This window comes from Teleopsis dalmanni, chromosome 1, assembly GCF_002237135.1.
Source record: "Teleopsis dalmanni isolate 2A chromosome 1, ASM223713v2, whole genome shotgun sequence".
Taxonomy (NCBI): Eukaryota; Metazoa; Arthropoda; class Insecta; order Diptera; family Diopsidae; genus Teleopsis; species Teleopsis dalmanni.
This window is the reverse complement of record NC_051846.1, coordinates 112,357,736-112,420,899: the sequence shown is the minus strand read 5'-3', so window position 1 is coordinate 112,420,899 and position 63,164 is coordinate 112,357,736. Positions and strand designations below refer to the sequence as shown.

Below are 63,164 nucleotides of genomic sequence, written 5' to 3'. Positions count from 1 at the left end.
TTAGACCAAGATCATAAGGAAATTACAAAAAATAGTGTAGAAATATACATAGAACCTTCGAAACTAATTTGAAATAAATGTGGTACATGATTTCTTCATCGCAGAAGGAAAAAACAAAAAATCCTTCAATGAGGATACATATGAAAGAAGAAGGTAGAAAGGAATGTATAAGAAAATTAAGTGGAAGAGCATGAGAAGTAAGATATGTAAATATAAGAAATGAAACATTTTTAATTCAAACCTAATTCAGAAGTTTCAGTTACGAGCAATGAACGCTTCCCTTAAAATATTTATTTTTTGATTTACCAAATATTAGAATTACTACTGAAAATTATAATCTCATAAACTATATATAAGGGTTGCCATTTAAGTTTTGCGTCTAACAATGAAAGCACAGTGATTAATCAATGAAAATTATTTTATTGTTCTTCGATGCATTCCATGATGATCAACATGTATTTGCATGCGGATGAAACATTTTTCGAAACAGTTTTGCTTCTCTGAAGTTAGTATCTCCAATATCAGGATTTTAAATGTCGCAACAGCCAATGTTTGGGAGCAAGAAAAGTCATTAGGTACCAAGCCAAAACTGTAAGGCGGATGACCCATTTTTCTCTGAGCTGCTGAATGGGAGCTCGCATTGTCGTAGTGCAGGATGATCTTCATTCGAAGGTTGGTTTTCCCCAATTTTCAAAAAACTATAGTACTGGTCTCAAATGTTTGAAGTTTAAAATTGTTAAAGATTCAGTCTCTCAATCCTCCCAATGTGTTTAGGGCCCTTATTAGTTCTGTGATATCGCTGCTTTTTTATATAAACGATGGAAGTAGAAAATGTATTGATAGCACTATAAGCTTAGTAAAGAACTTTCGTTTCGACAGTTCAATTTCTCTCATTAAAAAGTTGCTCTTTTTTTGTAATTTAGTCATTTTCTTGAGAAATATTTGCCGTTAATTCTTGTCGTGCAGGGTTTTGTGTTTTTTAGAAATTCAAGTTAGATGTTCCAGCATGTGAGGCAGTGTTTTCGTTTGAATGGGTGGGGCTGCCATTGAGTTTAAAGAACGATCCCAAATTATGTTTATTCTTCTGTTGATCCGAGATTAAGTTCATTGTCGTAAGATAGAGATCACTATTATGAATATTGTCAAATAATATCAGCGTATGTAGTAATGTGTGTGCGTACCGACATTGAGAAAAGCAAAGTTAGATTGACTTCTATACTTAAGCAAGATATTGCCACGTAAGTTATTATTTAGGGAACTTCATGATTTGTGCTAGGTATTGAAACTTCCAGCTATCGATACCAAAGATCTGAAGATCTGATTATTGGAATGGCGTTGCATTCACTAAAAGTGGCTGAAATCTTCCATATTTATTCCTTAGACGTTGTTTTAGCTGGTTCAAATCTCACACTGTGGCTGTTGATGCTTTCCACCTACTGCACAAAAAAAAAAAAGGATCTGAAGTGAACCAATGCATTTTCTAAGTTATTTATAATTATTGTCATATGTCGTTTTATGCATTATTGATATGAGCCTAAACAAACCTTAGTATTATGAAGAACTTAACTTTAATAGAGAATAATTAAGTAGTTTTTTTAAAAATTGAAATGAAAGAGCTATCTATTTTTGGATCTTTCGATTGATGATTGTCTTAATCTCTCGTTGTATTGTCTTAGTTGTTAATCTATTAAGAATATTAAAAGAAAGTCATCTTCTGAGATCTGACGAGGCGGAATATGAGTCTGCAATTGTCAAATCATCGTAGTTAGTTTGATTTTGTGAGTTTAATTTTACGGACATCATTTTGTTTGCTTGATCCGGTATATGTGTATATTAATTTTTGATGAGACATTGATTAATTTGGGTTGTCATCTGTAGGTTCATCGGACATGAGATAAGGTGATATGCTTTCTCTAGATGCACGTTTGTATAGGAGCTGTTTGGAATTGAATGGTTTTTTTGGAATATAAGTGTATCTCTTTTATCGAATTTGTAAGTCGTTATAATTACTTGTATATCTTGTTCTCTTAGAAAATTAGAATATACTTTGTCTCTTACACAAAATCTAGAAAAGGTATGTCGATAGTTAAGGCTCTTTTTGCCCTGCAGAGGTAGTGAAATATATGGTCTTACGTTAATATCAGCAGAGTCGATATAAATATCGACTAATAATTTGAATATTAAAAAAGTAATAATAATTTATCCCGTCTTTTTGAGTTTTGTGGTTTTGCTTTTTGGTCAGAAGATTTTTCACCTGCAATTGGTTTTGGATTTTGATTAAAAATTTTCCATTGCCGTTTTTTGCATTACTCAACTTCTTCGTTGCAGATGCAATCAATCACTTTTTATTAAGAAAAGAGACAATTTGTTCTTTGATAAAATACATTATGATGAGAAGCATTAGGAAAGAAACAATTTGTTCTTTGATAAAATACATTATGATGAGAAGCTTTGGTAAACCACAATCTTTCAACGGTATTTATATATTCGTTTGTGGTGCTATGGCAAATCATCTACCCGTTGGTCGACTCTTTACTGGAATATGCTTATCTTATATTTATATATGTTATAATTTTAAATGTTTCAAAACAGTTGTTTATTAACATGTCTCCTATTTTTACTAAATATAAATTATTATTAAATGAAGCTGAAAAAATCAATTATAGTAAGACCCCGCTTAACGCCTTTTCGTTTAACGCTGTTTCGGTTTAGCGCTCTTTTATTTCAACCCGAACACTTAAGCAGATGTTTAAAAAAACAGATGGAGAGGAGAAGCAATCAATAAGAGCCAATATTATGAAGAAGACCAATATCATGAGTGCTGGAATGGAATGAATGAGATAACAGAAAGATCTTTTAAACGAGTATGGAAGAGCGAAAAAAAGGAGCGCTTGTAAAAAGGAGTTTGACCACTACAACTTAAATTATGAACCAATTTGTTCAAAATGATCTAAAATTTTGACAGGAGTTTAAATTCAAGACGGGGTGTTATAGATGCTTTATCCATTTATCAACATATTCTTACAGAACACAAAAGGAAAACGCAAACTACATTAGATGCCTTCTTGACAAAAAGGCAGAAAATTAGACACACAGAATAGAGTGAATGATCTGACTGACTTAGAATTTTATTTGTTTTTATATAATATTCGTTTACATTGTTTTTGTTTTTATAAGAAATAAATATTTGGTTTTATTATTATGTATTACAAAAACATAATAATTATTAAATTTAATGCATAAGCAATTTTCTCTCAATCTTCCCCCAACCCCATTATTTACATGTTAAAATAGCCTTATTTAGCGTTGTTTCGCATTATGCTCTATTTTGATGGAACGTACTGTACATTAGTAAGAAGAAAAAAAATTCTTGAAATTGAGAAAAACGACAAATGAATTAATTACACTGTATTTATATTATAAAATATATGTTTTTTCTTTTAAAATTCAATAAATAAATCGAAAGGGAAAGGACAATTTATTATATATTTACGCATTAAACATTTAATCTAAAATTATGATTGCAGGAGGCTGATAAAAAATGAAATTTGAAATTTTAATGGTGGAATACTAATATTTAGGAGATTGGATCTCTTATAATGGCAAATTCAATGAACATCTCAGTAAAAACTTAAGTGAACACAGAAAAGCAATAAACCCGTCATGGAGAGTAATTTTAAGAAAAAACGAGGTTACGCCCTCGGTAACGTTTCACATTTCAATCGGCTGTAAGATCAATCCTCTTCTCTGCAGCACAAGTATGAGTAATATGTAGATGAATTTAACGAAGTAGAAATGCTTCAAAGGTAATTCATAAAAAGAATATTTGAGTTATCGCAAAACACGCTCAAATATATGCTACATTTAGAAACAAGATTATCAACTTTATATATAGAGAAGCTAAAATATATTTTAAATATATAAATCACATCTTGAATCTCAATGACAATAAACTCTCTAAAATAGGAAGAGAGGTTTTTTCGAAAAATGGCAATCAGTGGCTAATACACAAGAAGAAGAATTGCTGCTCGAAAATAGAGAAGTATGGCGTTCGTGGCAACAAATTATAGAGATAAAAATTATAGCGAATGAAAGAGCTAAATTTACATTGACGGCAAAGGTAAGTGATTATAGACATGCTTACGGAAGGTTGGAATATGAATTACGCGACCGGAATTATTTTAATAATGATTATACTATTGGAACTATCACCAGATTTTTATAACTCGTGGCGAACACCTTAAGGTAAGTTATAGACCATATGTGCAAGTTAATTCAACACATTGCTCATTGTGTAATCTAGACCAGCCTGAGAACACACACTCTTACAGAGGAGGAAAAATTAGAGGCATTTAACGGGAAAAACTGGACCGCACTCTTTGGCTTTGTAAAATATGCAATTAGTTACAGGCAAAGAATAATAAATCCAAGTTTTTAGATTTAAATAAAATAGAAAAAGGACAAGAAAAAAACTACAATACTACTTTAATATACTTTAAAATATACTTTGATTTGCCTTAAAATAGTACTTTATTAGTTAATTAGTTTGTTGGCAGACGACATTTGGGCCATGCCTTTAGTTCAATAATGAACAATATTTCAATGTGTAAATATTTTGTAAAATATTTATTAATAACATAAATTACCGCGTAAGATTGGTTTTAAGATTGAAATATTATATTTGATTGTATAATTATTCACAGGTAAAGCGAAGGGGCGCTATTTAATATTAAAACTGAATGCTATATCTTAAAAAAACTGAAATAGACAAACATATAGAAATCAAACATTAGTAAAGTATCTCAAAATTGTAAACTACGCAAGCAGAAAATAAACTCCCGAAAAATAGAGTAAGTAAAAACAACGCTCACAAAATTGTAATCTCTAACTATACCAAGAACCTGATAACTCATGCCATTTCTTCCCGAGATCAAGATTTTGCTCTCCAGCACATTTTATCGAAGTTATAATCAATGAAAAAGAGCAAACAACGTAGAAGACCAGAACTCAAATGAACAAAATATACAATCATCTCTAACTCCACTATTAAAAATAATAGCAACAACAACACCAAGCTTCACGAAAAACACAATTACTACATTAGCAAGACTGCGAATTTCAAGCTCCAAACAAGAAACAAACGCTCATAATGTCCATAATAAAATCAAACGACCAGATGACCAACCAACCAATCTACCAAAAAAATTATTTACCAATTAAAAGTAAAATCTGCAACAACAGAATCCAAATTCGAAAAAGTCACTAGCAATATGTATACCATACATTACTTAAGAGGTCGATAACATACGAAATTTGCTTAATGGCCTCAAGAAAACGGTTAAATTATAGTTAGTTATTAAAGCGGTTCCCGTGAATAAATATGTTTTCAACTGCAGAATCAAAAATCTGCCCGCCTTTTAATTTCGTTGAATATATCTTTCTACCAAATTGTCTTGAAGAAGGTTACAACAAATGATTGCAATTCTTCAAGTCGGATATTAAAGTCCCTATTTTTATGAGAAAAGCTTTTACAGTACAGATGCGAAATAGTTAATTAAAAGCGCCTTGCGTGATTTCACATTTATTACCAGGTCAACTTAATTTCAACTTTTCTTTATACCATTAAGCAATTAAAAGTTAAGCAATTGCGTGAAAGAAATATGTTCCCCGAGTCATTTATATTACCCAATGAAGAGTCAATAAGGAACCACTCTTCAGAATTGTAGCTTCAATTCAAATATTATTTTATGTCTTCATTTCCTATTTTTGACTATAAATTTTTCAATTTTTGTCGACAGTCGTGGCATTAAAATGATATCGTTAAATGAAACAATCCATCCATCCAAGTGATTACCATCTCCACTGTATAGCAAATAAGCTTACTTCCACAGGTGCATCAGATAATTATAAAAGCTATGTGCTTAAAGCCAGGTGTTAACTTACTAAAAAAGCACAAATAAGATCACTCCTGCTATCACAAGATTAGCCATCCGTATACTTATCTAGAAACTTATAATAACTTCAATGCAGACTCGGCCTTAACATAACTTCAATAGTCCCGTAATCAGTAATGTTACATCCCTAGTAACTTGTCAATGCATACAGCTAGCAGTCTCCGTCTTGAAATTCAAGCCAAGTATCTTTGTAAAGAAGAAAAACTTATTAACTCTAACCTTTTGTGTAGATATTGTGTAATGGAGCATAGTGCTTCACTAAGAGAGTAGGACAGAAGTAAGTAAGTAAGTATTGTGTAGATGCCCCGCCTAGGAGCATAGCTAAGTTCTTGAAAATGCCTTCTTTGAAAGTTTGGAAACTTATTTTAAAAGTTTCACGATATTCTTAAAGAAAATAATTTGCTTACAAAAACGCACAATAACCTTCTGGAAGGTTATTCTGGAACGAAATCACTAGGAAAGGGAATATCTTAAAACAAGAAATCTAGGATAATGCAGCGGAAAAATAAACGATCTACGTGGAGTCTGATGCAGACTCAGCCTTAAAGTCCTTAATATTAATCACTAATATTTAAAATTTTCTAGGGCTTGTGAGGACAAAATATAAAAAGTTCAAAAATTATAAATTTAATATCTTTCACTTGAATATCACCGACGCTCCGACGTTTTCGACTTATTTTTCAGTATGGAATATTTAAATAAATAAATATTTAAAATAACTAAATACTGGATTTGTATTTGGTGCAAATACAAATAAAAAACAGTTAAAAAAATAACTGTAAGAAATGAAAAACAACAAATAGTAAAGTACAACACCCCATATTTGTGTATCATTTGAAGCTTATCGCAGTCAAGTCGCAGTCAAGTCGCAGTCAAGTCGCAGTCAAGTCGCAATCAAGTCGCAATTAGATACAAAAGCTGTAAATGTAATTATCTTTTATATCTACGATTCATAGTATATTAGACGCGACATATTAGACAGTGAAATGCGAGCACATAATACCCTGTATCTCGGATCATATTAAAAGGGAACGACATGCTAGAAAAATTATTTACAACTATAAATACACAAATCATTTGAACTCAAATTTCACACTTTTTAGAATACGCGATTATTTTTTATGATTAAATTTGTTATTGGTAATAAACCGACAATTGCGATTGCCAAAGATTTTGTGGGATAGCAAGCGAAGAGCGAGGCATCACATATTTGAATCCATACAAAACTAAATTGAATTCATCATTGAACTGATAACAACATCTCAATATACGAAGAGAGAAATTAATAAAAATTTTTATAAAATGAAATTTTAAATCAGTGACAATTTGCTTTGCCTTTGGAAAAGAGATAGTGGAAATATAGTGGAGCTAGAAACTAACATGAAAATATTGTGGATATTGTCTATCCTGTTTTCAATTACGTTTTATGTAATCTTCTCCGAAAGTGTTCCACTTAATAGCATTATTGAGCATGAAGATGACTCCAATGGGATCGAATTGGATGAGGATAATGATAATGATAACACGGAATCTATAAGTAAGGAATTAAACATCGCGTCTATAAAGTCCCGCGCCATTGCCATGGACCGTGAGATTTGTAGTGTCTTATCCCGTTACCATCCCCATTACCCGCGTTGTCAGGACTACTGTAAAAAGCTCAATCATTGGATGGGTATGTGTCGTCGCCACAGTTGCCATTGCTACTCATAATTAAAGACACCGCACAAGATTATATATTTTTATTCAAAAAATGTTTACCTAATTACATTTTATTATTATTAATAAATGCTCAACAAATTTGTAAATACTGTACTCAGTTCAAGATTTTGAGTTTTCGAAAATTGCTAAGAAATATAAGACATCAACGATAAATATGGATGTTTAGAGTGATAATGCAATAAAAATTGCATAATGAGGGTTTTTACAATTAAAACCTAACAACAACCATCCGTTTGGTTTGTTAAGAAATATGGTCAAGAATCGTAAAAAGATTTTCAACTGTTTAGACCACGGTATGCAGATAATGTAAAATTATACGCAAATCTTTATTAGTACCATTGTCAGAAAAAAACTTAAAGCAGTTAGTCTATTCTAATTAAAAGCACAATAAAATAATTAATCTAAGTATAATTTTCCCGAATTTTCAAATGTTGGTACATAGTGGCATTTCAATTTTCTAATAAATCAGGTTTCTAATACCCCAGGTCGCCAACTACGACTATAAGAAAACCTGGAGAGTTTCTTTTAACACTGTTTTTGACTCTTGCTAGACGATGTGCTTGAAGTGTTGAGGATGAATTATATATTCTTATATAAATAGTGTCCATACTGCAGAAAAGATATTAAAGCAATTTTTGTGATAATTTTTGTGTATAATTGGATCGCATAAATTTACCTTTAAGTTAATTTATTAAAAATAAATGGAATTTTGTGCGTGTAATAGTAAAATCTTTTTTTCTCAATTTCACTTGACAATTTCAACCTTACTAAATCAAAAAAATAACCAACATTTCAAAATTATATATATAAAACAATTTTTAGTTTTTAATGTCAATTTTTTCTTGCCGAGAATCACGCGTCTTTGTGACGAAAAGAAACTATTTACAGGTTAGACAGATTCGAACAGCAAAGACAAGAACAAAAATTTACTTAATTTATTGAAATTTAGCTGACCACACAACGCTGTTTCGAGTCTTGGCCACGTACTCATCATCAGTGGTCTTAGAAAATAATCGAATTTGTTTTTAATTAGTTTATAGTTTAGAGTAAATAATTTGTTTGGACTGCAAAAGACAGGCACAAATAGAGAGACAGTCAGCATAATCTCTGAAAGTCAAACGTTATTACTATTCTCAAATTCTGTGAGAATCAATTCAGGTATGTTGAACAACTGCTTAATTCTACTTAATGAAATGGGACAAAGTAACCACGTTAAACATGAAGGCAACAAATAGGCTGACTGTCTAGCTAAACGAGGAGCACAACGTCAATTAATCAGACCTAAGCCATTCTATACTCTGATAGGTAACCGTAGGCTCTAGAAAAACTTTCCACTCAAAAAAAAATGCTGAATTAACCGTGAAAGCTAAATACAGGTCAAGAGATACATCAGCCTATTTAAGGTCATCTCCAATAGACTTCTAACTCTAAGCAAAGTGGATATTAAAATTCTCACTGCGTTTCTTATAGAGCACTGTATATTGAAGTACCATCTCTATACAATGAGCAATAATAGATCATTTCAGATAATAGATAATTTCACCATTATCTATCACTTTTGTGAAATATATGCTGAAACGTTCGATTACTTTCCCCATGAATTCCTTAAGTAAAGTAAAAACAGACTTATTATGGGACTGGCGTGACTACAGAAACTATTGCAAAGCAGCGTCATAACAATATTCGGAACCGATATTCGACTCCGTTCTTGATCAATTATCGGAGAGATCTCAACATATGGTACTTATGCTGCCGCAAGATATAAGTAAAACTGTATTAGATACACCATGAGTCTTGTTTAAGTTTATTTGATCTGATCAATACTTCGTAAATATTTCAAAGTTACATGGAGTCAATCTTTAAAGGAATTCAAATATTGCTTGTTATTAAAATTATTTTATTTTGATAAAGTCGTCCTTGTAAAACTATCAGTATCATTAAATATAATTTTGTGTATAGAATTATAAGTGAATCCTTAGATATCACTTGTGGGAATCACCCCACCAGAAGAGGAAATATTCAGAAATAAAGACATCCGGTGAACTGCTGTAGTCAGTTTATACCATAGCAGTGATGAATGCTCTATAGTGCAGAGGTCATTAAAATATCTTTACATCCAGAATTAATATAATTTATTACGTATTATATATAATTTTAAAGATTAAAGTTTAAAACTCAATCAATTTTCTTCTCTTAGGTTCTATAGTTGTTAGTCGTGCTCATAAGTTTGTAGTTCAAATCGTAGAACATTTCTATTATATTTCGTCTTTCCCCTTTAGCAATTGCATTTACAAATTTTTGTCATTAAGTGTGAGACAAAAGCAAAACAAATAAGTGAACAAAATAATGTGTGTGTGTGGTCTAGCATAAAATATAAGAAATAGAGATGTATGTAGTGGGAAATATATGAGAGTAATTATTCTGTTCTCTTCGAATATGAACTGCATGCATATGAATTCAAGATGATGACTTGTCAAAGCGGTTAGGTGCGCGCTTAAATTTACAGCTCTTATCACCATACATTTCTATCAGATTTCTTTTCTCCCCCTTTAGCACCTACGAATTTCTGTCGCTAGGTGTGCGTAATAGTTGGCCGCGCATTAATACGTTGCACGTGCGTTAGATTTTGTTTGAATACTGCATACCTAAATATGAATGGTTTCTAGTACGAACTCTTTTGTTTTATAAAAGTTGATATAATGTTATGAGAAGTATGTGAAAAGTTGTATTTATTTCATATTGATATAATATATCAATTATGTATATGTATTATTAATTTAATTTATTTATTTAATGTCATTGTGTTAATGAATTGTTAGATGTTATATTGTGAATATATTGTTGCCTAATGTAATATATGTATATAATGTAATATGTACAGCCATGCTACTCAGTTCCTAACCCTCCACTTGGACAACATTACCCGTTCTTCCCTTGTAATCTCGTTTTACAGCCGCGATTACAGAAACCTCCTTCTCTAAGTTTTCTCGTGAATACCCCTTCCGCCCCATAAGTTGCTTCAACTTAATGAATAACCCGTCCCCCCAAATACACACAACCAAACTTGATAGCTTAGATATGTTTACTAAGTAAATGTTAATTCTTATTACTCTCGCTGTCACTCTCCCTGTTGATATCTGAAATGCGATTCCTAGAGCTAGACCTACAGAACATTCATAGAACGAATTGCAATAGAATGAATTTGCATTATTAATTATTAAACAACTTAGTGTTTATTAATATGCTTCATGATGCCAATGTTGCTATAAGGCTCATCACTGTCGTCACTACCAAACATATTAATAGCATTAATACTAACAACAACCACGGTTACACTACTGCCAGTGCTTACTCATCTCATAATAAGCAAACCTCATATATTTCTGAGGCCACTATAAAATTTCATCAAAAATCAAATTTAACATAATTTGGAAGAACTTGTGAATTACATGCACACAAAGCCAATCACATATTTCAGGAAAGAAAAGTACAGAAACACTCTCACTTACCCTAGTAACCGTGCCATAACAAAAAAAGATTAGAAAAACACTTGTTTGTCCGATTGGTACTAAAAAACTTTTCCTCGCCTTTGTCTCCCTTCGTACGCATGCAATGGTAGCCTAATATTAATTTACTCTAATATTAGAGTTTATTCTATGTAAGTTTCTGTATGTTGTGTTCGATATTTGATTGGTGACTCCATTAACAAAATGTTAGTGATCATACATGAAACAATAAGTTCGATAGTTTTTATGTTTGAACAGACATGTCTTCGCATTGCGTACACCTTTTCAGAACTCATGATTTTTTTAACACAAGCAATTACATGCCTTTATATTTCTATGTTTTTGATTTCTATGTTTTCGACATGATTTTTATTAACGAGACAAAATAAATGTCTTTATATTTCTATGTTCATTGGAGGTTTTTGTCTTTGATAAATTCACTGTAAGAAATGATTTGCGTCTGAGTTTCATAAACTTTTCTTGCCGTCACTTTCAAGCATTAATGTTCGATACACATTTTTTTATATTTCATGCAAAATTTTCTTAAAATTTTCAAATCAATTTATTTTGCTACACTTTTCGATAAATTGATATTCAATTTTCGAATGAATTACGTAAATTAAAATATTTCTTAGGAATAATTATTTTACTAGATTTTTAAATTATTAAAATACCTTTAAATAATAAATTTTTGTTATTTTGTTGGCTTTCCATATTATATAAAAATGCTTTAAGACAGAAGTTTATTTGTTAAGATATTCACAATAAAATGTGAGAACGTCGATATCCTTGTACTATATAGTACACTATATAGTGAAAAATAATAACTCACACACCTGAAATCCACTAAAGCTAATAAAACTATTGAATGTCACTTTTATAGTCATAATAATCTACTTTTAAAATTTCCCAAATACAAATGGTGTTTGGAGCATGTAAAGTTTAACATTCGATTTGTAAACAAAAAACATATGATTAATTTGGGGCAGTATAAACACTTTTAAAATTGTCTTAATTTCATTTCTACGAAATTAAGGAAATTTGGCTGTCTGAACTTAGTATAAGGCTGTTTTCCTTACTTTCGTTCTAACCTTAAAATTAAATATTGTGCGGAAAAAACAACTTAGGCCGTGTGCGAGTTCGAGTAAATCGAGGTAAAGTAAATTGAAATTTATTAGGGATTTTTTGCACTGCACTTATGTAAATATTTATTTATTTATTTATTGGACTTATTTATTATTTTTGTTTAAAAGTTTTCAAATTTATTTATTTATTTATTAAAAATCTTATAAAATTTTCACAATGGTAATACCTAATTTACCTGATTTTTACTTAATTTACCCTACTCGAAATTCTGGTAAATATCAACAATTTACCATCAATTTACTCGATCTCGCACACGGCCTTAATTTCGCTGAAACGATTTTTACGAAATTAAGGTGTGTCTGAATATAGTATTATCCTTATTTGCTAATAATACAAACACATACATCCGTTTTCAAAACTATGGGTTCAGAATTTTTTTTTTCTAAATTGTATATTTACCATAGTTAATAATTTTATTGATATTGCAGAATATTGATTTTATTTCTACATGCCGGGAATTTTCACATATTCAATATTCTGTAGAAAGTGTTTAATTAATCATAAATGTAGAAGAGAAATGCTTATTTAATAATAATAAAAATTATTAAAATATGATTCAAAAATATTATATACAATAATACATAAATGTAAAGAGAAGCAATATAATAGATATTAGTGTAGGACACACACACACACACGGCATAGTATATAACTCGCTTTCATTAGAAACGCAATATGTTCAGAAACATATGCTCATGTGCTCAGCTAATTCGTCACGATTATTCATATTCTATAATATTTCTTTAAAAATATTTTAAATTATTCCACTAAAAATGTTTCCGTACAAAAATAATGTAGAATATATAACGTCACTAATAATAATTGCCTTCAATTTTCAACAAAATATATTCACTATTATTTTATGTGCACATTTTGAAAACTTTTTGTTTTCTTACTCAAATATAAACAAAATCAGCTGCTAACGTATGGACTAATTACATTTTAGAGCAGAGCGACATTTTAATTTCTTTTCTGCTTAAGTTCTTACGGTACGTACCGACGAACTGAACCTCAAAAAGGTGAAAGAAGTAAGGACATTTTAGATTAATTGCATTAAAAATAACGCATATTTACAACACTTTTCACTTTTACAACTAAAAACCAAACATAAAAATCTTCATACAAAAAATTGCCCATTGCGAAAGCATTTAGCTTCATGTAAGCTTAAGAGGAACAATCAATCAATTATTAATTTCTTAGTTCTTCCTACATTTAATGGTAATTGTATAAGCATATCCGCTAAAAAAACATAATATTCATAATATGACTAATGTGTCAAGGAACACAAGAACTAGTCGCCGTGATCGTGGACTTTAGGACCATGTTAATCATCTGTCAACAGGCCGCCTTGAAAGGCAATGTACTGGAAGATGAAATTTGTAGAAACTATCGATAACAATGCTTTTCAGTTCAATATTACCATCACTAAGTCAAGTACAGCGGCTGTTTTGTTTTGTAATTGAATTGAATTGAATGAAGGTTTATTGAGTTCAGTGTGGCTGACAATAGAAGAATTCGGCTGTGTTTGGATTCGTTAAAGCTTTTGCATTTTTAATCTATTGACTGACATACAAAGCGGCTCAACGTACAAATATTTGCTTGCTTGTGCGCAGTTACAGCATATTGCTTGAATAACTTTGCAAATAACCACCGATATAAAAAACGTATGTATTCATTGCTCTATTGCTCTTATTTAAATGTTCATTTACAATATCATTCGAATACTTGAAAGGCTTCAATATTTGGCTCTCAAGACTATTTAGTAAAATGGCAAGCCCTGGACCCCGACCGCTTGTGGTGTGTGGACCATCTGGGAGTGGAAAAAGTACTCTGCTTAACAGATTGTTTAAGGAATATCCGCATACTTTTGGTTTCAGTATATCTCACACAACCAGGAACCCACGTGCGGGTGAAGAACACGGCGTACATTACTACTTTGTCACCAAAAATGACATGGAAAACGCGATAGCCAGGGATGAATTCATCGAAACTGCAGTCTTCAGTGGCAATACATATGGAACCAGTAAAGCTGCTATAAAATGTGTACAAAGTGCAGGAAAGGTTTGCATTTTGGATATTGAACCGCAAGGCGTAGAACAAATCAAGAACACCGATTTGAATCCTGTGCTTATCTTTAATAACCCCCCCTCTGTGGAAGAATTGGAACGCCGTTTACGCAAACGTAATACCGAGACTGAAGAAACCTTAAGCAAGAGATTATCAGCAGCAGAATTCGAAATAAATTACGGCTTGCAGCCAGGAAACTTCCACAAGATTATTCATAATATCAATATTGATGAAGCATACGAGGAATTTCGCCATTTCATCATAAACGAACTCAAGGCACAAGAGGAAATAGGCATCTTTATACGCTGGGATGCTTCAGAGTAAACTATGTTTGTTATTGTTGCTTTGTGCTTGTAGGTCACTTAAATGTACAAATTCTATGTTCCAGTGCAATATATTTATAGAATAATAAACTGCAATGTTCAATGTTCATTCATGGCGATGATGTTAACTTCCTACGCGTCTTCCTTCCTACATTAGGAGTCAGCGAGGTGCGCCCTTTGGGTTCATGCAAAAAGTAGAGAACAGGCGTTGGTGTCTTGAATATATTAAGCTAAAATTGGTAAAAAATTAAGTTCTTTTAAAAACATTCATTTAATTTATTCAATCATTTAAGATAATTCAGTACAAGTCAATGCTGCTAGGATCGCCATTTCCCGGTGTCTCTTAATGCTTAGGAAGGCAGCTCCATTTTATTGTAAAATTAATTATTTCATTTGTTTTAATTGTCAGATTTCGTGTTTAGGGCAATGAAATAATTACTTTGGGACACGCAACACGCGTCTAATTTGCGTACTGCAGTCAATCTTCAGGCGCGTATTTACCTACTCTAGTTTTTGGTACTACAAGGACAATTTTGCGTGACAGTTATTCCTAATCGCACAAGCCAGACAAATGTATTTATTATTAATGGAATTTATTGATTCCTAAAACCAATGAGCATTTTATGATCAATGATTCATTTACTATCAACAGTAAAAATTGCAGTAAAAACAATGAAAACGGACCTTGTCTTTAAGACAAATTTATGTTAAGCTCGATTAAATTTATTTAATATTTGCTTTTCGTATTCTGAATTTGAGATGTTAAATATATTCTGGCAATATATTGATGCTTCTATAATTCCATAAATAAACCCATTGGCGTGAGAAACTGATTTGCTTTCTCTGGAATTTGTGGTTTTGGTGTTTAGTCCAGATAAACTACTCTATAAGGAACTCTCCTCTATAACGGAGTTTCTCTGGAGACACTGTAATGCTCTCAGATCCAATATTTGGAATTCACTTCTCGCTACATGTTTTGTCAATTACCTTTTTAGGACAGGCTCACGCAGGTTTCTTTCGAAAGCAAACTACACTAGGATCTGTTACAATACAAAATATCTTTGTGTTTATTCCATGTTATATATGAAGTTAAGTTAATAGATTGAATTATATTGACAGCATAAGATTGCTTGCTCTATATAGTTGTATATACCTGGTGTGTTACCTTATTACTTCGTATGCTATTATTTTGACAAGCACTTAATTCTTGCACATATTAGCGTACTTATTTGCAACTCCAGCTAAAAGTTTATTTGAACTGATGCATTTTAATAAAATACCGTAGATTTATTTAATGTGAGAATATTTTGTCGCCGGGTTCAGCATTATATTATATTGATGTTCTAGAAATGAAAGTATGCATCCCAATGCTTTGTTCGTGATGACAACCTCAAGTGAAAGAGATGAATAGTCTTATGCATTCCGCATCATCATTAAAACGACACTTATTTGTCGTTAATACTTTGCTGGGGTGTCCTCAGTGATTGGCCCGGGTCGTCCAATATTTTTTGTTTGTGTGGCATTTTCAAGTGCATTTGTGGCTAGATACCTCAATCAAGAGCAATTTAAAATTATTCAATTATTTCTGGTTGAGAAGCTCACTCATGGCTCGTGGAAATGGAAAGCTTACTATAGAAAAGTCTTATTTTGTTGTCAGAAACAATAGACAGAATATCCTGCAACCATATACGAGGGAGCGGTGGGGCAATGGGGACAACTCCCACAGAAGTGATTCAGTTGCGTTTTTTGCAACTTATTATTTTTGGTAACTTGTTTTCTGTGTTCCACCATGTGTATTTCTGAAGGCTCAGTTAGACTGTAGGTAACGTAAGAAATTAATTCAAAGCGAAATGCACAACCAACCAAACCTGCGTATTTGATGGGAACGAAATAAACAATAACGGTGTACTTTGTTTATTTCGTTTCTATCAAATACGCAGGTTTGGTTGGTTGTGCATTTCGCTTTGAATTAATTTCTTACGTTACCTACCGTCTAACCGAGCCTTAAGTTAAGAACCTTAGCGAAAGCTGTTTATTTATGTTTTGTGTAACAAAATATTTATTTTTTTTAAATTCTCTTCTCTTTCGTAATTTTAGTAGCAAATATATTTTTTTTTTTTTGGAAAATAATAAAATAAATACAATTAATTATTATTCATTCCATTTTCTTTTTTTGGTTTTAATATATGTATAATAATTATTTTTTGAATTTATGTGTTTGGTTTAATTTACTTATGGTTAGTTGAATACAGTTATTTCCAGAGAATGAGCAACAATCTAGGACTGGATAGGCATTGAATGTTGAAGAAGAAAACACCCAATCCGTAGCGATTCCGAAGTCCCAAAATTCAATATAAGTTAATTCTTATTTGTTTATCTGTTTTATTCTAATTTGTTCAACGGCAACATTAATAATATGTAAGATCAGAGCTTTATTATTTTTAATGTTGTATCAAGATTTAACTTACGATTTGATGTGCGAATGGACAAAGTTTCAACATCGGTAATACCAAAAATTGTGTTTAATACATCTACGGTCAAGGCGCCTCCTATCATTAACAAATTCTTACAATTAAATTAGTATGATTTTTTAGTATTTTGATTCTAGATTAGTATTTTAGTATGAATACGTGTCAAGATCTCATAGAATATCTTTAAAAACAAAAAAAAAAACTTTGTGCACTTGAAGCGTAGCGAAGGAAAATTGATTAAGACAATAAAAATATTTATATACATATGTACCTGTACGGCCGTCAGACATCAGATACACATGGGAGACAAAACATATTTTGTATACGTAACTGTAGTATATTGTCAGTAGTTCTCTTTTACTTTCTACGCGGGAGCGACTACAAACGGATCTTTAGTATGGTCAAATCTCATCAATAAGTGTTGGATGGTAATCGGGAGGATGGAAAAAAAGCATCTGAAACGAGACTAAATGGAACTGCATATGCTGAGATAGTTGGTCTTTAATATGCGAACTCTGATTGGCTTTTATAATTTTATCAGAACTATATGAATAAAATTACTATTTTAAATTAGCTTGATGCTACTCTAACGGCATTTCCCCCAAATAAATTCTCCACTGATTCGTCGGATGTCAAGTACGTGATGGATATTAGACTGGAAGCCTCTTATGGTATCAGGATCCGAATATGTGACTGAGGAGTTCTACTCCGCTTACGGAAACTCTGAACATTTCTGATAGCTTTATTTGTTGACTATATTGTTGGCTGTTTTCGAATATGGGGCTTACGACATTATATAGGCATTTGGATTTTGTTGGGAACTTCGAATTTGTGGGCTTGCTGATTATATTGAGACGATGTTGCACTCGTTGCAGCGGCTAATATTATAATTGTGTTTTTCATGGAGCTTGATGTTGTTATTATTAGTAATTCTGCTCTACTACGTTGTTATTTTCTTTTTTATTACATGTGACTGCGACAGAGATATGTCACTGTTGCCAAAATAAATTTTGAGTTTTCGGATTTTTTCAACCAGATTAGGAACTGCAACTGGTCAGTGGCCACATTCAAGATCTTATAAAATCAGGTAAGCTGGTATAGTACCGTTCGATAGTAGTACCACGAAAACATATCCTAATTGGTGCAGGTGCAGGCATAATCGTTTTTTAGCAACTCTCAAACCGAGATCTACGAGGGCTGCTATATGCATTTCTGGCCTAGGCAAGACTAAGTGTTGCCAGGTGCAATCTGACATTTCCATTGAAAAGGTTGACATTTTTTAGCATAACATCACTCAGAACGTGTTGTCATTGAATTGTGAATTGTTTTATTTACAGAGACTTGAAGAACTCATCTCTGTCAAAAAATGCAATTAACAAGTGAGCATTTTCGTGCGATCATTTTTCACAACTTTCGACGTGGATTATCACGACAAGACTACATTGATGAACTTAAATCTTTGAATGGCGATGAAGCACCACCCTATAGCACTGTGAAAAACTGGTTTAATGTATTCAATCGTGACCGACACTCGCTCAGTGACGAATTCCGTGAAGGTCGTCCAAAAATGGCCGTTGTGCCAGAGAACATTGATGCCGTGCGTGAACTGATAATGCAAGATCGTCATGTGATATACCGTGAGATAGAGGCATCCTTGGGCATTTCTCCCATCAGCATACATTCGATATTGCATAAACACCTGGTCGTAAAAAAGGTTTGTTCTCGTTGGATCCCGCACAATTTGACAATCGTTCAAAAAAAGGCTCGTGTCGATTGGTGTAAAGAAATGTTGAAAAAATACGTTCACGGTGCTTCAAAAGACGTTTATAAGATCACCGGTGACGAATTATGGATCTATGCGTATGAGCCCGAAACAAAACAACAATCGACCATGTGGGTTTTCGAAGACGAGCCAAATCCAACGAAAGTTGTTCGTGGAAGAAGCACTTCGAAGCAAATGGTCGCCTATTTCTACGGCAAAACTGGTCATGTGGCGACTGTTCCGCTTGAGCAACGAAGGACGGCCACTTCTGAATGGTACACCACAATTTGTTTGCCTGAAGTCTTCGGAGAAATTCGAAAAACGAACAAGAGAAGATGAATCATTGTTCACCATGACAACGCGAGCTCTCACACATCGGCTCAAACCAGCGCCTTTTTGACCGGCCAAAACGTTGAATTGATTGGTCATCCGCCGTATAGCTCTGACTTGGCACCCAATGACTTCTTTTTATTCCCGCACATCAAAAAAAAATCCGCGGTCAACAATTTTCGTCGCCAGAATGTTTAGTTATGCCAAAAACATAGAAATATAAAGACATGTAATTTGCCTCTGTTAAAAAAATCATGAATTCTGAAAAGGTACACGCAATGGGAAAAACATGTCTGTTCAAACATATAAACAATCGAACTTATTATTTTATGTATGATCAATGCTATTTTGTTAGTGAAGTCAGCAATCAAACCAATAGCGAATATGTTGTATTTTGCTTGGACAAAATCATATAGAAAAAAACTCTAATATCAGAGCAAATGCACACATAGCTTCTAGTTCATGCGTATGTAAGTTTCTTGGTAAATTTTTTCTACTCTTCTTTTTATTGCACACTTACTAAATATATATATGCATGGGTAGGTGAGACAATATTTTTGAATGTGATGCTTGGATTTTGTTTGTGTGCTTTTTTTTTCTTAAAATTATTTAAAATTTGATTTTTGCTGAAATTACTGGATTCATACTAATATATGACGTTTGCCTATGACATGATGGAAAACACCGGAGTAGCGCAACCACAGTTGTTTTTGACATTGTGATATTAACAGAACGAGATTAAGTTAATCTGCATTTTTAATCTCCACCGTTTACATTATATATTGGAGATGAATATTGACGTTCCTCTTGTTGTGTTTTGTTTCGTCTGTTTAATAAATTTCTGTAAATAAAGCATTTAATTACAATTTTGTATAAAAAAATTGTAATAAAAATTTAAAAAATAGTTGTAAAACAATAATTTAACAAATTTTAGTTATAATTATCCATAAATCTATTAAACAAATTTAATGGTAGTTTCACTCAATTTTCAAATTGTCAATGTTTGTTTTGAGTAGATTTTGACATCTCTTTAAGATCGCACAAAAAATCTACGACATGAAGCCATTTGTAAAGTTGCGTAGATAAGTAATCATCATTACTTATCTTCGTACTGAAGATGAAAAGGAAATTAACTTTTGTATGGGAAATTTGAGATTAACAACGAGATTAGCACTTTAATCTCGATTCTTGCTTTAATCTACTTTTAATCACACAATGTAAACGCCCTATAAAATGCATACTTCACAACATATATTTATTTACACTAACAGCTTGTGGATTTTGTTGAAATTGTGTTGTGTTTTTTACCGATATATCCTTACAAAAAGCTTTCACTTTCGGCTGAACCCTTTGAGTGGGTCACCGGTCTTACCGACCTAAACAGAGTGGTTCAGCCTAGGTACAACTTGTTTGAAATATTGTTTATAATCGCAGCTCCATTCCTGCTCTTTCCTTCAAGATGTTCTCTATAATGTAGATGTTCTTAGATGTTCACTATATCAATAATGAGTATAAAAAATATATTGCTAGTAAGCTAAAATTTATTGTTAGCGAAACCGAATATTTCTCTTTTTCCAATGGTTTTCGAAATAACGTTTTAACTTTTGTTTTCAGCTTTTCCGATCACCTCCAATCGGCTTTTCAATTCTTGATTAATGATAGCGAAGATCGTTTGATTTTTCCTTTCCTTTGACCTGGTCACTAGAAATGTTTTCGTTTTTAAAACTAACAGGAGATTTTAGTAGGTTCAATCCTCACGCAATGGCTACCTACCGTTACTAATATAGTATTTCCAACACATGTTTCCTCAGACTTCAACCATTTTTATTTACTTCAGACAGAATTAATTGTTTGATTATGTTAACATTATTCGGCGTTCACATTATGTGATTAAAAGTAGATTAAAGCAAAAGCCGACATTAAAGTATTAACCTCGTTGTTTAATCTCAGATTTCCCATAAAAAAGTTAATCTCGTTTTGGACGAGATTAATTTTTAATCTCTTTAGAAATGGTGATTATTTTTCTGTGCAACTCCAGAAATGGCTTAATGGCTTAATTTTTTTACGAGAAAGAAATATCAAAATCTATTTAAAACAAACATTGAAAATTTGAAAAAGTCGAAGTAAATTTTTAATAAATTTGTTTATTAATAGTTTTGTACATAATTATTACTAAAATTTGTTAAATTATTATTTTAAAACTATTTGTTAAATTTATATTACAATTTTTTTGTATTTATGTTAAAAATGACAGTATAAATATATCAGGAAAATGGATGCACTTTGATAAAAACAAGAAACTAAAGTGCAAAGATGGTGACGCTGTTGAGCAATTAAAGCAATTGTATGGTGAGATTGAAGTGGAAGAAGTGCTCGAGAAAAACAAGCTTTTTAAAAAAATAAATCAGCCAAAAAACTGTTAGTAAAAAAGGAAATCGTTAAAGATGCCAAACAAAAAATTGAAAAAAATGCAAATACCGCCAGGTCAGACACTAAATTAGCATATAAATTTAAAATATTATCGTATAATGTAGCTGGTTTAGCAAATAAGTATAAGTTTATAGAATTTATGAAGTATGTTAAAAAATTCGATATATTTGTATTATTTGAAACATTTTTAGTAAGTAAGACAGATTATATTGAAAACACATTTATAGAATACAATCTTCATTGGGTGCCTGCAACAAGAACAACAAATAGAGGTCGAGCCAGTGGAGGCAAATTGTATGGTGTACGAAAGCAATTGCAATTTTGCGGTACTGTGGTGTTCAAGCACATTATGAACTCAACAATAATCGAGATAACCACTAATAATCAAAAGTTATGTTTAATCCCAGTTTACCTAAATTGCAATAACTGGCTAAATGATCTCAATAACTTATGTGAAATATTAGTGGAAGCTCAGAACGAAAATGTCATGATAATAGGTGACTTCAATGCACGCATAGGCAAAGAACAATGTCTGGAACTCAGCCCAAATATGCAGTGGACTGAATTATTGGGCCACAGAGTAGCAATGGATACAATTGTAGATAGAAATGAAAAAACAATTACTAGAAATTTGCAATTCATTTGGTGTCACCGTGTTAAATGGCCGCACTAAAGGCGACAGAGAGGGTACATTTACGTTTATCAGAGGTGTAGCAAGGTCAACGATAGATTATTGTTTTGTGAAAGGAGTATGGTTAATAATAACTGAAGAGTTTCAAATACGTGACATGATATACTCGGATCATCAGCCACTGGAAATTATGGTAAATCTAGATGCCTCTAATTCAAATGAAAATAAAATGCAGTTGCTACCGAAACTGATATGGAAAGATAAATATAAAGATCTGTACCAAGAAAAGCTTGTAGAATCCCTTAATGCATGCGAAGGTAGTACATTTGCGTCGAAGGAAGGAGATGACATTCTTCAATATTGTGTAAAACAAGCAGCAAAATCGTTTCAGGGTAATTCGGCGGGTATAAATAGGAAACAAAAATGGTATGATTTTGAATGTGAAACTGCAAGAAAGAAATCATTTAAATGGCTCAAAACAGTTAAAAAAGGTGGTGATATAGCTGATTTAGAGAAATACAAAAATGTAAACAGAGAATACAAAAAGCTGTGTGATGAGAAAAGGAAGTCATATTTCAATGAAATGGCAATGTCGATATCCCAAGCAGCTGATAGTAAATCATTTTGGAGTGGAGTTAAAAAAATAAATCGTGCAGATTACATAAAAGGAATTAAAGTGGACGCCGAAGCTTTGGCGGCACATTTTAAAATCCAGTTAAATAGCAATATAGTAAGCAAGTCTTTCAGTTATGCCCTGCCGTATGTAATAAATGAAGCGTTAGATGCTCCAATAAAGATTGAAGAGGTCTATGCAGTGCTCCAGAATTTAAAAAATAACAAAGCCGCAGGTGAAAACAGAATTCCAGCTGAGTTTTTAAAATATGCCACGCCACAATTTATAGAGCATATGGCTGAATCATACAATCATATATTTGAAAATGCAGCCCCACCTGATAGTTACAAAAAAGCCATAACATTTCCCCTATTTAAAAAAGGTGACCCAAATAATGTAGCAAATTATAGAGGAATAGCATTTCTTAATACATCAGCTAAAGTCTTTACAACACTCCTGTATAACAGAATTAAAAATTGGGTTGATCAAAACAACATATTAAGCGAATTTCAAGCTGGATTTCGAAAAGGTTACTCCACGGTAGATAATATTTTCGTCATCACTAGTGTAGCGCAAGAGTTTATTGCAAAAAGCAAAAAGTTATATGTTTTTTACGTAGATCTTAAAGCTGCTTTCGATACAATACAAAGAAACGTACTATTTTACAAACTAAGCCAGCTGGGTCTTTCAACAAAAATTTTGAAAATACTGCAAAGTCTATACTGCAACAATGAGTCAACAGTATGGGACGGAAGAAGTACATCGAGATGGTTCCAAACGTGTACCGGAGTGAGACAAGGTTGTGTCTTAAGCCCTATATTGTTTGCACTGTTCGTTGATGACTTAAATAAATTTCTTTCTGGTGGTGTTACGATTGCCAATATGTGCCTAAAAGTACTATTATATGCTGATGATATTGTGTTGTTTGCAGATTCTCCAATAATGTTACAAAATATGATAGATGAATTAAATAGATATTGCAACTTATGGGGACTATCTATAAATACAGACAAATCAAAAGTGATGGTATTTAGGAAACATGCTAGAAGATTGAGAAATGATGAAAAATGGTACCTTAACGATGATCAATTAGAAGTGGTTAATAATTATAAATATTTAGGAATAAATATGAAATATAACGCAAAATTCGATAACCACTTGAACGAGAAGTTAAAGGAAGCTAAATTGGCTATTAATTGTACCTGGATAAATGTCTTAGGAAATCCGAAAGTGTCACTGCCCGTAAAATACAAAGTTTTTGAAGCCACAGTTAAGTCAGTTCTAAATTATGCAGCGCAAATCTGGGGTGTTGATAAATATGACGCAGTAGAAAAATTGCAGACATTTTATATAAAGAGAACGTTTCGTTTGCCGAAAAATACCCCAAATTATATGGTGCATTTAGAAACTGGTCTACCGACGCTATATACCCAAACATTAAAATTGCATTTTGATTACATCAATCGTGTTAGGAATTTGCCAGACAATAGGATTCAAAAAACATTAGCGCAGTACCTAATAAATGAAAAAACATTATTTTTTGAAAAATGGTCAAATCTGGCATCCGAGTTAAATATAACTAATGATTTGAGTATTAATGAAAACTGGAAAATGTGGCAAAAAAATATAATAACGAAACTAAGTATTGAAGAACGAAGAAATTTTGTAGAAACGGCAAGAAACAGTATATCGAGAGATGCATATAGTAAGTTGAATTATGATCTAGGTGTCAATAATTACTTTCACGAGCAATATGACCTAGAAACAATAAGGACAATCTTCAAAACCCGCGGCGAGCTCCTACGATTGTGCTACGTACCGCATGAAAGTCTAGACACGCTGTGCACGATATGCAACCTTAAATTGAAAGGCGATGTTATACACTTAGTAGGTGAATGCCCAATTTTTAAAGAACATAGATTGCTGTACTTCGGTAAACCCGCGCTCAATGTCAATGAAACCATACGGTTACTGAATGGCCCCAACTGAAGATTGTTAACGGCGTTTATTAAAACTACATTTAAATATAGGCAAAATACTATTAATGAAGACTTTTAAATTAACTTATATAAAATCTATTATTTTTGTTAAAGTAATTTAATTTAATTTTTATTTTGTATTGAGCTCATAAGCAAGAATACCTATTTAATATTTATAAAAATTGGATTAATTAGTTATTAGTTAATTAGCTATTAGATTAATCTAAACTTCCGGCAGACGGCTAAAATGCCATAGCTGTAAGCTTTATGTATATTTATTATAATTATATGTATTATAATTATTATATAACTTCGATGTAATATAATAACTTTAAAATGAATTAAAAATAAAGCTACTACTACTACTACTACTATTACAATTTTTTTGTGCAAAATTGTAATTAAATGTTTTATTTACAGAAATTTATCAAACACAACAAGAGATACGGCAATATTAATCTCCAATGAATAATGTCAACGATGGAGATAAAAAATGCAGATTAACTTAATTTCGTTCTCTTGATCTCACAATGTAAACATAGTATTACTGTATTTTAAATATAATTACCTTATTTGGAAAATGTTATAATTTGTGATTATTTTTATATACTTATTATATATTTATATTTATTAAGTCTTTTGTTGTCATTTTATTATTTAGAAAGATTATTTATATTCTTTCAAATATGGTATATCAGAAAATGCTGTTTTAAATTATTTACAAAGTAGTAACACAATTTCTTTAAAAAGTTCTTGTAATATAATTTTTTCATAAAATCTACTATACATATTGATATTTTGTATATATATAAAAACATTTTTCTTTTTGTATTCATATGCATCTTTTATTTTATGTTTTAATGTGAATTGTCGATGTTTTTTGAATTGAAATATATATTTACATACATATATGTATGTTGTAGCTACGTCCATCAAGCTTTACCTATATCATTTTTTTTTTTTTAAATTTATTTTAACTTCTTGAACAAAACATGTCACGAAGTCAAACTCTTTCTGGATTTTATATTATAAATATACTAATGACGACTTTTTAGGGTCATGTATATAAGAAGCTCGATTTTTACATAACGTATGATTTTTATGTAAAAAGTTTGATATATACATTTGTAAAGATAATTTCATTTGTTTCTTAGAATTAATTTTTAATATCTGATTTTATTAAATATCAAAAATATTTAAATTATAATATAAAAAATAAAATAAAAGTCATGTATTAATTTATGAAATCTTATATTAAATGTACATATATATTCTTAAGGCTCAGTTAGTCGGTACGTACCGTAAGAACTTAAGCGAACGTAAGCCAAAGCGAAAGGTCAACCAACCACACCAGTGTATTTGATAGGAACGAAATAAACAAAGTTCGCTTTTGTTATTATAACAATATTTGTATTTAATTTTCAACAAAATATTTTTATTATTTTAGGTGCACTTTTTGAAAACATTTTATTTATTCAAATGTACACAAAATCATGTGCTTACGTACGGACTGATTACACTTTAGAGTAGAGCGAAATTTCATTTAGTTTCTATTTAAGTTCTTACGGTACTTACCAACGAATTGAGCCTTTTCATATTTACAATATGCATATTTACACAAATTCGCATGCGGCGAAAAATGTTCCAATTCCATTCTGAACTTAGCGCCCACGCTACCTTGTCTCACGTTTCGAACTCGAACAGCTGACTTCAGTGGCAAAGTATGTGGTCGCATTAACATGAATAAATTATTAAGTTTCAGCCAAAAATATTCTGCGTTTATTAATTTCTGGAACATTAAATATTGGTAAGGCAAGTTATTCAATTCTTACTATCGCAAAATTTGAGCAAAGCTTTTAGCTCACTCTCATTCAAGCCACATGTGTGCCGTATGTTATGTTCCGCACCCGACGTTGCGACAAAAAATACTTCACAAGATTTCTCAAGTATACCAATAGATCGTATTCGTAATTTTTGTATAATAGCTCATGTAGATCATGGAAAAAGCACACTTGCAGATCGTATTCTCGAAATTACTGGGGCAATATCTCAGAACTCTGGGAACCAAGTACTGGATAGCTTACAAGTTGAACGAGAGCGTGGTATAACAGTAAAAGCCCAAACTGCATCTATATTCTATATGTACAATAATCAAAAGTATTTATTGAATTTGATTGATACGCCGGGCCATGTTGACTTCTCCAACGAGGTAAAATATTTTATGAGCGTATAAAGATTTTACACAACTGCGTTTTTATTTGGAGGTGTATAGATCATTGGCGGCGTGCGATGGAGTAATTTTGCTTGTAGATGCATGTCATGGAGTTCAAGCGCAAACAGTCGCAAATTACCATTTGGCGAAATCTCGAAGATTGGAGGTAATACCGGTACTTAATAAAATTGATATGAAGCACGCAAATCCTGAAATGGTCTGCAAAGATTTAAAATATCTTTTTGATATTGAACCAGACTCTGTTTTAAAGGTTAGTTCGTAATAATTTTTCCTAACTTCTATCCTAACTCTTTCTTCATATGTTAAAGCAGATATCCGCTAAATTGGGATCAGGTGTCTCTGCCGTTCTCGATAGAGTAATTGAAGTAATTCCATGCCCACAAGTTAATCGTACATCTCTTTTTCGGGCATTTATTTTTGACAGCTGGTTTGATAAATATAGAGGTGCTTTAAACCTTATATATGTATTGGATGGCCAATTAAATGTAGGGCAAGAAATTCAATCAATGATAACTAAAAAAGTGTATTCAGTAAAAAATATTTCAGTTTTAAGGCCTGCGGAACAAAGTATTACTTGCATGTAGGTACCAACAATTAATTTGTACTGTTCAAAGCTCTAATAATTACACTAGATCAGCTGGACAAGTGGCTTTAATTGCATGTAATATGCGTAACAGCAAGGAGTCTATCATCGGTGATACAATACATCTTAAAAATCAGAAAACAACTTCCGTTAACACATTTAAGCCGCAGCAACCAATGGTATTTGCTGGCGTTTTTCCGGCGGATCAATCGAAACACGTTCATTTGCGTAGCGCAATTGAGAAACTTGCTCTCAATGATTCAGCGGTGACAATAAATATTGATTCTAGCCCTGCCCTAGGCCAAGGTTGGCGATTAGGGTTCTTAGGACTTTTACATATGGAAGTTTTTTGTCAGCGCTTAGAGCAGGAGTATGGAGCAGAACCTATAATAACGGCACCATCTGTAACGTATCGAATTGTACTTAAGAATCCTAAAATGATAAAGCAACTAGGAAAAGACACATTAGAGCTTTCAAATGCAGCTTTATTTCCGGAGCCAATCCATGTGAAAGAATATTACGAACCCCTTGTAAAAGGTATGACGTAATATATTACTTATAAACTATATTAATCAATTAAAAATATTTCAGGTACAATTATAACGCCTACCAGGTATGTAGGTGAAATTATTGGTTTATGTACAAATCGACGTGGCGTCCAAATGAGTTCTATAAATATTGATAACGATCGTCTTTTAATGAACTACATTATGCCTTTAAGTGAAATTATTTTGGATTTCAATGACTACTTAAAATCTGTCAGTTCTGGATATGCTAGTTTCAATTACGAAGATTATGGTTACCATTTAACCCACGTTGTACGACTTGAAATACATATTAACAATCGACTTGTTGAAGAGTTGAGTCGTATTGTACATGCGTCGAAAGCTAATAATATTGCACGCGATATAGTAACAAAATTAAAGGAACAGATTCCAAAACAGATGGTTCAAATTGCAATACAAGCTTGCGTTGGAGGTAAAGTTTTGGCACGCGAAACCATCAAAGCATATCGGAAGGATGTGACTGCCAAATTGGTATGTTTATCAGAAAAGTTTTCTCAATCACTTGTTTATTTATATAAATATATATAGTATGGCGGAGACGTAACGCGACGCATGAAGTTGCTGAGACAACAAACGGAGGGGAAGAAAAAAATGCGCATGTTTGCAAATATACGTATTCCGCATGAAACATTTATAAATGTTTTGAAACGCTAATGCCTTCTTAATGCAATTGCGATATTAAGTAAGTAATAATTATAACCCAATAATATATAAACAAATATATAACCAAATTTCATAACAGTTTTTATCTAAAAATTTCAATTTCAAAATTGTAAATTGCTCTATTGAAATAAGAAAAGTAGTTACTATAATATTTAATTAAAATACATATATAAGTAACTTCGTATATGTTGTTGGTATTATTGTTGTAGCCTACTGTATATGTATTAAAATAGTTGAATACCTATTTATTATTTACATTATTGCCACAGGATTAGTTGTTCATCATATAATACACTTGCAGTTGATTGCTATTTGTTTCACGGTCACGATCATAGACTCGTAGCTCTCATCGTATTTCTTGAACTGTTCTTATCGCCAATCAACAACGCAAGCGTCTTTTTTAGTTTTGTCAAATTATATAAATTCGACAAGAATAAGTCATGAGTAAATGATAATTTTATATAAGCTGGTTGAAGAAATAATACCTAAATCTCAATATGTTATATGTACGCACGACATGCTTGATCATCCTCATAACAGCATTTTGTTGTTGCAATAGTCGATCTTCATCGTCAAAAGTGAAACTGAATTTATTGATCTTCACACAAAAATCTTTACGAGTAATCCAATTTTTTGCTGAGACAGAACATTTAATTTCATGTAAACAATAAATCGCTGAATGAGACAAAATGAACTTAGTATTTTCAGCAGCTGAAAAAGGTATAATCCATGATACTTCATCCACATAATCGTTCTTGCAGACCTTTGAGTTGATCTTGGTTATCTTGGTTATTAACCAAATATATTTAAATTCTAAAGAATTTAGTAAATAAATCTTTTACAAACTATAATGGATATACTGCTCCAGCACACCATATATCTTGGAGTATTTCTATATATATACAGAAGTTTACAGATACAGAAGTTTCTATCTATGCATTCTAATTCTAATTGCTGGTGAAGTTTAGTTCTTTAAACCGCAGGATTTTAAGGAGCATACAGATGTTATAGAATAATATTTTCTATAAACAGTCCTATTACTTAAAAAAAGATTATTATTATTTTAATATTATTATAATTTAAATACTATTTATATTTTAATATTATTAGATACAAACTTTCCTGATTAAATTACCTCAATAATCTTAATTATGTCTGCGAACACGAAATTGCTATATGTATATAAAATTTATAATCATAATCAGAATAAGAATAACACTCGAATATATAGAAGACAATAATATAGGTATATAAAAGGTATATAAAACCCATAAAAACTTTCCAGCTGATGAAAGATATTTATTTACTTATATTCAAATGGAAGAATTTAATTTACAATTATAGATAAGAGTATATAGCTTTAGTATATGCTGAGATCTTCACAGTTCATATTATGATAAATCTTAACGTACATTTTAATTACTTATTAATATATAAATAATTTTATAATAAATGGAAAGTAAGGCAATATATATTTTGCAAAAATACATACATATATAATATGAATTATAGTAGAATTAAAGTAGATTTATGTATTTTACTAATAATTCGCTTTTTAGATTTTGAAATAGGGTTCGACTGCGTTAGATAATAATCGACGGATTTAATTTCTTCCTTAATTTAATATTAAAGAGCAAATATTAAAGTTTGATGTTATGAAACATTTTCAAGTGCATTAGATAAAAAATACATTGGACATTAATATATATCTCATATTCTAACTTGTGCTTTTTTGTATTCACAGCTGTTACAGACTGAAATTCTTTGTGGCAAGCGCTACTTCAGCGCCAATACAAACAATCTAGAGTGGTGGCAGACGATCACAAAGTACAACAATGCAAACGTTTACCTCAGTTCCAGGAAAAACTTATATATTAAGTAAATTTTTTTGGCTTTACTCTTGTTCACTGTTCCGCCAACTTTGTTACTAGATGAACAGCTGACTTAAGCTCTTTATCAGCTGTTTTGATGACGTTGACGGTATGTGTACTCGATAATAAAATATAAAAACTGTTTAAGTTTATTTAAGTTGGTTAAATTTGTAAGTGAATATGTAAAAGTTATGTAAGCGTTGCCATATGAGCTCAGTTTAGCAAAAAAGTCGGGAATTCGAGCAATAAAGGCGTTGGTAAAATAATAAACCTTGAGTTTTTGGTTTTGTTATATTATAAAAAAAAACGAAGCAATAAGTCGTCAAATTAAAATCACAATCCCTGTTGTCAAGGGTTCAGAGTAATTTTCAATGTAGTACTTTTTATTTCTTTATTTGTTTATATTTATTATATTTTTTATCATTAAAATATCGCGAATGAATGGCATACAAACCAATTGTATGTACATTTGATGGTATACTCAATAAAATTGAAATATATATAAAAATAAGATTTATTAAGAAAGTAGTAAGTAATGAATACGTATGTAACATAAGAAGAGGGTGATCAATCTTAGACAAGGCCTAGTTAAACTACATTCGTGTTTATAACTAATAGTATGTTAAATTCAACTCGATTATATGACACCTTAACTCACGTTAATTCGAATCGATTTAGTTGGACATATTATGTAGATTTATTCCACACTTTTGTCAAATTACGTTTTGTCTTACTTTGTATTAAAGGAAATATGTACAAGACAAAGCGCAATATCACAGTTTTTGTTTAGAAATTTATCCAACACACAAAGTAACGTTTCCTGTTTATACTCTTTCAAGTGCACTGAAGCTAACTTACTGTTTGTATGATTCAGCTATAAACACTATAATCAAGCTGCACACAGCATTCTATGTTTACTTGATGAACAATGTTGCGCTTATGGTTCCTCTTATAGAAATCAAGTTAGATACGACAAACACCACCACACTTATCTTAAGAACGCAAGTTTTAGCATAGTTATCTTGGTTTGGATAGCTTTTGCTTGGCTCCTTAAATTTAGTTCAAGTCAACCCCACAAACAAACTGGTCGTAGTTCCAATGTACAACAGGTAAATACGCTTCGAAAATGCAACTACGTATGTATATGTAACTTTTATTATGTTGAATTATACATTTAAAATTAATTATTTATTTAATAGTACTGACATCATAGACCTTCCTTCAGCTATGAAATGAATAAAAATAGACGAATTATTAAATTAATGGCAATAAATATATGATTATGTGAATATTAAAATTTTATTTCCATCATTATTAATAAATTTATTAACTTGTTTTGTACATCTGAAGGATAACATCTGAATACGTTATCATTTACTATAGTAATCAGTTATTGAAAAGATTTTCAATTATGTTTTTCTCCTGCAAGTAGTAATGTTGCAAATTAATTATATCAACAACATTTCATAACACCTTTATACAAACTATTTAAGTTTGAGGCATTTGAGGTATATTTGAATTACTTCTAAAACAAGAAACCATGTACGATCACGCGTATATTCATCCAGTAGTTTTCTACGTAGACCGTCGTTTTGTGATTTCTTATGACTTGTTAGTAAAAAATTAGTGTTCTCCATTCTCCATTTATACATATGTATACATATATATGTATACAAATGAACATATATAAGCACATTATTGAAAACATTTAAAAATGGGTTTTTAATAGTGAACTAATTAACTATTTGTTATTTATTTAATTGTCAAAATCAACTTAAAAATATACAAAAATACGCAAATAGGGAAGGAAAACACCTATGTACATACATATGTACTTCCAACAAAAACAGAATTTAGATCGTTAGCAATAATAATTTTGTATTTCAGTATTTGTGAAATAAATGAAAATACCAGTAATCAGAAATTATATAATTAAAAGATCCGTAAGAAGATTTGATTTGCAGAGAAATAATTTTATTTGCATGTATTGTACGTGCATGAAACCATTTAACCCGAGATATCAAGAAGTTATCGTAACTTTCCTCTGTGGCTTTGAAAAGAAAACATATTTGTGACCCTGAAAAACATGAAAAAACAATAACAGAGACGGATTGACAAACTCAAACCAACACTAAAAAGTGTGTAAAAAAGGAACGGAGTGGCCGTCAATTTGACGACCAAATGACCGACAATTCGCACTCACGCCGAGTGACCTTGAAAGTTTGAACAAAATGCAACGTAGAGAATTTTACTTCCCAATAATACAGCAATTTGACGTGAAAGTTTCTTCGTCTGAATGGAACTGAGCAAGAAAGCTTACTATATTTACATATTCGACGAGTACGAACCGCAATCAAAAGCTACATACCATGTTTGATAGTGTGTACGTGTCTAGTGTGCATATGTGCGTGCGCCTGAGATGCAGCTAACAAGTTCAATGCGAATAAATAGTAAAGCGAGTATCATTCTTGTTTTGACATCATCCGCTCTGGTAATTAGTTAACAAAATTTAAATTAAACTTTTTTTTTTTAAAGAATAAAAAATTCAATCTACGATTAGTTAGTTGCCGAATAAAATGTTATTATAATATGTAATTAATTGCGATTTAAACTGCATTGAAAATAACTTAAACGTCATCAGCTGATTAAAAAGCTTTTCACAAAGTTCAGTGATAAAATGAATTTGAAAACAAATACGTAAAGCAAAACAAAAATTTGAAAAATTATTTGTAGAATAAAGTGCTACATTATTTTTAATAAATATTTAATTTAAAAAATATGAACTCGAAACTGTTCCATTATCTATCTATCTTCCACCATATCTTTCTGCGTACGCTGTATTGTTTTCAAATATTTTTGAAAAAGCTTTCATTAATTTTGTTTTCACAATAAAACAAAAGCAAAAGCAAAAGTAAAAGCAACAGCAAAAAATAGAAAATGAAAATCAGATAAAGAAACTACAAAAAATATTTAAAACAAAATCACAAAATCAAGTTCAAGCATAAAACAAAACGGTCGGTCGGTCGGTCGGTCGTTCAGTCGATGAGTTAGAATGTGAGAACACAATCCTCCCTTATAACTGTGTTCGTGTGTATGTGTGTGTGTTGTTGTTGTTGTTGTTGTTGTGTGATGGATGCCTAACTGAGAGCACATAACACTCCATTTATAGCTTTGCATAATAATATATCGACTGACTACTGACCTGATCGAAAGTAAAAATTAAATTGCGTTCTTTTTTATTCGAAATGAACTCAAACAAACAAAACTAAAATAAAACAAGTGGAACGAAAACTTTAAAAGACGAAAATAAGAATAAATTATCACACAAGCAATGAGAAAAATTTTATAAACAAAACGTAGATGTGACACTTATGTTTACTTATATTTACATATGCAGATACATTTTTATACACCAAAACTCCGACTGGTCTTGTAAAGAACATTTCAGAAAATTAACGATTTTACTTACACACTTAACCTTAAATAAATCTTATAACGATTTGGGTACATATAAAAATTAAACAATATATTGACCTTTCCTTTAAAATATTTTTGGCCCTAAAAATACTAATTATTTAATTACTAATTATAATTAATTAAATTAACATTTCTTAATTATTTTTATTTTTCAAATGTGTATTTTGATTGTTCATTCGTAACTTAGTTGTTTTACTTATTAAGCGGTAGGGAATCAGTAACTAAGATATGGCCCATATCCGCAAATTGGGAAATGTTAACGACTTCACATATGAGCCATTCAAATTGTGATCCACTACACACTTACACACTTATATGTCGTAAATGTCAACATTTTGCTTTTTATTGGATCAAATAATATCCATGGAAGTCAGGAGTGTAGACAGATTTATATCTTATGCGAAATCTTTTCACTTGTAAGCGAACTAGTTTATTAATTTTTATACTTAAAGAATTCTCTTGGAATGGGTTGAGAAATAACAATTGACTTTGGCTTTGTTTGTACTAGACCCTTGCTGCAAAACTAGAATATCTTCAACAAAGCAATGATTTTGTGAATTCTAGATTAAGCGTCGAAAGATTTACATATGCTTACCGTGGAAACTATGTAAGTATGCACTATCTGCTGAAAGCTTGTACAGCATAAAATTCAAGTGCTTGCAAACGTAGAGATTTTAGCGAAATTGAATTGACCATTAACAATATTTTCATGCTGAAACGCAAAGGGTAGGGAATGCATTAATCTCAATTCAATTTAAGCAACCTGCCGAATCCTCATTGGAGCTAAAAACACCAATGAATGCATACGACTGATCATGTCCATGTTCCGATATATAAGAAAGTTCACATGATAATATTTCAGAATATTATCTTTGAATAAGAAAAAAAGAGCAAGAGGTGAAGAATTTATTGTTGCTGAGGATTACAAATAATAGGTGTTTCATAGAAATTATAAATCATGCCGGTGAGAATAAATATACTCTTAATTATAAATTCAGTAAAGCGTTGTATTTTTTGTGAATGGTTTTGTAACGTTTACCTGGCACACTGGAAAAATAGTTTACTACTGATTTTTATAGATTTTAAAATATATTGAAGTGCGATATACAAAAATATTAGGCGCTTTTTTTTTACAAACTATTGGGCATTAACCGATATTCAATATGTTTATTTTAGCTATATAGTTTATGTAATATTTAAATTAAATGTTTAAAACAAAGCGGAAATTGGAACTGTTTTTTTATGGAACATTTTTAAAGAACACCAATTTAAAAAATTTTAACTCAGGTTTCTAAAAAATATTAACCCATCTCTGCTCTTTACTGAATCATAAGTAAATAAACAGTAAACTGTCACAATTTTCAAAGCATGGAAATGTCTGTTTTCAGAAACATTAAACTGAATTTAGTTTCTAATTATAGCTCCAAAGTCTAAATTAATTTCAATTTTCAGAGCGATTTCTATTTTTACTAAAGCATCCCTTATTAAATAAAGCAAAAATATTATTTATTTTATTTACTACATAGCTGTTTTTATACCTATATATATATTTTTTTAAATATGGAAGACCCTAATAATTAAATTCTTTGTTCATAGGGTTACAGATTAAAGATTTATTAGTATATATACTTTACTTAGATATTTTATGTGTATAAAAACTAACTATAGTCTAAATTTCAAAACCGGAAAACTTTTTTCACTTTTTGCAAGTGGATTATAATTTACTCCTTATCTAACGCTCCTGTTAAGTCAAGACCTAATTTGGCATTCTGAGTAATCTGTGATTGAATTGATACTGAACATAGAATCTGCCTGTTACAAGTATATTTCCTTCTAAATTAATAATACTCCGAACTACATTGTTTTAAAAAGAAAATTTAAAATTTTTTTTATTTTTAATAGCCCCTTGAATATTATCTCAATTTAAAAGACTTACAAATGTGATTTCTATACGTAATGAAAAAATAGTAAATAATCGATCTCTTTACAGTTTGTTATGTTATCACACGAACTCTTTGTAATAAACGAACTATTTAATAAAAGCTGATCATGATTAATGGTGCGAATTCAGTGGAGGTTTGCCTAGACAATAATACAAATAAGAACGACTTACTACCAACTCAAATTGTCACATTGGAAACAACGAATTTCGGAACATTTTCAAATATATCACAGACCTATTATTCCAACTACAATTTTGATGTTGTACAAAATCACTTTGCACTAAATGATGCGAATTCTGATCTTTCAGAGAAACATGTCTCAGTTAACAAAAATTCAGTCATACCAACCTATCATCGTCTACAAACCAACACCAATAATTATCCCATTTTATTAAGTCACAGTCCAGACGAGAAAAAAACACCAAATATGATACCAAAAAATATTCAAAACGATAGTGCCTTTTTTGCTTGGCGCCGTACGGGTATATTGAGTCGTAGAGTCGCTACGACTTCAGTCACCGGTAAGGAATGTACCAATAATAATAACAATAACGAAATAATTGAATTTAAAAACAAATTTATATATAAAACAAATGAACAAAATGAGACAGAACATGGGGGAGAACTTAAATCTCCAATAAATCGAAATGAGCATCAAGAGAATGCTTTTCGTCAGATCGAAGATGTGCATAATTATGCAAAACTAGATTACAGTTATTCTAGTAATGAAGAAGATGAGGAGGATGAGGATTTAGATGAAGGAGATGAAGATGAATTTGTTGATTTGGATACCAACTTTGAAAATTATTTTATGAACCACATGCCAAGTTCAACAACTATTCAGAATCAAAACAAAATTGAAGCTAATTATGCTGTGACTAAGGAGACTGAAAATAATTTTGAAGACACAAGCGAAAACATATTAAAGACAGACCTCAGTAAAAAAGTTACTGCTACTCCCATTACTGATCATACTCCCCCAGAATATCATGCTAGAAGACCCATGAATGCATTTCTAATATTTTGTAAAAGGCATCGAGCTGTTGTGAGAGAACGATACAAGTCTTTAGAAAATAGGTAAGTTATATATTTTTTTTATGAAACGTAGTAAGTTTTTTGTTCAATTCTGCTATACAAAGCTTACAGATAATAACCAATCATTATTTACACAGGTCAATAACAAAAATACTAGGGGACTGGTGGGCAACACTCGAAGCGAATGAAAAAAACCATTTCACAAACCTAGCACAACAGGTATAAGCTTGTATATGTATTTATTTATGTACTTATATATGCATATAGTTTCCTGAATACTTTTTGTAGACTTTAGTCGAAGATAGGGCGATAGGGGGCGAGGTATGATATCTCAAAAATGGTTGCCCCAAGTTGCTTCGTAGTCCTAATTAAGAATTTTATGTCCTATGAAAAGAAACCTATTCCGCATAGAAAACAGTGGTAAAAATGATTACATTTTCAAATCCAAAAATAAAATTTTATTCAAGTGAATTCTTGAGCTGATCATATCATATCAGTTTTCAGTCCATTATTTTTGCCTTAATATGATGCGTGTGTAATATGCATTTGTACTAAAGTGCTAGTTTAAAGCAGATTTTTTTCAAAAACTTCTAGATGAATTTTGAAAAACCTAATTTAATTTATCACACACCGTTTTCCTATTCGACCTTTGAAATAAGATATCGACTGCATTTACGCTGAAAATAAAAGTCACGAACAGAATGTGCAGTTAAAAATATTTTTTTAAGTTTTGCCACTTCTTATTTGATGTTAACATAAGATGGGATTTCAATTGTGTCAGGTTTATTTCATAAAAATAAAAGCAGAAGTAAAAAAATATATTTTAAATAAATAATATGATTACAACCAAAAAAATAATTACAAAACTCAAATATGAAGAAATATATAAAAGAAAAATGAGATTTTTCAAAAACAAATAGTAGGTCTGTTACTACTCGCAGTAACTTTGAGTTACACTGGGTATACATAAGTGCATTCTACCAATGCACTTATGTGCATTCTCAATAAATTCGACATTAAATATATAATTGTACTAGCTGACCCGGCGAACGTTGTTTCCCCTTAAAATTAATTTTCCTGGCTCAGCTGAGTTATAATATTTTTTCTTTTGAACTACAAAAAGTCCACATGCATTAATTATGTTACAAATATTTTCATGTTACTTCAAATCCTTATAAGCACTACATTTTAAATGAAAAAAAATATCCATGGATATTGCAAAGCGTCGTAAGAGCGATGACTGTCTGCAATCGTATGCACTGTGTTATCTCTGCGTTGTATTCGTATATCTCGACGTTCAAATGCGTCGCCAACCATAACAACTGCAACTTCATTAATAGCCGGTGCATTATATCGGCCCGCGTGCTGCCCAGATGGTACTTTGTCTGCTTTGATGACGATTGTATAGTTGTCGTTTAGCAGTCTGTTTGAAACGGTATTGAAGAACTGGACCAACTGGTTGTGATTTTTTAAAAACGTTTCTAAAATACCCAGAATTTCTTGCTCCTCCATCTGCTCGATATGGTTGTACTGGCAACGTGCGTTTATTTGCTGCTTCTCATCACCCATGAAGTAGATTTGCGGAAATTTGGGATCATTATTGGGCATCGGCATTAAAGAACCAATTTGGTGATACACTTGGCCCTGAATCTTAAGCGTTGATTGAAAATTGCGACCAATCTCATTCTGAACGATTTTTGTTGTTCCAAATGATGTCATTTGAAAACACGAATTGAATTTGCGAATTTTACGAAAAAACAATTTAGATTGAGATGTAGATCCAGCCAATAGTGCTTTTAATGGTTCTGACGCCGAATTCAATGGTGGCAATACAACTTTTCCAGATGCGCAGCAGAAACCGGCCGATTCACCTTTGTATTTGAGTGCATGACAGTGTTGGCACTGTTTGTTCATAGCACCGATTACAATTCGTGAATGTGACGAATAGTCGATATCCGACTCATATTCATATTATTTTTTTTGTACGTTATTTATATCTTAAAATATATAATTTTTCTTTTTTATGTGTGTTCAAGTGAATTCAAGGATGGTTTAGATTCACAATTTGGTCCACTGGATAACGTTTTTTTAATTATTATACAGTTTTTAGAGATTTTAAACTTTTGAAACAAATCAAAGTAAGCATGAATAAATTTTAAATTTCTAATATAAATGTATATGGATACCAAAAAATTAATTAAAAAGACATTATTTAGTGGCTCAAATTATGAATCTAAACCTTCCTTGAATCCACTTGAACACACACAAAAAATTTCATCAAAATCGGTTTAGCCGTTTAGGAGAAGTTCACTGTCAACACACGTACAGAAGAATTATATATATGAGATATAAAGTAACTCATATTAGCTTATAATATGATAATATAGCTAATTATATTGTTGCTTCGACATTGGTTGGTTAAAGGAACAGCTGAATATTAGGTGCTTTCGGCAGCTTTTAAGTGTGGCAAAAAACAGGAAGTTACATGCAATAAGCGCTAAGCGAGATATTGACATCACTGTTGCAATCTGTCAAATGTTATGTTTTCGCAAAGAGCAGGGGGTCTATTCCGCAACTGTACAAACAAAAATATGCTTACATTTTGATTTTGCTATTCCTCAAATGTGAATAGTGAATTTTATTCACTGTGTATTTGGCCGTGAGTTTTTAAAAAAACATACGAAATTTTGTGCAAAATTAAATACAAACTTGTATTATTATTTTTTTATCGGTTTTAAAAATGGAAAAAGTAACAAGCCAGCAAAAGGAGCAAAAGGAGCAAAAGTTTGTACTCAAATATCAATATCGAGTTTTCTAACGATAATAAAATTTTAAGAACTGTAAGAAGTTATAAGAACTGTAAAAAAATCATAAAAATATAAAATAAAAATTTTTAATATATTATTATTATAAAATTGCATTATAATTAGTAATATGTCTCCCATTTTGTTTACTTATTTATTTTCAATAACTGAGTTTATTCAGTGTAAATACAAATTTCTTCACTGACAACTGTCAAAAATGCATTCAGCACGAAAAATTCACTAGCACTTGGGGAATACCATTCTACAAGAAAGTGTAAACTGCGGTGAGAAATGAGTTTTTCGTTTTCGTGTAACATTTTTTTCACAGTCGCGGAATCGAATCCCACATCTTGCATATCTGCAAGCAAATTACATTTTGTATAAAAATAAAAAACAAAGCTAATATTAAAATGAATAATGAAGTAAAAACAATGTTGAGAATGAGAAGAAATTTTGAAATATCCTTTCTCAATAAATTCTGCACATACTCCTAAAAATTTTTGTATATATTTAAAATCTTTATTTTTCACAATTTGGCATATTTTGAAAATATTTCATTACCAAAATTTTCAAATTTTGAAACTTTTTAATTTTTCATGAATTTTTGTTTACAATCTTTTAACATATGACCGGAATTTTAGGCGTTTTCGGTAGCTCGCAAGTATGGTAAAAAACAGAAAGTTGATGGCCTATTCTGACGTATACTAGCCGAAATGTACCCAAAACAACAACACTATTTTCTCTGTCTAGGCCAATAGTTGTATACTGTCCACATACCTCGGCCAGTAAAGAAAAAAGTGTTGCCCACGCAATAAGTGAACTATTGTAAAGCTACATTGGAAATCCAACGAATATTGCAATCATATGTCAAAAATCATATGTAAACAAAAATTTAAACAAAATTCAAAAATTTTAAAATTTGGGAAAAAGAAAAATTTCAGTGTTTTTTTTTTGAAATTTCCAAAATTTCCATATTCACCATTCCTTTTAATTCTGTAATAATTTTAATTTTAAATTTTTATTAATTTTTTATTTTTATACGAAATGTAATTTGCTTGCATCATGCGCACATATATAAGATTTGCTATTTGCCAAAGCATAATGCTTGACAGATTGCAACAGTGATGCCAATGTCTCGCTTAACGAATATACGCCAGCATGCCTATTTTGCCACACTTTCGAGCCACCGAAAACGCCTATTGGTTAAAATTTCTAATAGAGGTTTACAATAATTCGTTTATTGCGTTCGTAATATTTAGGTGTTTAGACAGAAAAGTGGGTAGGTTATAGATGCTTAGGTAGTGTTGTTGTTTTGCAACTTTAGGCGAGTTTTTTGCTACATGTAAAAGATGCCGAAAGCATCTATTATTATTATTTTGATGAAGTGAAATTATGCTTTATGAAACCTAACAGTTGGTTTTTCTGTTGAAGATACCTGGTCGTACCCAATATCTCTGCTTTAAATGGTTTTCACAAAAAAATTAGAACATTTTTACAACTAGCAAATAAACGCGGTTTTTTGGCGTTATATTATTATTTTTATTTATATTTTTATTTAAAAATAATTTATTTCGTTTTCTCAAGGAGCACAATAAGTTTTGTAAACAATCAAGCTATTAACAAAACAAACAAGCTATTATTGTTTTTACGTCTTATAGCTCTTTTAGCAACTTCAGCTATATTATGTATTAATTTTTATTTACATATACATATGTTCCAATAAATGGGGTAGGCAATTTGAATAAACTATTTAAGTAATGTCCAGGGTTTTTAAATGAAAACTTTTTTGTGTTTGTTTTTGGTACTTTGTGTTCCATTCATATTTCATATTTCTTTATATTTCTGCGCCAAAAGAATTATCTCCAGAATTTATGAAAATAGGGAAAGTATCCTTTTTGTATCTAAGGACGTGTGCGAGTTAGGCTAAGTTGATGCTAAACCAAATGGGACTTTTCTTGGGATTTTTTGCACTGCACACATTTAGCCATTTATCAACACGTATCGACACATCACGACATTATCGGCACAACTTAGAATTTCCCTCATTTAGAACGCAACTTAGCCTAACTCGCACACGACCTAAATAAAGTGACTAAAAAACTGTTGTTTTTAAACTAAGTATTATTTAATTACAGAATAAGGATGCGTTTTTCTCTGCTAATCCAAACTTTCAATGGTATAAACTGCCAGCGCCATCATTACGTTCATTCAACGCGCGCACATTCAATATTGAACAATCGAAAGAGTCGGATGTAGAAGTTGAAATAGCAACTGATTTCAAATTAGCGAATGAAACACAAATGGGACTTTTAAATAATCTTATTATCAACAAACAATTAATCGAACCTTCTGACAGTATCAGCAATACGTCTGCTACCAAAAAAAGACACTATAACTGCCAAAGTATATCTTGCAATAGTAGTGATAAGAACCTAACTCCAAAGAAATTAGGACGTTCATGTAAAGGAAAGAAATACCAAGAACTTGTTAACTCGGGACAAATTATCACAATTGCTAAAAAAGTAAAATCGTCCAAAGCAGTTGAAGGCAGCGAAGAAAATTCTATAAAAAATAATGATATTGCTTATGAATGCATTTCACCACTTGGACAAGGAAATAATAAATTTTCTATAAATGAAGTATCCTGTAGTCGCAAAAGTACTTGTCGGCGCAGTATTTCAGAATCTGACAGTATAAATGAATTTGAATTATTTAGTTTTAACTTGAGTGAAAAAATAAAGCAGTTGCCAGTTCTTAGCTTAGATGCTTATCTACAACGCAAACGTATCAATCAAAAACAAAAAAAGTTAAGTGGAAAAAAACGAAATTCAAGTAATGCTTCCAATAATAAAACGGAAATTGGACGTACTGTAACGTTATCGCCACATCTTAAGAATGGAGTTAATACCCGGACAAATATACAACAAATTGTCGGGAGCCAAAAACGTAAAGCTCGTAAAGAAAGCATCACTAGACGTGATGTGAATGTCATAGAAAATGAAGTGGCATCATTAATTCCACTACCTGCAGATCATTTCGCTATCAGTGACCCTTACTACTTTCAGGAGGCAACAACTACAGATGCTAATGTTTCATCATTCGTGCCACAAACACTTTCTGAATTATCTGGCAAAGGGATGGATAATATATTACCTACCTCTGATTTATTTATATTAGCTGAAGTTGCTGCTAATCGCACTGAGTTAAAAAACTAGTGTGCATATAGTCATATTTATTAGAATTATCAACCGAGAGCCTTTATAAATATGGATTGTAAAATATACATATAATATGCGCCTTAAATAAAAATTAGTGACTTTAAAATAAGAAATATTTTAATTCCGTTTTTAATTGAAAGTAGTATTTTTCATAAGGCGTTATCAAAGTATTAGAATTAAACTGTTTTGGCAAATAATTGAGACAGTTTTCTAGAGTTAGTTTTAGACTATATAATTGTACCCACCTTAGAGCGAAATTATGTTCTGATTTAATAAAAAAACTTTGGCATTTAACATCGGAAGTTGTTAAATTATATTAATTATAATAATTCTACATGAAATATACATATTTTGGAAGTCAGTTATTTTTTGACTTACAGTGTCAAAAAATTATTAACTACAATATTTGACAATACTGAAAACAGCTCAATTTATTAAAAATAATTAATTTTTTTGCAAAATTCTACTGTTTAAAAATCTCCATATAATATATTTTTACTACTACTAACCATGATGTTGTATGAAAAAATAATTATTTTCAAATTTGATTTGATAAATACATGATATGATTTTTTTTTAGCCTAGTTAAAGCCTAGGGGTGGGGTAGAGATAAGCCCCCAGCCAGTAAAGAGTAAAAGTGCGTAATAGCACTAACTCAAGAAGAAGAAGAATCAAGAATTACTTTCAATCTTCAATCTGACAATGGATTTGTCGCTTTTATATATCACAGCATGTTACCATTTATTTATTATTTATTATATTATTTATTTTATTTTGCAGTATGTACGGAATATTATGAATGTTACATATTAATTAATAAGAGTATTCACTAACTGTTTTAAAATCTTGTAGTGATGTGGAAGACAGGAACATGATTTAGATAGCAGTAGAGCTGATTCTATCTACTTTCACTTGGCACAATAATTATATAATGGTTAAGATCATCCTTGTATACATATTTCACTGCTCTTATACCTTTTTTCACTACTTCGTTGCTTACACAAATTCCTATTTTTATATTGGCCATTATCAAGTCGCATTCACGCTATTTTTCCACTCTCTGTGTACGTCATGGTTTTTCCTGATATGATTGTAGTCAAGACGCAAATAGTGAACAGCTATCTTACTTACTAAATTGGCACTTACAGATATGACCCTTCGCCAGCCAGACTATTCAGATGCTTGCTGTCACCAATTGGTAGTATCGAGCGCCCCAATTCGTTAGTCACCTGGTCCTTCTACCAAAGATGCGGACATTCTCTACCGCGTTTTCCACATGTGGGTACCGAATCAAACATCCAGGCCGGAGCACTTTCTTCCAATCGCATGACATGACTAATCCAGTGTAACCGCTTAACTATGCACTTAACTATGTCTACGTTCTATGTAATTTGATACTCGTCGACAACTTTCTCTCGAATGTTCCTATCGGTAATTGTCCAAGCTTCTGCACCATATTGCAGGACAGGCATGATAATTGTTTTGTAAAGCGTGATTTTTGATTGTCGAGACAAAGCTTTGTTTCTCAATTGTCTATTTAACCCGAAGTAACACCTGCTGGCAAGGGTGATCTTCGCTGAATCTTTAGATTGACGTCATTTTATGTGTTTACACTAGTTCCCAAATAAACAGTGTTTCACAACTTTGAACTTATAATTCTCAACAGTGACGTGGGTTCCAAGATGGTCAGGTGATTTGTTTGTTTTCAAAAAGTATTATGTTTTTTCGTCATTTACCATAAGACCCATTTGCTTCGCTTGTTTCTCGATGTTATCAATAGCGTCGGCATACGCAAGTAGCATTACATTTTTGTAGAATATTACCTACCTACCTTTGCGTTGAAGTTTCCTACAATAATTTCAACGTCATGGTGGGGACAGTTCAAGCTGTTCATAGAAAGTTTCCTTGGTGTCGTCATCTTTATCTTCCATAAGGGCATGTGCACAAATTAGGGTCATTTGGAAAAATTTTGCCTTTAAACGGATTTTGGCAAGCCTTTCCTCTATTGGTGTAAATGTTGAAATTAAATTTCTCAATCTTCGACTTACCGCAAATCCGACTCCGAACCCGTCGCATGACCTCATATGTCCATGAGGAGGATTTCGCTGCACACATTAGTTCACTACGCACAGATGATTGGAGCTATAAGAGAGGGCCACGTGGAGACTGTGTGTCAATTTGGAGAGAACAGTGACAAGGATCTCACTGGCACTTACCAAGTTAAATGCAATCACACACTTTACCTTGTGTGTTCACTCCTTCCCCAACGGTAAACAGTTATCAATGTTGTTAAATTTTGATACTATATTAATAATATTTTGGTAAATTAAAGAGCGGTTTTTTTATTTCTAAAATATAAATTAAAACGTGGAAAGTTTGAAAATAAATAACATTAAGTAAGATTTACTGAAACGAGAAGAAGTTATGGAAAAGTGCAATAAATAAAATAAAACAAGTATTCGCCTTTTAAAAACATTAAAAAGTTGATTTTTTATTAATAAATCGACGATCACCGATGAACTATAGCCTATAAATTTAATAAATATAGTAATGCATAGTATATCAAAAGATATTTAACTGTACATATGTTTTTTAAAATTTACGTATTCATTATAAACAATATATTATATATATAATTATTAACTTACTTAAATGGGTATTATTGAGTTTCGACCTGACGCCGCATGTCTCTTTAAGCGCCTCTGCTGTGTGCACGTCTTCTTCTGTCACCTCTATTAAGCCCCGTTAGTGCTCCCTCAGCTTGAATACTCCACCGGATAATTGGTCTACACACTTCCATCTTCCAATTACCACTTTAAATACCTTTTTCGCATCATCATTCATATTAACGACATGGTCATATTACCGGAGCGGATGGATGTTAATTCGCTAAAATATATAAATGTTGTAATCAAGCTGGTATAGATCGTGGTTCATTCGGATGCGGTAGTCGCCGCCAACTCGTAGAGGCCAAAGGTGTTACGAAGAACATGGTTCACATGGTTGCCACCACTGAAAATTTGTTTATTGTGAACGATTTTTGGAAGTACGAAATTTCCAGTTATCTGTCAGCGAATGATTGCGTTAATAACAAATATGCTATTTGTTCTAAGTATTATTTTACTGTTAAAAGATACGAAAAATTATATTTTATTTATAATCATGTAAAAAAAAATATTCTAATCAATAATTGCAAAGAGTTATTCATTTTCAAAATTTTAACTTCAAATTTTATTACTAACAAAATTTCCATTCTGTCCAGAGTTGCCATCGAATGTGTACGATTTTTTATATATTATATTTTCGGTTTAAGTACTTTTCAGTTTTTTTTTTTAATCCATTTATTTTATTACAATCTGTCAGGTATGAATGACAATAAGTAATATATATTAACATGAATCTTAATAATAGTTATTACGATCTAAAAAAGAAAGGTCCAGGTTAGTTTACTATTCAGATGTATGCCCAAATATTTTGTTTCTACAGCTTGTGGTAATCGAGTATGGTGGAAGCACGAATTGGGTCACTGTCAACTGATAAAATAGCTGTATCGTCTGCATATGTACCGATAACACTCTCATTCCTAAGGGGAAGATCCGCAGTATATAGAAGATAAAGCATTAGTCCCATTACGCTACCTTGACGTACTCCTGCTCCTATATCATGAAGTCCTGTAGTTTCGTTTCCATGCTTAATGAAAAAGTGCCTTGCCGAGAAGTGTGATTTAATGAATATGAAAAACTTTAGGGGTAGATTCAGTTTTAGTTTAAAAAGAAAGTCCTCATGCCATACTCGATCAAAAGCTTATGAAATGTCTTTAAATGCCACAGTGCAATATTTTTTACCATCTATCGCACTATGGATATGTTTGACAAGTCTATGAATTTGTTCTATTGTGCTATATTTTTGGAGAAAGCCGAATTGATGGTCAGGAATGAGTCTGTTTTGTTGAATAATCGGTGTAAGGCGCTTTAGAAATAAGATTTTCAAAACTTTTGACAGGATCGGAAGTAGACTTTTTGGGCGATATGATTTGACAACTTTTAGGCTTTTCCCTGGTTTCGGTATCATGGAAATTTGCGCTATCTTCTAAATATAAGACCACAAAAACTGTCTTATATTTAGCCCATTAACCAGCGCAACGGCATCTGGCGTAATGTAAAAACTAAAGTACAAACAATAACTAACTTAAAAAAAGGTCCAGTGTCCATTAATATTTGGCGCTTCTTCTCAGAAGCAAGAGAAAAAACACAAAACTACGTGTAAGACAACAACTTCAACTGGAATTTCATAATAGCTAATGTGAAGTTACCAATTATAGGGCTGATTTTTTGGCAAATTTCGGTTTAATGCCAGACATAAAGATCAAACGACTGATAAATACTCTAACATCTTTATCTGTCGCTGGATCCGTAAAGAACGTGGAAAAACATTTGATATTCATCTTAAATTCCTCTATCAAGTTGCCTAACATAGTTCGCAAGTATATTAACCTATCCACTCCTAACAACTACAAACTGTCAACAAATTCACAAATAAGCCATCAGATTGAAAAAGAGCACCGACCGTTTGCAGAAGATACTCTGGTGAGAAATTAAGAGTAATTCATTATGAATTTCGCAAACTACGGGAGAAAAGAACTGTACGACCGTTATACAAAATCGTGCATCGATCAAGAGGCAGAACGACTTCATGGAAATGCATTATTCTCTAAGATCGACATTAATCAAGCCTATTACAACATTCTAATGAACCCAAAAGATATTTGCAAAACTGAAGTCAGCACTCCACTGGGAATGTTTAAATTCGTTGTAATGCCTTTTGGGCTAAAAAAACGTACCTCAAACGTTTCAACGCCACATGGACTCAATCTTCCGAGCCACACCATTCTTTTTTTGTTACTTAGTCGATATTTTGGTCTTCTCCAAGGACGCAACCGAGGATGAGTAGCATTTAGACATTGTGTTACATAAACTTTGTAAGGATGGAAATTTTGAATAATTTCCAACCTACATAAATTTAGTAATTCCATATTTAATCTGAAATTGAAATATATGAATTAACCTTTAACATAGTTATTAGAAACTACTTACCAAAAAGCCACCTGGCTGTACATAACTGCAACATGTGAAGTAATTTGAAATTAGGAGAAAATAAATTTGTAATATCCCCGTAAATTATCCCCGTAAATTTATTTTAATTTATTTATAAATTATTTATTAGTATATTTATAAATAATTCAACCATGAAAAAAACACCAGCACCGCGCTTTTTATAAAAATGTAAACAAACATTTACAAATGTCAAAGATATATCAGAATGCAATTCGCTGCAAAACATGCACAAGAAAGCTTTTGTGCAAAAGTTCTAAATTGCATCAAGTTAAACTATGAGTACCATTGTTGTTGTTTTCAATGCAAATTTTAAATTTAAGAATGAGAAAAATACAATATGGCCGTTCAAACTCCGGCATGAAAGCCGGCGTATTTGTGCCCTGGCACTAAGGCAAAACAGTGTTGTTTAGTAATAAATTTCAAATTTTGCGCCTTTTAGGAGCGCAAATTACAATTCTAATACGTTTTGGAGAAAAAATGGCAGTAAGCAACACAGTCTTTTTTTATTAATCGCTAATAATATAAATATTACATTTTCCGATTTTAAAGAGAGGCGTAAATACTGTTAAGTAATGTTAACAAATATTGTAAGATAATGTAATAATAAATTAACATTATTACAGCCTCTATGAGTTTTTTCTTGCTAGTTATTTTTGGTGGCAAATTGAAAGTGAGCATATCTAAATTTCCTTTTAAATTTAGTTAAGAAGTAGTAAAAATACAATATTGGCAATACTGATGTGATACTCTGCATAACATGCATATTTGGCATAGCCCGAAAGAGCGAATTTTGCCGTGCCCGAGACACTCTGCATAACATGGCCCTAAGAAGGCAGTGTGTCTTGTATGATCACTGAGTGGCATTGTATGCCAAAATATAACTTAAATATAATCAAATATTATCTGACACGAAGGCGGTGTTAAGCCGAAGTGTATAACTTATTTAAAATATATATACAATAGTTTACGAGCGTAAGGGCGGTTTTGACGCAGCAGTTGGCTGGCAAGGTTATGGCGTCTGTATTTTGGGATGCGCATGGAATAATATTCATCGACTATCTCCAGAATGGGAAGACCATCAACAGCCACTATTATATAGCATTATTGGAGCGTTTGAAAGACGAAATCGCAAAGAAACGGCCTCATATGGCGAAGAAAACAGTTGTGTTCCACCAAGACAATGCACCGTGTCACAAGTCGATGAAAACGATGGCAAAATTGAACGAACTGAGCTACGAATTGTTGCCGCACCCACCGTATTCTCCAGATATGGCCCCCAGCAACTACTGGCTCTTCGCAGACCTCAAAAAGATGCTCCGTGGTAAGAGATTTGGCTCAAATGATGAAGTAATCGCCGAAACTAACGCCTATTTTGAAGACAAAGAAAAATCGTTTTACAAAGGCGGTATCGAAAGATTGCAAAACCGTTGGAATGATTGTATCTCTCTAAAAGGGGACTATGTTGATGAATAAAAACGAATTTTGGCAAAAAAATGTGTTTTAATTAGTTAGTCACACACATTATTGAACGAACTGTTATGTTTGGCCGTCAATTCGTAATGATGTGAAGTCATGAGTTCGTCAATATTAAAGCTGTAAACGAGCAAAGGTCAACAAACGTACTAAACCAGCTCTAATGTTCTTTCTAGACCAACGATTTGATACCGCTCACATTGACCTTTCTAGTGTTCCAGAATGCCAAGGTTATAGGTATGCTCTGACAATGATCGATAGATTCAGTCGGTGGCCGGAAGGAACTCAAAGTCATGATAGCAGAGACAGTGGCAACAAGTTTCCTTGCCACCGGGGTTTCACGCTTCGGTGCACCTAAGCTAATTACAACCAATCAAGACACCCAGTTTGAAGCAGAATTGTTTCGAGCTCTCACCAACCTACTGGGAACTGAACGCATTCGTACGCCTCTTTACCATCCACCAGCAAATGCCATGATAGAGTGATTCCATTGCACGCTGAAAACAGCTCTCATGGCCCGACCCGAACAAACATCGTTGCAGTTACTTCCATCAGTTTTACTGCGTTTGCAATCAGCATTAAAAGAAGACATAGGTACGTCAGCAATAGAACTAGTTTATGGCACCATGTTACAATTACCTGTTGAATTATTCGTGTACAACGGTGCACCACTCAATCAAGAAAAGTTCTTGAACCAATTTCGTAGAGAATTGGAACAATTTAGGTCCACCTCAGCATCGCATCACTTAAAACAACCAGTTTTTGTTTACAAAGGTTAAAAAACTGCACTCATATTTTCTTACGTGCTGGTCATTTAAGAAAATCACTTGAGCCGCCATATGCAGATCCACATAAAGTTATCTAAAGGATAAGTGAATTGATTTTCAAAATTTAAATGAGTAGCAAACAGTTAAACGTCTCGATAGAGAGGCTGTAACCAACGTTCCTCACAGTAAACAATGAGCAGGCAACAGAACCGTCATTCTTAGAAGTATTAATCAACCCGACTAAACCCAACCGCAACGACGGTACCAGCAATAAAGTACACAAAGTAACGTTTGTCGAACAAGGCCCTTTGAAGTAATTCCATTAATAAAAAATAATAATCAGCAAGTTCGTCGTCAAGCGATTAAAATAAATCACGACGGGTTTCACCACAGCTGTGGTGGTGGTGTTGCAAATTGCAACAGTGATGTCAATGTCTCGTTTAGCGCCTATATGCGAGCATGCTGTTTAACTTGCATTCTAAATGAGGGAAATACTAAGTTGTGCCGATAATGTAGTGATGTGTCGATACGTGTTGATAAATGGTTAAATGTGTGCAGTGCAAAAAATCCCAAAAAACTTTCCATTTGGTTTAGCATCAACTTAGCCTAACTCGCACACGTCTTAAGTAATTTTTTGTAAGTACTCTCGATGCTGGACGATAAAAATCAGCAACGTTTTGCAGCGACTTAGTGCTGAAAACTGTGCCACGGATTTCTTAGACGTTTATTTGCCTGTATTGTAGTTGAAATGGATTTCGATTTCGTTTAATAAATCGTTTTCGAAGACTATCAAAATTTACTAAGCAAACAAATTTGGCTGCAAAACCAAATATAGTAGTAAGTGTTTGTGTTTTGCATAATATTTGTATAATAATGCATGTTTTATTCAAATAATGAAATAATGAAAGCAATAAAGAACCGTAAATAGATGAGGAACATGGTGTTATTGGAGGACTTTGAGATAGACTTTTTAATTATTTGTTAAGAAAAGCTGTTATATAAATTAATTTATTGATTAATTAACTTACTTCAATACAAACTTACTTGAACTAAAAATATTTTATAATAATAATAATAATAATACGCCTTGTTGGACGTCCATGATTTCGAGCAGCCTCTTATACTGGGCATAGGCTGTCTATAAGCCGCTTCCACCTTTCGCGCCGTAACGCTACGTCCTTTATGTCTGTAATATTGCTTATGTTTCTTCCTAGGGGCTGCAAAATGGTGTTTATTTCATTCAACGTTGAACTTCTCCATGTTGTTTTTGGACGGGCTCTTCATCTACTACTTAACTCGCAAGGTAGTAGATACCAACGCCTGTTGACAAATTTCGGTGGAAGCTTTTCGAAGTGTATGCCCGATCCATCCAAATTTTCTTTTATGAATTTCAAGATTAACATCTCTAACATTTGTTCTGGTCCAAAGATCGTGATTTGATATTCTGTTTGGCCAGAAGATACGTAAAATTCTGCGGAGACAGCGGTTAACAAATACTCTTAGCTTGCTTTGTATGTTTTCTGTAACAAACCAGGTTTCGCAACCATACAAGAGAACTGAAAGAACGCATGCTTTAGTGATTTTTATCTTTGTGCTTAAACTATAGGTATTTGAGCTCCACACTTTACGAAGCCTTGTAAAAGCACCAAGGGCTTTCTTTATTCTGCTTATCACATCTTGCGCTGTACCTCCATTTTCAGACATAATACTCGCTAGATTTTGGAATTCATTTACGCGCTCAATGGTCTCCGTTTCCAACTTCAAAAGTTCGTCAATTTGATTGTTTATTCGAACTTCTTTTGTTTACTGTGCATTGATTTTTAGTCCGACTTTCCACGACTCTAAAGATCGGTCATTAAGTTTCTGTTGCATATCGTCAAGCCGATGCGACAACTCGCATTTGTCGTCAGCATAGTCCAAACACTCTAGCCTAGTGTTCGGTGAAAGTGGGTTCCATACAATACCTCGTACCTTTCCTTTATTTGCTCTCTTGGCCACTGCGTCAAGCACAATTAGAAACAGCAGTGGGGAAAGGCCGCATCCTTGACGTACGCCAGAAATTGTACAAAAGAGCTCAGACAGTTTGTTGTAGAGTAAAACTGAGCACTTAAATTGATCATAGCTTTTTGCAATTACTGAGACTATTTTAGCTGGGACACCATTATTTTTCAACTCTGCCCATATGCAATTTCGATTTAACGAATCAAACGCCTTTTCAAAATCGATGAAAAGCAGATAAAGAGGGGATCGCATCTCTATAGATTGTTCTATGATAATACTAAGACACAGTATCTTCCGCTTCTGAAACCCGCTTGCTTTGGTCGTAATAGTACTTCAACAACTTTTACCATTCTTTCCAAAATAATTTTTATAAATATTTTCATCAAAGAACTTAGAACCGTAATGCCGCGCCAGTTGTTACAGTCACTTAGGTCTCCTTTCTTGGGTATTTTAATTACAATGCCATGAAGCCAGTCAGAAGGATAAATTTCTGTTTCCCAAATGGTTTTGAAGAGCGGGTATAAGATATCCGTTGTTAGTTGCAAATCAACTTTCAACACTTCGGCCGGAATATTGTCAAGACCTGCAGCTTTTCCGTTTTTCAGCAGTTTTATTGCATTAGTTATTTCTCTTTTTGAGGGATGATCAACCCTAATCGGTAACTCATTTACGTTGTCATTTTGCGTTATCATGATACCTTCGCGTTCTAGGTTCAATATTTGAATAAAATGTTGACGCCATCGGTTTAGCTGATCGTTTATGTTTGTCAATAGCTCACCAGAGAGATTATTGACAGGTAGGGTTCTTTTGACTCTCTCGCCTGTTAGTTGCTTTGTTATATCAAAGAGACTTTTCATATTATTTGATCCCGCTGCATTTTCCGCTTCATTTGCCATTTTGTTAGAGAATTCTTTCTTATCGTTCCGAATTGCCCTTTTGACACGTTTGTCCAGATGTGTGTACTCCGTTTGCGCTCTCTTTCGATCATTAGGCTTCTTCATGATACTTATTTCATTTTTGAGTTTTGCTCGTTGTTCTATGATTATCCAAGTTTGTGCTGAGATGAAGTCTCTTTGGTATTATTTGACGCTCTACCTAAGGTTTCCATACAGGTTTCATTAATAGCCATTTTTATTTTGTTCCAGCAATGTTGGGGATTTAGGTTGTCAGTAGGAGCAGACACTTTTTCAGAAATGGAACGTGAAAAACTTTGCTTTATATTTGGTGCTTTCAATTTAGAGACCTTGTATTTGATTCTGCTACAGTTAACTGCCTTCTTAATTCTTATTGGGTTGACTAGTATTTTGCCAACTAGTAGGTGGTGATCGGAACTGATATCGGCACCTCGTTTATTTCTTACATCATTTAAACAGTTACTCCACTTTGCCGTAACATAAATATGGTCTATTTGATTTTGTGTTCTCATATCAGGTGATACATATGTTACTTTATGTATTGTTTTATGCGGAAAAAGCGTGCCTCCAATTTTGAGTTCATTTATACCACATAGCTCTACAAGGCATTCGCCATTGTTATTCATGTCACCAAGGCTATGTTTCCCAATGACATGCTATAAATTTTCATTTACTTATCCAATTTTAGCACTAAGGTCGCTCATCACAATTTTAAAATCTTTCTTTGGTGCTTCAGCAATTGCAACGCTTAGCTTGTCATAAAAAGCGTTTTTATCATTTTCGACCTTTTGGGGTTCTAATTTGTCCACATGCGTTCCATCTAACTTCGCTCATGCCCATAAATGCTAATTTGTAATTTTCAAGTATTTTTGCCGCCTGAGCCAGTTTACCCGCGCTATATAGCGTTTTTACATAATGTAAGGTTCCAAATCGTAATCCATTTTCGTTGCGTTTTTTCGTCATTAAGTTTGAGTTCAAGTTTTCATTTCTTATAGACTTTCTGGGAATCGGTTTACGCTTCAGGTACAATAAGTGATCGGCCCGTTGTGCCCTAACCGTCAGAGCCATCAGGTATGACTGGAAAGTTAAAAAGTTTACGGAAGAAAATTTTTGAGAATGTGCCTTCGGCTTTCGCATTTTCAGGCAGAGGACTTATTACGCCGGTCCTAGCTCGGCGCGTCGTCGGTAATTTGTGGTAACAGGTTCGCCACGAGAAGGCTTACCGGCCGACTTGTTGAGGAGAGGCTAGACAATGATGTATTGCGCTGTCCATGTTTTACTTCCGGAATCACTCAACCGTTTATGAACCGTTTTGTGATATTTTATAATAAAATAAATAATACAAATTTAAATATGTAGAACGTGTGCGAGTTAGGCTAAGTTGATGCTAAACCAAATGGGAAATTTTTTGGGATTTTTTGCACAGCACACCTTTAACCATATATCAACACGTATCGACACATCACTACATTATCGGCACAACTTCGTATTTCCTTCATTTAGAATGCAACTTAGCCTAACTCGCACACTTCCTAAATAAAATAAGATAATGTTACTTGTTACTAATTAATATATTAAAAAATTTATTGTGCTTTATTCTTACGATTTTTTCATTATTTTTTAAGATTTTTATGTATTTTCAATTTTTCTTTTTTCTCAGTTTTCAAATTTAAGAAATATTTGAATTTTGTTTGAATTTTTGTTTACATATGATTTTTAACATATGATTGCAAGATTCGTTGAAATTTCCCATAAAGGTTCACAATAGTTCGCTTAATGCGTTGGCAACACTCTTTTCTTTACTGACCGAAGTGTGTGGCCAGTATACAACTATTGGCCTAGATAGAGAAAATAATGTTGTTGTTTTGCGTACACCTTGTCACGTTTGCGAGCCACCGAAAGCACCTATAATAACAATAGCACAACATCACTTAAATAAAATAAAACAAAATAAAATAAAATAAGCACATATGCGCTAAAAATAAATTCTACCTATTATTTTAAACTATAGTCGGACAACTTGGTCCGACTATTCGTATTGTGGCCTGTAGCGATGAACTTGAATGGCAAAATTGTGTGTTGTGTAAATACAAAATTTGTTCAAATATGCAACTTCGCTAAATTCACGAAACAATTTGTGACTTTCGTATTTTTTTGATAATGAAACAGACTATAAGTCTATAAGTCTATTTACAAAAAGAAAGGTTGATAGATACAGTATATATTATGTATAGTTTTAATGTGTAGTAGGATAATCAGATTTGTCCCACTGTGAAAACAATTTAAGATACCCAAACTTTGGATAAATTTGAATCAGTCAGTCTTTCGTCTCGTTGCTGTGAGGTTTGAATTGTGTGTTGAGTTTGGAAGTGAATAATTTGCAATTAATTTTTTTTTATTTAATATATACCCTCGTTACGAAATGTGTTTAATATGGTTTTTTACAGTTTGCTAATGGTTTTTATTGCCTGAATATCGTAATGCATCAAATACGCGATAATTTTCGTTAAATAAAAACAAGTTTGGGGGAAAAATTTCTTGAAGTTCGTGCGGTTTTGTTTCAACGAAAAGAACGTCTAAACGAATAAGTGCCAAATTTTGCAATGAGAATAACAATCGCAGACACCATTTAGATATTTACAAAACCAGGATGCTTAGATTGATATCGATTAAGGATTTTGTTAAAAATTGATTATTAAATTACGTTCGCAGCTAGAAACGTAATTAAAGGACGTGCAATTAGTTATATAATTTCGTTTTTGAGTTGAGAAAACGAAAAAATTGAAAAGAGCAAATACAAAAACAAAATTCCGGCAAATTTTATATAAGGTTGTATACCTAAATATTCGCTCCGTTACAGGGTGCTTGCATGGTTGGAAATTTGAAATATGTGTAGCAAATTCAACTGAGAGTTATAGTCTTTAATTGAATTGGTTTTGCACAGATTTCGTTTAAATAGTGGATTCTGCTCTGAGACCTCAACTTTAATACTTGACAGGGCCATTATTAAGCTTTGCTCGACATATTGTAGAACATCGCAGAAAACTTGTAAAGAAAGAAGTTCGGTATTTTTTATTTCTTTTGCAATACGTAATAGAGTGCTTTATCCTATTCTCATTTAAAAAATATCTTATTAAAGCGGAAGACATTATCCAAGATTGAATGCACTGCTCCACGTCCATATAAAATACGAGATGACGCCGTTTCGCGTGAGTTTTGGCTTTCTGAGCTGTTTTGCATCATTAATTCACCTTTAAGCTAACTGCTGCCTAGAAGCATATCTGCGTTGATCGAGATGACTGTTCTAGTCATATTATTTATTGGCTTTTAATTAAAAATCTGTGAGGTGCGAGGAGCTAATTCACAACTCGTGACGCCGATTAAAATTTGTTGTTAATTATACTTATTGTAACGCTAATGAAAGGAAGGTTTACTGTTTGTATAATTAACATTAGTCTGTATTATAATTCTGTCCAGCAAAAACTGTTAAATGTTTGGAATTTAATTTAAATTCTCTATTCTTGATTTATGAATTATAAAAAATGTTGAAAAAAGTTGAAATCGTCACATTCATAAATATTAATATTGCACGTGCATTCTTCCGAGTAAATTTTAATTATTTTAATTAATACATTATATTGTGCCATGCATAAAACCTTTTTCCCAGCAAAAGTTGAATTTTTTCGCCGCGCTTTTTTGCCCAAAATAAGCTCACAGGGCTTTCGAACTTTAAATGCGAATGAAAATTGAATAGAGAGAATTTTAACGATTTATTTAGAGTTCGCCGCAAAGAAATGCCTTTCAGTTTTTTGGCTCTGCAACTTATTTCCCCAATCGCAGTTTCTGCAATTCGACGTATTCCCGAGCATTAACGTATATATAAAATAATCCTTGAAGTGTCAACTACTTTTTTTCGCTTACTTATTCGGTATAATGTCGAATTGTTTAGATTAAGTTATTTTTATACAAAGAATACAAAAAACAAATTGCATATAAATTTTTTAGAATTTTTAAAATCCATCTGAGACTTTGTACAGTGTTTGCGGGTGTACTTGCTTTGTGTAATGGCGTTTTTGCGTTCCATTTGTGCTCAACGTACAATAAAAAATTTAGTTAATTATCGCAAGGATTATAGTAGGAGGACACATTACGAAGTATCAGTGATCAATTGGAACACTCCTGGATGTGTTCGCCTAATATGTCAGTCAAATGACTTCAACACCGACAACTCTAGTTGCAAAAATGTACATAACGAAAGTATTTTAGGATTTATAAGTTCAAAAAGTCAATTATGTCTCCAGTTCCATTTATTGACTCCTAATCAAAGTTTATTAAAAAACGTGATTGTTCCGCAGTATGTACAAACTCAAAACTTACATATTGATTCTTCACGCAAAACTCACTTCGCGACACCTACGATCAAAAAAGATAGCAAGACTCTTCAGCCAAGCATTCCTCCAAATGTTCAACGGGATCCATTGGATGTCGGTTTTAATGATCCTAACGCGGCATTCAAGAGCAAAACGACATGGGAGCTGATAAGAGCATATATCGTTTACACGATTTGTACTAGCGAGAAGATAGTGGAGCACAACTTAAAGGTAAGCAATAGTTTTTAAATCCCTTTAACTTTATTTAATTTTTATTTAAATATAAAAGTAAGTGGTAAACTTTACAGAATAAGTTTAAATACGTTTTTTTTATAAATGAAGAGTTTGGACTTTAAGTGTACTTCCATATGATCATTACTTCCATTCTAGTTAACTATATTGATTCGATAAGCATGGGGATTGATTTTATTTAAAAGCTAAAATTATGCCAAGTTTAATAAGTGATTATTAATAATTTATAATTATAAAAGTACTAAGATAGTGGTCGTTATTTGCATGCACAATAATAAAATATTATTAAGAGAGATAGTTTTTTAATCTTAATATCAAATTAAATCTATTGGTTTCAAATCAAATGCTAATATATAATATTAATCGTATCTTACACATATAGAATGTAAAACTTTGTCATATAAATTTTAATCGTTTTTTTTTCCCAAAGCTATTTGATTTAAGATTTGAACCAAACTATGTAAATATGTATATATAATATACCGAGGAGTCAAAGTTATGGTATAAGGCGTAATCAACACAATTTTTTTAATACACTTAGTAACTAAAAATATAATTTTGAAATATACACAAAATATGTCCCGGTTAATGAGAGTAAGAAGTTCAAAAATAGTTTTAAAATATTTTTTTTATATATTTTTATTATAAAAAAATATGTACCGGGTCATTTTTGTTTTATCTTCATCATGTCATTATGTAATGTCATCTCATTTTTATTTTTATTTGAATTTTATCAAAAAAATTAAAATTAATTGCTAAGGTTTAATGTCGGCGTAGTATGCAGAAGGACAGACGTTATATTTATACGTACTCTTTCATATTCAACATTATGTATGTACTTTTAACTTTGCTTTTAACTTTTTTTTGGAAGAAATATCAAATTTCTTTAAGAACCTTAAAACTAGATAAAAATTTTATATCTCTTTTAGAAGTATCATATTGTTTAATATGAAAAAGTACGTACGAATATAACCGCGGTTGGGGAGTAAAGCTCGCATGGGGCAGAACTGCCAAGTATATATATATATTTATATAAAAATGTTATATAAAAAGATAATCCGAATTTTCTAAAACTCGAACTAAATAGAGAGCAACAGGGTTTTGAGAGCAAATTACGAACAATTACAAAAAGATTTTTTGACTCGAAGTCTCATAAATCAAACCTTTTCTTTACAAAATGGTACTTCGAGTTTTGGAAGTTTGACTGTATACGAATTTTGCATCGATTAATAAATTTGATTAAATGAAGCTGCTCCTCTTTATATTCTCACTAGAATTGTGTTGTTTAGTTTCGGACCGAGTATAAATAATTATTCTATTTATACGAACTATGATTAATTGATATATTGAATAATCTGGCAGCCACTAATATAAACTAAACCTCTTCACATTTAATATTCATCTTTCCATTGATTGATAAAAGTGTTAGTAATTCATAAAGTTCATTTGATATAATTATCAATTTCGTTCAATTTCATTGTATACGGCAGATATAGTGCCTTCATTTTCTTTAAGTGTATGGTTTATTTCATAGAAAATGATTATGGAACATATATAAACAATATGCACATGTTGAAGGAAGTGACTTGCATTGTAAAATCTTAAAGAGAATTGTAATAAGAAACCAGTAGTAACGGAAGAAATGTAATTTTGTGAAAGATTATACGATTACAGAGGTAACCTAACAATGGATATATAGTGCTTCGCTTTTCGCAGATTTTACCTTTGTAGAAATGTGTGACTACTCTTCTGTAATGACGAAAGAATCCAATAAGCAGTTTAATTCAAATTGAATTTAATATAATAGAGGAATCAATGTATACATTCAACCGCATCGATTTTTAACTTGTTACCATTAAAAGCAGCTGGTTGCTTGTGTAATTGGGATATGTAAGCCCAAGTGACAATTTGTTTTCACGCAACTGTAAGAGTTGTGCAGACATAAAGAAAAATTGTGGAAAAATGTATGATGTAGAAATTGCGACCCATATTTTTTCATGTCGGTCACCAAAGGTAATATTAACAGGGCTAGTATATATTTGAATGGAGTTTAAAATAGCGTGAAGCGGTCTTCAAATAATGTATTCATCTAACATAAGTAGGTATAGCTGTTTTTTTAGTATTATAGCTGTGCAAGGAAATATTATGAAAGTAATCCGATGGTAAAATAATCCTGTCACATCCAGATTCCGTGAACATGAAATGCATATTTTTGCACTGTTTAGTTATAAAGTATTGAAGCGGAATCGATTAATTACTGTTAAAGCCACTATTTTATTCACTAATATGAAAGGTACAGTAATCTGTATCCACCTTAGTCGACCTGGTTCGCTATCCAACAAAATAAAAATTAGCTGTTTGTGACATGGCAGTTCTTAACTTTGTCTTCCGTTATTTTAGAAAATTTTTGTAAGAGTTCTAACCTATTTCTTCTTTATTATGGGAATTCCATGCTCTTCTTTTTGCGTGTACATATTTCATAGTTATTGATTTGTGTAGTTAGGTGTAGCAGACATTTAATCATATTTATTATATGATTATAAAAAGTTTATTCTGTTGCATTTCACTTTCGTATACGAAACACAGCTCGCGATGATTTTTTATTTGAAAAAATGTAAATCGTTAGCCTTTAATTTACTTCAATTATTGACCGTAGTAAGCAAAAGATATGATTTAGAAATTTCAAAAACTTCGACATTATTTTTTGTACACTACACAATCTCTCTCCCCACTGGTTCAACCTATAAAATTTTGTCTTATGGTATTGCATTAGACGACGTGGCTGTAATGCTGGCCCAGGTCTTAGAGGCGGTCTGAAAATTTAATCAGCCTCACTGATAGCTGGTTCGTATCATACATTGGATATGCATTTCTGATACTATTTTAAGATTCTAACTCATAGATTAAAAATCTATTTGAAAAATTTGAAAAATTATGAATTTAATGCAATAGAATCTTATGTTGCAAATCATATAAAAAACTGTGTAAGTACATTCCCTATTGCGGTGCCAGCTAATTTAGAACATTTAATTTTTCACTAATTGTTGCTCATGGCGCTATTTAAAATATTGGAATTGTGATTTTATTGTTCAGCAAAACAAAAGCAACTAACATTTTATATGATTATAATCTGCCGATTTTTTTTGATTTATTTGTCAAGTAATTCTGAACAACAATAAAATGATTGCAAAATAGAAACTGAGTACAATAAAGAATGAAAACTCATTTAGTTGTGATCGCAAAGATGTCTCTTGGCGGCAGCAATATTGTAATATGGTATATATATTGTATATATATTGTATATATATTGTATATATATTGTATATATATTGTATATATATTGTATATATATTGTATATATATTGTATATATATTGTATATATATTGTATATATATTGTATATATATTGTATATATATTGTATATATATTGTATATTTATTGTATATATATTGTATATATATTGTATCAGGAGTAACACCCTCAAAACGGGAGGCATATCGTTTGTGCTTTTCTAGAAATAATAAAACATATTGTATAATTCATTATATCATATATATAAATTATTTTACATTACACTAGCTAATGATTCTAGTATAGTTAAAGTTTAGCATGGGGCAGGGATAAGCCCCCCAGCCACAAAAGAGTAAAAGAGCGCAATAGCACTAACTCAAATCACAACAACAACAAGCTACTCGCAACCGAGGACTTTTGTTTGCATTTCGTTTAAGTTAGCTCTTCATGTCCTACTATTGTTTGGTTGGTGAAAATGCGTTGCCTACACTGGTTACACTTTGGCTCTTTCTCACTAATGCATACAAACTTTAGCTCAGAATTTGACATACCATTTTGACATTCCATTTTGACATAACTAGCATATGAGAAAATATTATTTCAAAAGTGATTTCATAGAGTGAATATCGTGGGGCAACCATAGGTGCATAAATATATTGAAGTCAAGAGCTTGATATGTTTTATAACATTTTATTTCCTGATCTTATTTATTATGCGATTATTTATATTATTTATATTTATTATTTAAATTATTTATTTACTAAAATTATATTAGTATTGCCTAACTGTAAAATATGAATTCTTTACTAATTATTTGTTCTATTAATTTTTCTCATAAATATTAACGAACTAAAACTACAACCTAATATTTTGGCAAATGGAATTTTATTTGAATTATTGATTGTAAGCATTATTATTATTAAAAACAAAAGATTTTTACGCATTTTGATTCGCTTTAAAACAAAACAAATTAACATCAAATTTCACAACGTCCCTCTAGTTAATATCCAATCCTATGTTAAGCCTGTCCTTGGTATGTTCACAGTCAATGCATTTATTTTGATAGGTTTTAAAGCACTACTCAGTATTGTTATTAAGTTATTTATTAAATTATATATTTTTGTATTTGTATTTAAATTTGAAAATGAAAATGAAAAACAGGTATACTTTTGTAAATAATTCAAAAGATTATTCTGTATGATTGTTAGTGATCTGTTAGTTTTAAATTTATAATAAACATTTATATAATATAAAAAGTTCACAGCAATTGTTTCTCTTTCCTAAGTGCTTTTCTTCCATTTCCATTTAAATATCGAAACAAATTTCCAACAAAAAACTAGTTGGTATCGAAAGGAAAATAGTAGTATTTAATAATACTACTATTATTAATCAAGCTAAATAATAGCTAAGCTAAGCTAATTAAATAAAGCTTGATTTCATGTACACTGCCTAAATGCTCTTATATTGCCTTTTGGATTTTCTATAGCAATTACCAACACTCTCGCTATTACCATCTCATTATTGTTCTATTCTTTTTAGATAGCACATTAGGAGTCAAAATCACAGTTAATAAGCCTTAAGTCGCCGAAGTGGCTTAAGCATAAGTTAAGTCACTCAATAAACAGCAAAATTGTTTGAAATAATTTATGTCCTTAAT

The 63,164-nt window shown here is 31.7% G+C and overlaps 6 protein-coding genes across 9 annotated transcripts in view; all 6 read left to right on the top strand.

Annotated features, from left to right (window-relative positions):
* The first annotated feature begins 7,264 nt into the window (after positions 1 to 7,264).
* On the top strand, positions 7,265 to 7,753 carry LOC119673167. Its single transcript, XM_038084405.1, has one exon. It carries the CDS (start codon positions 7,335 to 7,337, stop codon positions 7,662 to 7,664), a length of 330 nt encoding a protein of 109 aa, XP_037940333.1. The 5' UTR covers positions 7,265 to 7,334; the 3' UTR covers positions 7,665 to 7,753.
* Positions 7,754 to 13,759: 6,006 nt separating this feature from the next.
* On the top strand, positions 13,760 to 14,824 carry LOC119676830 (guanylate kinase-like). Its single transcript, XM_038088091.1, has 2 exons — positions 13,760 to 13,989; positions 14,058 to 14,824. The coding sequence occupies exon 2, from the start codon at positions 14,093 to 14,095 to the stop codon at positions 14,714 to 14,716; it is 624 nt and encodes a 207-aa protein (XP_037944019.1). The 5' UTR covers positions 13,760 to 13,989; positions 14,058 to 14,092; the 3' UTR covers positions 14,717 to 14,824.
* A 3,684-nt stretch (positions 14,825 to 18,508) lies between these two features.
* Positions 18,509 to 25,454, top strand: LOC119676819 (histone-lysine N-methyltransferase SETMAR-like). Its single transcript, XM_038088081.1, has 2 exons — positions 18,509 to 18,900; positions 25,352 to 25,454. The coding sequence occupies exons 1-2, from the start codon at positions 18,553 to 18,555 to the stop codon at positions 25,397 to 25,399; spliced, it is 396 nt and encodes a 131-aa protein (XP_037944009.1). The 5' UTR covers positions 18,509 to 18,552; the 3' UTR covers positions 25,400 to 25,454.
* A 936-nt stretch (positions 25,455 to 26,390) lies between these two features.
* LOC119676809 (translation factor waclaw, mitochondrial) lies at positions 26,391 to 31,117 on the top strand. Its single transcript, XM_038088071.1, has 8 exons — positions 26,391 to 26,738; positions 26,792 to 27,140; positions 27,196 to 27,414; positions 27,476 to 27,744; positions 27,797 to 28,284; positions 28,339 to 28,784; positions 28,842 to 28,995; positions 30,721 to 31,117. Exons 1-7 carry the CDS (start codon positions 26,671 to 26,673, stop codon positions 28,965 to 28,967), a joined length of 1,965 nt encoding a protein of 654 aa, XP_037943999.1. The 5' UTR covers positions 26,391 to 26,670; the 3' UTR covers positions 28,968 to 28,995; positions 30,721 to 31,117.
* Positions 31,118 to 33,231: 2,114 nt separating this feature from the next.
* Positions 33,232 to 43,442, top strand: LOC119676769. 3 transcript variants are annotated; one of them, XM_038088040.1, is made up of 5 exons: positions 33,232 to 33,338; positions 36,315 to 36,788; positions 36,879 to 37,344; positions 37,440 to 37,521; positions 42,242 to 43,442. In XM_038088040.1, exons 2-5 carry the CDS (start codon positions 36,374 to 36,376, stop codon positions 43,319 to 43,321), a joined length of 2,043 nt encoding a protein of 680 aa, XP_037943968.1. In that variant the 5' UTR covers positions 33,232 to 33,338; positions 36,315 to 36,373; the 3' UTR covers positions 43,322 to 43,442. The 3 variants fall into 3 exon arrangements, with proteins under 3 accessions (XP_037943968.1, XP_037943956.1, XP_037943961.1); XM_038088028.1 differs by having other exon boundaries at positions 36,315 to 37,344; XM_038088033.1 differs by lacking the exon at positions 33,232 to 33,338 and adding an exon at positions 34,804 to 34,931 and having other exon boundaries at positions 36,315 to 37,344.
* Positions 43,443 to 55,916: 12,474 nt separating this feature from the next.
* LOC119676743 (proline dehydrogenase 1, mitochondrial) overlaps positions 55,917 to 63,164 on the top strand; it is a 25,988-nt gene continuing 18,740 nt past the window's right edge. For both annotated transcript variants that reach the window (XM_038088009.1, XM_038088001.1), the window contains exons 1-2: positions 55,917 to 55,962; positions 57,599 to 58,194. In XM_038088009.1, coding sequence (XP_037943937.1) covers positions 57,658 to 58,194 — 537 coding nt within the window. In that variant the 5' untranslated portion in view covers positions 55,917 to 55,962; positions 57,599 to 57,657. The remainder of the gene's footprint in view (positions 55,963 to 57,598; positions 58,195 to 63,164) is intronic.

Bases quoted from the DNA above. Each gene is read 5' to 3' on its own strand.
- LOC119676830 (XM_038088091.1), top strand. From the start codon at position 14,093: ATGGCAAGCCCTGGACCCCGACCGCTTGTGGTGTGTGGACCATCTGGG.
- LOC119676809 (XM_038088071.1), top strand. From the start codon at position 26,671: ATGAATAAATTATTAAGTTTCAGCCAAAAATATTCTGCGTTTATTAAT. The intron at 27,415-27,475 runs GTTAGTTCGTAA...ATGTTAAAGCAG, and splicing joins AACCAGACTCTGTTTTAAAG to ATATCCGCTAAATTGGGATC. The intron at 28,285-28,338 runs GTATGACGTAAT...AAAATATTTCAG, and splicing joins TTACGAACCCCTTGTAAAAG to GTACAATTATAACGCCTACC.
- LOC119673167 (XM_038084405.1), top strand. From the start codon at position 7,335: ATGAAAATATTGTGGATATTGTCTATCCTGTTTTCAATTACGTTTTAT.
- LOC119676769 (XM_038088028.1), top strand. From the start codon at position 36,374: ATGATTAATGGTGCGAATTCAGTGGAGGTTTGCCTAGACAATAATACA. The intron at 37,345-37,439 runs GTAAGTTATATA...TTATTTACACAG, and splicing joins TACAAGTCTTTAGAAAATAG to GTCAATAACAAAAATACTAG. The intron at 37,522-42,241 runs GTATAAGCTTGT...ATTTAATTACAG, and splicing joins TCACAAACCTAGCACAACAG to AATAAGGATGCGTTTTTCTC.
- LOC119676819 (XM_038088081.1), top strand. From the start codon at position 18,553: ATGCAATTAACAAGTGAGCATTTTCGTGCGATCATTTTTCACAACTTT. The intron at 18,901-25,351 runs GTTTGTTCTCGT...TTTTATTTACAG, and splicing joins AACACCTGGTCGTAAAAAAG to AAATTTATCAAACACAACAA.